The sequence below is a fragment of the Odontesthes bonariensis genome, chromosome 15, assembly GCF_027942865.1.
Source record: "Odontesthes bonariensis isolate fOdoBon6 chromosome 15, fOdoBon6.hap1, whole genome shotgun sequence".
NCBI classification, from domain to species: domain Eukaryota; kingdom Metazoa; phylum Chordata; class Actinopteri; order Atheriniformes; family Atherinopsidae; genus Odontesthes; species Odontesthes bonariensis.
Genome location: NC_134520.1, coordinates 21011592 through 21082666, shown reverse-complemented (window position 1 = coordinate 21082666; position 71075 = coordinate 21011592). Strand labels below are relative to the sequence as shown.

The window sequence follows — 71075 nt, the reverse complement described above, 5'->3', positions numbered from 1 at the left end:
TCAGTCCCTATTTAGTTTGCAGTCTCCCCTGTTTTGTCGCCGGATCTTTTCATGTCTATTCACCCATACTACCAGTTTTGCCCAAGTTAAGTATTTATATATTCTATGCCATGCCAAGTGTTTTTTTTTTTGTTTTTTCCTCCGCTACGTTTTTGATTCCGGCTCAGCCGCGCTTTGTGTTGATACTTTGTTTTTTGTGAATAAACCCAGTTTTCTTTCTTAAGTCCGCATCCGTGTCCTTCCCCTCACCTCAACCTGACAGTAACTTAAATGGTGAGTCCATAGTGGTTCATACATATTTCAACATTATAATTCCTAAGATTGACAATGCACCTGGCAGGCCATCCTATTAACCGGGGTCTCCCCTTGCATTAGAGGTCTTGCTGTTGTTTGTGGTAATGCTCCGTGCACATATTCCATAATACTGGAGGACAAAAAATGTGCTAAAACATGCCTCTCTCCTCTTTCTTCAACAAAGTTTCCATCCATCTTTCAAAAGTACCAATCATTTTGATCATAATTATAATTCCCAAAGTTGTACACTGGATGACGTAATCCATATATCATGCACACATCCCACAACTCCATTTAGTCTTTGAAAGTTGCAGCTGTTATTTCGCTTCTATGAGTCACTTCCCGTTTCTAAGATTTACATTTTAGAAATTGTAGAAAATATTCAAAAATCCCAAAAAGCCCCAAACGTTGTAAATCCAATACAGATGTTTGATCGTAGACAATAGTGAGATGTATATTTTGTTAGCGGGGGACAGTTGCATTAATATGTCGCCTATTCTATTATCAACCATGGCAAGCCTTGTGGAAAAGCCTGCAAAGGGCATAAATCACAGTTGAGAAGACTGTGTAATAGCTTTTGTGCACTTGAAGGTTTAACAGGGGGGCAGTCTTGAACAATCATGCACTTTGTGGGGTCTGTAAGGATAAAGATGGGAATGTGTGTCTATCACTAAGAGAAAATGGCCTTACTTCTCACTTGATTTATGATCTTCGTAAACGTTTTCCTGATGAGCTGTGGTCTCAGCTGATAGTTTCAAGTCATCTTTGGAGAACATGATGTTCATTTTGCAAATTATGTTCCCATTTCGAGTAAAGTAGTCAAGGGTGAGGCTTACTTGTGATTTATTAGCTGCTGTCCAATCGATGTGCAGATTGTTCACAGGTCCTCAGTCATGTCCACAAAGCTAAGGTTGCTTGCTCTAAATGTCTGGTTTCCAAAAATGAAAATAGCAACAGCCAACATGAAAAACTCATAGTTTCAAAAGTGTAGCCCAAAAGACAGTGGGTGACGCTGGCTTTGTTCCTCTTTTATGTACAGTCTACAATAGAATGTTAATACTGATGCTGTGACAGTCTCTTTGGCCCTGTCACTGCACAGGTGTGGAGAACTTGAAAAGAAAAAATGTATTTTCGGGAGTGAGAGAAGCAGTTTTTCACCAGGTACACAGTAACACAGTAAAACGTACCCTGCACCAGGTATTGGCTCATTTTACCTTTGCCACAGCTAAATTTACCAAGGTCTGTTTTAAACAAAACGGGCAATTATGACGCTCGCGTGCCCAATTTTGTGCCTGTTTTTTCAGCAGCTATCCTGGAGTGTATTCCTCAGTTGAGACTTTTTTCGTCAGAGGCAGTGCTAGCACAGTCAACATGTCAGGTTGTTGGCTTAAACGTTACTTTGCTGCTACTTTAATCACTGCTTCAGAGAGAGCAGACCTGACAGCAGACCTACAGCGAGATGCCAGTCACAGTGCAGATGAGGCAAATCTTTCAGGGTGTCTAAAAATGTTTGGTAGTTGCAAAATTTGAATTCTATCATTTATTTTTACATCGTGACACAATAATTTATTATGCTACTACTCATTAGCAGTGTGTCAAAGGAAGATAATCCGAGGGGCCCTTTTCTAGCTTCATCGTAGCACTATATGGTGTCTAGGTTGCCACAGTTTGTAAATAGCAAACACACTGGTTCATGCCCGCTCTATTAATTTGCATTTGAAATATTTATCCAAACTATAAGAGGTGATATCCATCCTGCAGCCACTCAGTGTTTTGTTTTTTTGCAATATGCTACCTTACCTCTGACGAAGAATGTTGGGGTTCATATAGCAAAGAGACAGCAACAAAACAGATTTAAGCTGCAGCACCATTGAGCGGGGGCTAAAGACCCTGTATTTTTTCCGCATTTATGTCAAATTGAACATGCTGATGTATATGTGAGGCGAGATGAAAAGCAAGAGTCCTTCAACAACCACCACATTAGCTCAGTTTCTGATCAATGCAAGACTGAACCAAGAAAGGAAAACGCCATTTGTTCTGAAAACCTTTTAGGAAGCAGTGTAAATACTCTGCACAGGTCTCAAACTACACACCTGAGTGTGTTTTCTCAACTTCAATTTCACTCCATTAGCTGCGAGTGGAGCAGCTCAATTACTGTGAGATGAACTCAGGTGTCACACTGAGTGTACCCGTCATGCTTTTTGGTGATTATTTATCTCTTTAGACATGTAGAAAGGACAAGCAGCTGTCATACTAGTTGTAGAGCAGTTTATATTAGAAATAATATCCATACAGAACACGAGACACACAACTAGCCATGTTGTGTCTTTTTGATGGAGGGAGAAAGAGACACTTTTTGACACTCCTATATAATTTTCCTCTGTTGAGTGTGAGATGGGAGCCTCTGACAGAGCCTGGTTTGAGCTCCACACTTACAACACTGATGTGATAGATGTGTAGATCTGTGATATGTGTAGACATAAAATAACCCTAAATAGCCCACAATTCCATTAATTCATCCATTAAGTTTGCTTTAATTCAATTGCTTTGCAAACACACACTGATATAATGGTAACATTTCGCTCCATTAATCACATTAACAGCACTGAGTTATAACAAACAATAAGATTTCTAATCAGCTTTGTCTATAATTTATAGATGAAAGTGCATTTGGTTCTGATGAGGTGATTTGGAAAATTATTCATTGCGTCTTGTTATGGAATTGTTGAATGAGGAACAGCTTCAGTGCATTGCTTTCTGTAATTTCTGATCTTTGCAGGGATCAAACCGGCAAGCCTCCACTTATGGCTAATCTCAAATCACCCTGTCGCTTTGCCACCTGCTCACCTCAGTGTGTAAATGTTTGCTAACTATAATATAAGCTGTCAGATAGAATTACTGGTATAACTTGCGGCATATGGGCATGTTTTCACTCAACGGCTGATATACTGTTTAGAGGTGCAAAGGGTCTACAACTAGATTTTGTAGTTTTTGTAACATGTATCGTTAGATGTGTTTGCCATTGTAGCCTACATTGTGTGTGTGTGTATGAAACATCAGTTGACCCTTCTCTTTGCTGTCGAGAACCTTGATAAACTTTGAGGTTGCCATGGCAACCTCCTCTTCACAGTCACAGGGATCAGTGGCCTTATTTTGCCATAGACGCAGAACCTATAAGACGGCACATGAAGAATCATGTATTCTTTGCTGTTGAATCCTTGAAGCTGTACTTCACCACGACTTTTTCTCGCTTTTCATTTGTTGCTCAGTTATCCAGGAACAGCAGGCAGTATCTGTTCCAGAGGAACAAGTAGTGAACCGAGCTACCCACTTTTCATTTGTTCATTTTAGTTTCTGACTGAAATCTCCATTACATTAGTTTGAAAAAAAAACCTACCAAAGTGTTCAACTGGCTGATTTTTTTTAACTGCTTGTTAAAATGAGAAGTTAAAAGGTGAAATGTGTAGTTGAAATGAAAACACAAAATGATGGCAAAAGGACAAGTTGTATCTTATTCTTGTGCTAATTCTTCTTTAACCATTCTGACATACGCGTTTCATATTGTACAAATTAATTTCTGGGTCAAATGGATGGAACATGAGAATAACACTGATCTGCACAGGAAAATTTTCACCAGAGGTAAAAATAGAATGGAGGGCTCCAACAGTTGAAGCTCAATGCGTCACTGCTAAGATCAACAGTGCCCTCTCCTGGTTATTTAGGACTTGATTTTTATCTCATCAGGTGAAATCAAAGCTGAGTGCCTGCTGAGGAAATTTTATTGTATTATTACAACTAAAAGTTACAAAAAATTAATTCTATCTTAAAACACTGCCTCCATGGGTTAAACGCTGATTACACCTGATGAGGTCAAAAGACCAACGAAGAGAATTGATTTTTAAATCTTTCATGTGCTCTGCTGTCGGACATTATTACGGTGGTGAGGGATTGAAAGACTCTCAGTTGCCTACTAAGTCAATGTTTATCCAATCAGCCCTGAATGTGAAGAAAATAGCTCCAGTTGCTCCCAAGAATACATGTTGCACAGCAGGGCAAGTTGTTATCAGCACAAAAGACTCCAATGCGCCACAAACAACACCTTTTATTTGTAGAATTGGGGTTATTTTTCTGATGTGTTTATCTGCTTTATCTCAACTTTCGGTCGGTCCAGAATCGTACCTCTGACAGTGAGAGAGTAAAATGATAAAATTATTGTAAGGACCAGCTGCAACAGCCAACCAAATGAGGTGTATGTTGTATATGAGCTCCTTCGCTCATATGTTAAGGATGCTATTGAAAGGAGGAATTAGCATTTAGATGAACAGTGATGTTCATTTTAAACACTTCATAGGCTTTAGGGAAAACCCATAGACTGTGTGTTAAAAAAATTATTTGCAATTTATCTTTAAAAAGCATTTTTCGGGGGAATTGATTTGGAGTCATGTTTGTATTCAGCTAGTTCATATTTTCATAATTTACATATTTATTTTCATGTTGATTTCATTTTCAGGTATCTAATAAAATAGTTTTACGTGCTTTAATTTTTTTAAATAGTTAAAGCCAGTTTAATGTTCTCACACTGTACATTTATGCGGGACTTCCTGTTTTAGCTCCTGTCTCTTTAAGACTCCTGTTCTTAAAGTTTCAATCCTCTCTGACTGGCTGGCTAACTGGTTAAAAAAGGAGTGCCAGGTAGCTGCTCATCTTTGTTTAAAGTGTGCTGAGCCAGCTGCAATAGGCAGGAATCATGCAGATATTTGACATAGTGGTGTCAATGAATAACACCAGAAAAGTCTTAACTGCAAACAAGGTGCTTCGGGCAGTTAAGCAACAGAGTTTTCTGTAGGAGATAATAACTCCCTTTGGTGTAGACTTTGAGCTTCGCAAACCTTTTACATGCTCAGAAAGCTTCATTATACTCTGAAGGAAAGAAAAAAAAAAACTAAAAGCAGAACATGTGGTGTTTAAATCTATTGTTCACTCTAATTTAAGCTCTGGTTTTCCTATATCCACTAAACCTTGAAAAATAGCAGCAGGTAGTGTGCAGCTGATTTTTCCTCGAAGACTTTATCTGAAAACAGCTCACTGCTGAAACAAGCATCAGGTGAGTAGTGAACTAAATGAAGATGGACTGCAAACCAGAAAACCAAAAGAATTAAGAGAGAGATGCAGTAAACCTCTGCAGGTGACTATTCTCATCATCAATAATATTACAAACAGGAAACAGTCCTATTAGCTTTTCTGTTATTGTGATTTTTTTTTTTTCACAATACAGTATACACTATGTACTATGTCAAAATGCTTAAGCTGAAATGAAGGTGGAGCCACTGACCTTATTCTTGTGTGTAATGTGTTCTTCTGTAATTGTATGTGAGGAGCTGCATTTTGTGTTCACTTAGTTGGCTGCTTTTATGCACCAAGCTGCCCATGTCACACCATGTAACACACTTTATATAATTAATTGTTAGAAGGTTTTAGGTCAGCTTGTTCATTTATGGAGCCTTATGATGGCCAGGCCATTGACAAAGTTGATGGGTTTGTGTTTTGGTGTCTTTAAAGCCGAGGATAAGCCGAAAACAGAAGCTAAAGTTGCCTCAGTAAAACGTTTTATGGATTTGTGACATCTAGACTTTTACCCTTTCCTTAGAACTGAGAGCATTACTTCAAAATCAGTTGCCTCAAAGTGGATGGATCCATGCTCAAATCAATAGGTGTTTTCAAATCATACACACACAGCCGGACAAAACACAAAGCGCTAATGAGCACTGGCAAGACTGACAGATATTGCATGTCCTAAGTAATAAGTAATACAGTCTTGACTGACTGTGGATTCTGTCAGGATCTGGGTGTTTTTTGTGGTGTTTTTGTATTTAATTATTGGTTCTGTTTTTGCTCAGTGCTCTTAGTAGTTTCTTTATTAGATCAGTTTTTGTTTCACCTTAGCTTTGTTTTTCCTCATATTCAGTTACGTTTAATTACTCCTTATGTGTTCTTTGTGTTAGTTAGATTATTTCCCCGTTATTATTCTGGTATGTTTTCCCTTTGCTTTAGATTCATTTTCCTAAGTTAGTATGCTCTCCCTCGCCCCCCTGTGCTTTGCCATCTCTCTCTCTCTCTCCTCAGTCTGTCTCCTGCCATCGGCCCTTTTCACTCACCTGCGTCCTGTTCAGAAATCAACCTCCCCAGTATATAGGTCTTTCTAGTTTCACCACTTCTTGCCGGATCCTCGTCTTATACGTCTTATTTAGTCTCTCTTGTCTTACTTGTGTCCCTTCCCGTAATCACCTCTAGACAGTTTTAAGATTCCTTAGTCTGTTTTGGTTTTGTTCCTGTGCTCCCTGTGTTCCTGGATCTTTTGTATCGTCATTTATTTTTTCATTAAATTGTCAAAATCAACTCACCTCATCTACGTGTTCTGCATTTGTCAATACAACGTCAATAAAGGGGACAGGCCTTAACCTTGACTTTTATCATTCCTTAAAGCCTCTTCTCATTTGCTTCATGCACCCTTTGCTACAGATAGTAAAACGTCTTTCAAGTTACATTCCTAGACAGGAAAAAAGTAGGATTTTTTTTTCACCAGTTTAAAAGGGGAGCAAAGTCTGCATCAAGAGATTGAGAAGGTTGTAGTAAAACAAAACCCAACTTTCCTCCAGGAGATCTGTGTTTGTTTCTGCAGTCCAGTTTATTTAAAACCTCCCTTTTGCTGTTTGGTTAGATTTAGACATTAATAAACAGAAAATACCATTACTCGGCTTGGAATGAACCCTCTCAGTACATCTACCGCAAGTCAGAAAATGAGTTAATGTGCCATGGATGGCTGCAAGGCACTGCCTCAAAGGCAACATATTGTTGTTCTATCACTCTCCAGCTAAATCCATTTGCTCAAATTTGGTCTATTCTTGCTCTAAAACATCCACTTGGTGATGGTGCTCAAGTACTAGAGGCTCCCATCGCTTACGTCAACATCCAAAGCACTTTTCTGTTGGGAGGATGTCGGAGTTACCAGCCTGTCTCTCTCTCTCTCTGAACCTCCTGACGCTTATAGCCACAGAGTTATTGTCCAACTTTTCAATTTCCTGCAATATCCTTATTCCACCTCCGCTTCTCAGATTGTTGTCAAAAATTGTTGTTGCCCACTTTCAGCTCAGCTGTGAACTGTGGATCCACAATTTTTCCACATCTGCTTACACGCCAGGACAGAAATCACGAGACCGAAAAACAATCTGAATAACTGCCATCACAGTTTCTGCCTAACAACATTCAATAAACCTAATTGCCAAACAAAATGTCTTGCTTTGCTTTGGAAATCAGTGCCAATGCAAAGCTTTATTTACCAGTTGGCGACACCCACTCCCCACAGATGTAAATACTTTTTGTTCACTCACAACAGAACACAACGATAGCTGCCTAAAAATACCAACAATCTCAAAATGGAGTTAAATGGTACAGCAGAGGAGTCAAGGAGAGGCATCATCCGGGGCCACATTGGTTTTCCATATTCTTATCATTGATTCAGTATTAGGAAAGCTGGGTGAGAAGTTCAGCTCTACCTGTGCATCCAAATTTTTCAGAGAGGGGAACTAGTTAAATTCTTAAACATTTATGATATTGCCTTCTTCTCTTTGTGGATGTTTACTTTAACATACTCGTTTCAAACATACAGTCATGTGAAAAAGAAATTCTAATGTTTCAGATAGCGATTGATCTTTCATGTCGTTGTGGAGGACGTTTGGACCACTCTTCTTTACAATGTTGCTTCAGAACATTGGAAATTTGAAAAAACAAAACAAAACAAGGCCATATGGGCACAAATGTTTCCTGTGTCCTACAGTAGTGTGCAAAAATGTGCTTTTTCAGCTGACTTTCTCGTACTATTGAAGTCTGAATCTGAAAAGTTCAATATCACACACAGCAGCATTCAGGAATACAAAGTGGGCATTCTTGCGCGGTACAGCAAGTGGTCGACATTAACAAAAAGTGGAACTGAACCGGGTTACATAAACAGTTTAAGAAATGTTTTCAAGGTTGACTGCTATTATTAAAGGAAAAACATCAGAGCACTTTCTACCAGGACAACTCACGTTATGACCAAGCAGCTTTTCATCGACGTGGTGGTGGCCAATTTACTGACAAAATAACTCAGTTTTCAGTCATACATAAAATGTTTCGGGGAGGGGGGACTTACCATCTTTTGCAGGCACATAATAGAGCTTCGATTTCCATTGAAACCACTCTCTCAATTACACTTTATACAGCTCAGAGAAATAATGAGGCAAAGCTATTAGGAGAAACTGTCATTTCTGCAGAATTGCGTGTGTGCTATTACTTTGTTATGGAAACACGAAGAGCATGAAAGAAAAAAAGATACTTCAATGCAGCCTGATATAGGATCTTGAAATTAGCATCGGGATTTAATATCATGGTAGAATTGTATATCTGTTGGCCTCAGATTGGTTTTATGGTATCTATTTGCGCAGTAACTGAAACCCTGCTCTTCAGACAAGGATGGAGCTCTCACAGCCTTCAGCACGAGACCTCAGATTAGCCTCACTTCAGTTGGCAGCTCTGTTTATGCAAAAAAGGTGGCTTCTGAAAAATAATAGCAATATGCTGTGACACAGCCCAGCATATTGTATTGCCGACATAACAAGGTGAAGCACTTGTTATCATGCTCGTAAAACATTCCAGTAATATTTGTAATGTTTCCTTTGAGGGACTGTGCTCTTCTCAGCTTCCAAGGGCTACAATCTCATCACGGATTTGCTTTTGAAACTTCCTGAATCTTTCTGAAAACGTGGCACTGCTACTGCTTAATTACTTTAGAGAACACTGGAACAAGCTCATTTGTTGAGTGTGACTGTGGACTTATTAAATGAGATGATGTGAGAGCTCAGTGGAAGTCTGGCCACAGGCATCATGTAAGGGTTTGACCCTTCTGGAGGTGTCATGAAGTGTCCGTGACAAGGTGTGCTGACTCGATAATGTCACCGACACAAACAGTCTCTCCTCTTCATATTTTTCTCCACAATTCAAAGCCTTGTTTTTGTGTACTCTGCATTTAAAATATCAATTTGTGGGCTCGTGAATAAGATATCCAGTTTATTGCTCTTCCAAATTGCCAATCATTCACTACAATATTTCCTCACTTGAGACTCACCGAGCTTCCTTTGCAAAGAATTTGAAACACTGACATGACGGAGCCATTGCAAAGTGCTGCTCCCTTGTGTTTAGGTTGGGGCAAAAATTTGAAAATCATGCACCATTTGATTATTACCAAAATGAATTTTCATCCATTAGACACAAGATTTGAAGAGTTGTGTTATTGCTCAAGCCTTTAAAGACTGTAACGAATGAGGGACTATTTGATCTTTTATTTTATCTTTTCAATCTGCATTAGGAGCAAAAATGTTTCTCTTTCTGCAATCCAGAGAGTTCTGGAAGCACTGTGAAATGTGCCTGGTTACATATTTATCTATCCTCAAAATGTCAATATCCACTGCATAGCCCTTTCTGTGAACTAAGCAAATACTGACAAAATCCAAGCTTTCAGCACCATGCCAGGCCTATTTCAAGAATTGGTAAACACTGTCCTCTAGTGCTCGCGCATTCTAAAACACAAATACCTCAGTTTTATGTTTCCGGTTGTAAATGACACAAATTCTTTTTTCTTTAGAAAATGCTGTCGTTGGAATTTCTATCAGTAAGCCAACCTAAATTATGTTTATCCCTCATAATATACACTCAAAAGTGTGCTCAAACCTTCTATAATAAGGTGACTTTTTGATTCTATAATTAAAGCTGCAATTAATTCTTGTGCCTCTTGATAACCCTCTGTTATGTGCATAGAGTAAAAGCTTCAATTGGACAAAAATGTCCGTTGCCATGGTTTTACTATCAGCTACTCTCAGATGGCTTTTAGTCGGGGCTGGTCTACCTAATGAGGCAAGACACAATTACAGAGTAAGCAGCAGTAAAAAGGAGAGGAAAAAGGAAAGCCAATCCTTCCTCCTCTAAATGAGCAGATCTGTCAGTCTTGAATGCGCTCTTCCAGGCTGATGTCACCAGCTGAAGTCGTGTCGAAACAAGGGCAGACCGCCGTGATCTTTACATAATCATGAGGTGCTGGGAATTTTAGCGTCGTGACGACAGATATGCCCATCATCTTGAAAGCCTTCAGGATATTGGAGATGGAAATGGAACATAATGCTGCTGTTATAATTAGTCTCATCCTGTTCAGCTTTTGATGGCAATGTCCTTTCCTTTCAATTCAACACCATCTGGCTATATTACTGTAGGCAGGGACTGGAACTTGTTAGAACAACCAGTCTCTGGTTAGGATGCAATCATTGTTTTTGGCAGGTGGCATATCCCATTTGTTGCGAGTGAGCACAGTTCACGAGCACCAATTAATGTTAATCTCATCTTATCTAGTCACATATTAGTACCGCCAGACACTGATGAAAGGTGCGCAATATGTTGATATCTATTACTCAAGCATTTTGGTTTTTTTCCAAAGGGCACTGAGTGCTTTACGTGACAGGGTAAGTAAACTTTAAGGGCATTTGTTGTGTCATTGTGTACTCCTTTCTGCAAACAGCCCCGTTGGGTCAGTTGACCAAACAAACAGAACAGGTCACACAGACCTCGCAAACACCCATCTCTTCCAGCAGACACCATCCAAAATTTGCATTGAGGAGACAGTTTATGACTCCAAAACTCACCCAAAACCCTCAGTATTGAGACAATTATTTTGGGATGTTTAGATTATAAAAGGACCTGCTAACAAAGACAGCTGATTTGCCAAACTGGCACGTGAAGCAGATTAGCCTGCCAACCACATAAATTGTGTTTTGTGCAGCTTCCAATCCATCCCCTTCATACCATGAGAGGAATGATTCTTCACAAATATATCATGATATCAAAAGCTCTGTCTTTTAAGCAAAACTAAAGAGTGTGACAAAGTTAGCAGCAGACCTACATAACACTCTTAATTTAACTTTATGTATTATGAGATTTTATGACTCGAGCTGTAGGATTACAAGGGGTTTCATCAGCTCTCCTGATCATTGTCTGACTTTTTTTTATCTTTTTAAGATACTCATTAATGAGCCCAGATTGTACCTCAGCGAGTTCAAAAGCAGATTTTGAACATTAGATCATGTTGTAACCTTTTTTCGATTGGGAAGACCCATAATTATAAGACATCTACTCTAATGTTGAATATTGCAATAAGAAAGTAAAAGAAAAATATGTTGCTCTATAGTTTTTAATGGAGGGAGTTTTTAGTAAACCCAGTATAATGATGATAATCACTAACATGCATTTACACAATATTTGTTTAAACATAGCATTCAAATATTAACATGTCCTCAGATAGATGGATTCAGATCTTCCCAGGTCATTTTAAAATCTGGAAATTATTGACAGACTTTTATGCTTGTCCGAATCCATCCATTGTTGCGTTTGTGATGCTTTGTTGAAACTCTTGAAAGCCGGCAAATGTCACTGGAAGTGACATAGCCTCGCGGTGCACTGTATACTGTTGATAACACAAGAGAAAAAGAGACATTCATTTGGATGATTAGTCATTTGTAGTTCAGTGATTTAGAGGTTCAACAACAACAGAAGTATCTCCTATGATACCTGTGGGAATTTAACCGTCACATCGACGCTGTCTGCTGAGGCAACAACAACTGATGCAGACACCTCCTGCTCGGCATTTTTCTCATTTTCCTGGTGGAAGCCAAGAACCAAAGCAACGCCAGGAATGTATCTTTCAATTCTGGAAAATAAAACCAATAAATAAACCAATAAAACCAGTCAAAGTTGTAAAAACACTAAATGTTTAGTGTTTATCCCTCTCGTTCCAGCTGGTTTCTCTTTCCTTATTTTCCACTGAGACTCACCTTGTGCCAAACTCTGTCATGTTTTCTGGGATGTTTTTCAAGTGCACTTTAGCCTTCAGCATCAGCTTATCAGAATCAGGAAGTTGAAAAGCAGCAGCGCTCATTGACATTTCATAGGTCTGACACTCAGCTCCCCATTTAACACGTGCCTAGAACAAACACAAGTGGTAAAGTGGAATAGTTAGAAAATAACATAAAAAAAACCAAAAAACAATACGTCCGATCATCTTTTCCTTAGCTCATCTCCTCACAGGGTTAAGAAAATTCATAAAGACGACCATGCTGCAATGACAATCAGACCATGATAAAGACCATAATAAGACCATAATATTGTCTTATAATAAGACAATATAAAAAAGAAAGAAAAAAGCCCCCAACAGAGATGTCCCAGGCTGCTTACACTCACTGTTCTGTCATTCAGAGAAATCACAGTTTTTGTGACAGGATGAATATAATTGAGCATTGCTTTGAAAGTTGGACCTGTAAAGAACTGTAGCCTTTAATTATCTCTTTTCTTTGAAAAACCATGTTCAAGCGTTTCTTATGATAAAAGAGATAATAAAGAAAGCACCGAGGTGCCTTATCACGCCACTTAGATACTTCTAGGTTATTTAATTCAGTTTGGAACCTTTCTACGCAAAAAAAAAAGTAATTCAACCAGATCTAAGATGTCTGTGTTTAAGTAAAACTCTACAAACTAGTGACCTAGCCGATGGAAAAAAATGTAAATGGCAGATGATTGAAACTTGCGTTGAAATCACGAAGACATCAGTGTGTACCCCAATGTTTCATATAATGGAGCGTGAAAATGATAATTAGGAATACATGAGAAAAAATATAGCTACAGCTTTCATAACTCATTGTAGCTGGAGATACTAAATATATGTCTCAGAATGCATATAAAACAAATGATAAATGATTTTGAAATAGTATCGTTGCATCCCCATCCATAAAAACAAGTGCAGAGCCACTACATGTACGTTAGTATCCTCCCCAAAATCTATTAAGAATACATAATGGAGTTTTTATCTTCACTATAAAGAAAACAGAAAGCGTAATCTTCTCAACTTGTAGAATTAGCAAGTCATTATAAGCACATTTCCGAGCATCATCTGCAACATCTTTCAAAAATACTGTGTAATGTATAGCCACAGAGAATGAAAACATAATTCAGAATAAATGACACTGAGGTATCAAAAAAAAAATAAAGCCCTGAAAAATAGTGCAGCTCTTTTTATGTTGTTTTAATAGTTTTGTTCAGCAACAAGCTTCTTGTTGCAGCTGGATGAAGATCCAGGACATTCTCACTACCAACTTGTCACATGACAAGACATGACATGATGGTTGGAAAGAATCCAATGTAACATTTTAGTTGTGATTTTCAGTTGTAGTTCAGATTAGGCAAACGAGTTTGGATCGAATGTGGTCCTTCAACATTTCTTGGGGTTACCATGATGATGCCATGACAGTGGAAGAAACCAACAGGCTATGGTCTCATGCCATCTATTTCAAACAAAATCTTACAGAATATTCTATTCCTCAAGACTTTCTCTTAAAATATTGAATACGCTTATGCCACAACTGAGGATGTAAAAATACCGTTCAGACTTGTAATCTGGATAAATAGTACGCTGATGTCAGGATGCTATCAATTATTAAAAGCTATATTCTCTGTATTTATACACCCAAATTCATCTAAAAGAATCATAAAAATATGTTTTTTTTTTCTACCTACCTCTGTCACAGCATGGACATCCATACTGGTGTCAACACACATCTTCCAGTTGGTGTTTTCTCCGACTTGTGACACAATTAGTTGGCTATTCTGAATGTTTGCAGTGGGTGTATAGTACATGGCTGCGTTGTAACCCTCTGGCTTCTGGTTCCCACTCATGGCAAAGGCTTTGAAAATGAAGGCAGGTTCAGGTGTAGAGTTGAAGTCCTAAGAAATGACATAGAAAGAAGGATGGTATATTTCCAAATACAGTGTATTGATCACCTTTTGCCAAATGCGAAGCAATGATAATACCAGAGTACATGTGCGTTAGTGTGACTGTTAGGGAATTTTTACAGATGGACAGGGCAGATGGGTCAAAGACTAAAAGTGCTGACTCGCAAGGCTGCAAAATAAATCTTGTGCGCGTGTTAGATGAACACTATCATAAATGTTTTGTTTTTTTATGCACAAAACAATGATACCTTGACATGGACCTCTTTTTTTCACAGTGATGGTGAAGTCATGAAACAAAAACACAGTTAAGACATTTAACAAGATTGCTTGTTGCAAACAACCCGTCTTATAAACTGAAACAGATTTTAGCCTGCGTGGCTTCCTCAGTATATACCATGAAGATGCCACTGTGGCTGTGATGAGATCCTCTGACACTTGAGGCTGACTCCGAGGACAGATTTTCTTGCTGGGCGGCTTCCTGTAAAACACAATTTAAGAACGGGAATTTTTCAATCAAACACCAGCACAGGTGTTGCAATAATAGCACTGCACGAGTAGCCAAATACCTTGGAAAGCGTCCTCAGCATCTCAAGCACTTGGCGTGCATTCACTGGTTGTTTGCTGGGGCTGGCATTAACCTCAAAGTGGATTTTGTCGACGACTTTGTTTGTCTTGACTAATAAAAGGACACAGGCGACATTAGCGAGGAGAGTTAAGTATGACATGTATAGGGCAACAGCAAAACTAACTTCTTAAAAGTGCCTACTTAGAAAAAAAACTTATTAATGAATGCTGTCTTTGGAACATTTCCACCACCTCTGTCAAAAGCCATTTCCGATGGGGCACTGTAGCATTTAAGTTTCTCTCAGCAAAGTCACCAGACGCCTTTGATCAAAAAAATAATTTTATATATTGAGGTACCCAGAGGTGCCAGTCCACCGCTGCTTTGGCTTTGATGTTTTAAAGAGTTGATTCGGATCCAAAAAAATTCTAAAGTCACACAAAAACACTGACTAACCAGTCGTAGCAGAGGTAGACCAGCAAGTCACAAGGAAGGTGAAATTCCTGTTTCTTTTAAAGTGGTCTGGTGGTTTTAAAGAGAGCATAGGTGGATACAGAGAACTGTCCGAGCTTTCTTGGGGTTTGGCCTTGTCTAAGTGAGCTCTGAAACGGCAATACTAATTCATAGCTGAGCATTGCTTATCCATTCAAATATATGAAAAATGGACAAATCATCTCATCTTTTATTGCTGTCCACGTTTTGTTTGTCTTTGTACGCTTTAAAATATCTAGAAATGACATCCAGCTATGACCCTTCAATAATTCAGTATGTCCTTTCAGGCTATAAAATGACTTTTGAAAGTTGCCCTTATTAACTGTTTATACTCAATGGCATGATATCCTGTTTGGTTTTCCAAATTAGAGGTGTGCCAATACACTGTTTTTAATGCACTGACTATGGATAAGTCCCTCATAAAACCCATCTAAAGATATACAATTTAATCGTTAAGTTAGACTTGAACTAGAATAAAAAATAAGCAACTTTGTTTACAACTAGTAAAGACAGTTATTTATGTTTTAAATGAATCCAGGAGCAGGCTGAATGCATTAGTGTGTAGCCCCACATAAAAATGCTGTGATACTTGGAGGCGGCAGTGACTGTTTGTAGAGTTTTGGCAGAGTGACTTCAGTTGTCTTCTCAAATCACTTAGTATCTATCATGTTTTTGAGGTTGTGCGTGCTTGTGACTGCACACTTACATACCTGGAACGATTTTAAGTGCCATGTGGGTGTCACCAATTAAATAGTAGAGTGGGTACAGCTCGTTGAAATATTGTCTTGTCAACCCGTAGTCCATACAAAGACCCGCTCCGTAGATATTACTCTTAACACACATTTTGGAATTCGGATGCCAGGTGTCTGGTGTCCGGATCTGTTAGAGTGGGAAAATTACAAAGAAATGAATCTGCTTCTCGTCACAGAAAATATCCCAAAGGTGCCTACCGTACCTGTTGTGACTCAGGCCTCACTACACTGGCGTTCTTGAGAAAACCTTTATCGTTGGAGTCCAGAGCAGTGGGCATTATTGGAGTCTTTTTTACTGAATCTGGCTCTTCTATGTTCCTGGAGACTGCAAACACGTTGAATCTTTTTATAGGGAAAGAGAGGTAAATGTCTTATGTTTGACACAATGGCTGCATTGTTGATTGCATGAATAACCTTCTAAACCTACAATGTTTTCTGATCTTTATAGCGTTCCATACTTGTATCTTGGAGTCACTATTTCACGTTCACAATCAATTAATTTTACTCCAGGAGAGTGCAAGACAAACCATCCATTGATAGAGTATTCTGCTGAGTTATTATAAGAAGTTTGGGACTCTATTATACAGTGCAGCGCTGATAATTATTTCACATAGCATGAAGATTCCATACTGTTAATAATACTTAGTGAGTACTGCAAATGTGCTCATTATTGTAGAAGATTATGATAATGTTATTTTAATTAATCAGATTCACTTTCACTCTCTAAATATACCTCACTGAAACGAGCTGAATCTCTTCTTTGCAAGGGGGAAAGTCCATTTCAAATCTCTTTTCTGCCACATTGATTTTGGCAGAAAACTTCCACGGCACAGCAACTGGAACTTTGCTCTTCATCTCACAGCCACTCTTGAACAGCTCTGTGCTGATCCCATAGAAAACCAAGTAGTCTTTTGTGACTCTAAAAAAGAACAAGACGGCACAATATAAAATAAATACTTTGACCCTTATGAGTTAAGCACCACCAAGACGCATTCTTTGTTGTACATAGTGATAATTAAAGGTATATGAATCCTTTAGGATATTCTGCCTAAATATGACCGAAAACATCAGATTTTTACACACATTATTCAACTTGTAACAAATGAGAGGAGTATTCTTGGTTACTTATTACTTGCTCATTATTAACATTTTATTTGAGGGTGAAAGTAGAATCAGGTCTTTTCAATTCATGGAATGACTAGCATTTCTCATCTGAAAAGGTGCTCATTTTTTGTTTAAAATACAGCGATTTCTCAAAGTCAGAGCTTGTTTGTGAAAGTCAACTGAGCTATGAAAAAAGAACGTTTCTGGGGTTCTCAGAAAAACAGCTGTCAATGCTCATGAGGCTGGAAAGGGATTAAAATCACCTCTGAAGAGTTGCGATTCCACTAATTCATAGCGCTGTTTATAGCACTGTTACCCTCCTCTGGAGTGACTAACCAACAATGATCAAGAGCTAGATGTTGGTCAACACGTTACCGCCTATGGTCACTTTTAAGTGAGTAAACACCTCTCTCTCATTGGTTATTGTCAATTAGTCCATCGTCAAGAGGAATCTAGACAATTATGATGTCTGTAACGTAGTTACACTAATTCTTAGTTTGTATTCATTTTCATTTCATGTCACTTCACTAACTCTCCTGTCATTTCAGATCTTGCCATGCAATTTACTCATTTCCCTCACCTAGGTTTCCTGCCCATCTCCTCCTCAACTGCAGTCTATTTGCTCATTAGTTCCTCAGTGTATAATATTCTAGTCACTTTCACTTGTTTCCTGCCAGATTGTCTTGTGTTATTCTTTGCCAAGCTCTCCAGCATTTTCCAGTCCTGCCTACCTGTTCTGACTTAGTTTTGCCTTTCCTGGATTCCTGCCTGCCCCTTGTCGGATTTGTTTGCCTTACTCGGATCGTTTGGTTGTGACCCGGACTGTTTTTGGCCTGAATAAACCGATCTTCCCTCGCTAATCGCCTGCCTCATTGTCGTGCTTTTGGGTTCTCCTTTGCTCGCATCAGTAACCGTGACAATGCCAGGCCTCCCTTGAAGAAGAGATCACTGATCTCAAAGGGACTAACCCGGATAAATATGGGTTGAAAGCCACAGCTCATTCCTTATACAGCATTGCGCCCTGGCTACAGATTGCTGAAAATGAGGCCATTTTAAATAATCAATGAGTAAGTTTGCTCATTATTTAATGAGCAAATGTAATATTCTGGTCTTACTTTCTTAAAGATCCAGTGTGTAGGAATTATTGACGTCTTGTAGAAAAACTGTAAAAAACATCTTCTGACAATAGGCTGGCCTTATTTTTACAGGAACTCTAGTTGGTTCATTTTACTTTAAGAACTTGTGCAACAGTCTGATATTCATGATCATATATGTATGTGTAGTAATTCTAGTGTTTACAACATTGTATGTACCACTACAAACTGTTTGCTATTGTTAAACATTATCAATTTTTTTGTCAAGCTGAATATTGAATATAATTACCCAGCAAAGCCGTCTGTGTCCAGGGAGATTTCAGATGTCAATAGCTGTCCAAGATGTTCAGTTGGTGCTGGATTTAATGTAGCTTTAGCTAGACGAGAAGAAAGCATCAGTAAGAATATTTTTTTTCCAAATTAATTCAGGAGCTAATTCATTTGTAGTGTTCTCATATTTTGTAGCCGTTGACTACTCACCATTAACAGTGATTGCTGTGATAGAATTATAATATTTACTGATCTCCACTGGGAGACCCAGGGAGGTAGCTTGAAAGTAACGACCCTCTAGGACCAAGAATGGCCGCGTGTAGTGCCATGAAGTTCCTCTCTGTAATTTCTCAATTGCAGTCCACAGAAGGGTTGCTTTGCCTGCAGAAGGACTGATGGCCTGCAAGTAACATCAAAGTTACAACATTTTGTTGGCATCGCTGGCTCTGACAGGTATCATTTTCATCATATTGTGTTTTTCTCTCACCATGAGGATATTTCGAATGACTTCTTTGCTGATATCGGTGAAGAACCACTCTTGGCCAGAGACACGCGAATAGGCTGACATGACAGGCTTATCATTTGGCAGAATCTCCCAGTTGCGAAGCTGAGAAATGAAAAAAGGAAAATATTATTTTGGTTACGCAGCATAAAGACATTCGGGGAACTTGGCTGGGAAGTATCAGGTAAATCACTCACCACATTGAAAATAGCCTGAAAGTCGCTAAAGCTAAAATTCCCCTTAAACATAGGGTTACTGCTGCTAAATAGCTCCTTAAGTCCATCTGCACGAACACCCAACTTTACAAAAAGAAAGGAAGAGGATTACTGTTGAATGGGAGAACATGTCTGAATTGAATACATGTGTAAGTGGCAAAGTATTACACTGTACCTCCAACAGCTGCAAAATTCTGCCAATAAAATGAAAGTCTCCTTTGGTCATGATTTCAGTGGGAAATAGGCTAGCTGCACTTCTTAGCATGAAGATTTCTGAAGCTGCTCCAGTGAGTAAATCATCTATATTGGGAAAAAATACAGAAAAAAATGAATGAAATGGTTTTCTCTCTTACAAAGCACCATCTTAGGTCAGTGCTTTATTTGAACATACCATTAAACCAGTCCATGCGCATTGCTTTGCTGTAATGATAGCTGAGGCGGCCAAATTTAGGGGCAAGGATTTTCACAGCCACACTGGAGGCAGTCGAGCTATGGAGGAGGCCACAAAAAAATAAATAAAATAAATAATACTGTAAGAACCATGTAATGTTTTCTGTCAAATCTAGCACTTATTATTTTACTTACAGGAAGTGATTATCTGGAGTCCTAGACCGAGCTAAACTTTTGAAGTAAGAATATGCAAAGCTAGCTACATGAAGGTCTTTTTCTACCAGTAGATGTGTTGTTACTGTGTATACAAGAGCCATTGATGGCTTAGTGTCAACGAGGATCATGAAGGCCAAAATGCGTATATCTGTGGGAAGGTTCTTCTGCAGTAACAGACTCATAGTGACGTCTTGGACCTGAAAGCACAAGTATTACAATGAGGACAGGTTTAGAAAAATCAGGACCTAAACTCACACATTTACCACCCAGTGGTGCAATGATTTCTTACTTGTTCTGTTCTGTATCTTGAAAGAAAGATACTGTAAACATTGTAGATATGAGTGTGAAGATTATTTACACACCATCACAACATGAAAATGATGTGACAGTGTTATGTTTCAGACTTACATATTTCACATGATTTTTGAAAGTTAATGTTAGCTGTCAAATTGAAGGTGTTTAGTCCGATTCTTTGTGGAACTTGCATTTCAATTAGAAATTGAATCGATCAAGGAATTTCCCCATTTACTATGGATTTGATTTCCAAAGAAGGCCAAGCTCAGAGTTATGATATAAGCATCTATTCAGTCTGCATGTCATTTAATGCTCTTACACTACGAGGGTCTCTTTCAGCAATGAGTCTCATAGCCTGCACAGCAGCACTCTGCACACGAAGAGGCAGATCTACGGGGGTGGCAGCAACAGGGAGGAAACGCATGATGGTTTTAATGCTGCCTGGATGACCTGCATTTCCCAAAGCTTTCAGAACGAGTACCATGTCATCCTTGTTGCCGCTCTTCAGAGCCTCCATGGCCATTTCCAGCAGTGGCTAGTACAAATGTAAAATACAAGCAAGGCTTGTTTTTAGCAAAAGTTGCATTGAAATTTTACAAATAAAAAACTGATGTTACTTATTCTTAGGGAAGTTCTCATCACATATCAAATAAACATATGATACTGGAACATATGACAATTTGCTTATCAAAATAAGCATTTTTTTTGTCTGTCTACCTGAACCACAGTTACTGGACAAGGTGTATGATATGCACAGTGTTTGTACACCAGAGAGCCATAGGAAAGCACCACAGTGTGCCACAGATAGATAGCCGATTTACTGAAAGGCATCCCAAGGAATCCCTGCAAGAGACAAGCAGAGACATTAGATTTTTCTGGTTTTCTTGTGTTGCTCTACAGAACACCAACTGTTTTCTGTCTTTGAAACTGACTCACTTTAGCCATCTCAACCAGCTCAAGATCTTCCTTGAGATGTTCCATGGCCATCAAAAAGGTATGCCAGGCCTCAGTTGGTGTCAAATCGCCTGCCTTAAACCTATTTTCCAAGAATTTAAGGACTTTGGCATCGCCGATTTCAACAGTCATATCTAAAAACCAACGTCTAAAATGAAAAAAAGAAGAGAATCTTGAGTTATCCAGACAATATTTAAGATAATGCTTATCTTCAAATCAAACAAAGAGGAAATATGTGAAGTTAGTCATTGACTCTGTCATCAGGCTTCACATGATAGTAAATGAAAGACATTAATCAGTATCAGACTTAAGCCTTCTTGAACTGAGTGAAATGAATATTTTCTATGACCTAATTAGCAGATGTGGATCAGTATTGGACTCATTAGATGGCCTTGGGACTCTTTTTCATATCTTATAAAACTCTAAAAAAGCAGATGGTCAAAGTTCCACTTTGATTATTGAGTAAAATGGTCTCAGAGAATCTGTAGATCTACTTAAGAAATCAATTTGAAATTAACGATCATTTTGTCATTTAATTCCACTTGACTCTAAAGGTGAGTGGAAGATTTTATCTTTGTCCACATGATGCTGGCACTATTCATCAACAGACCAGAACAGTGCTGATGGAAACCAAATAAGCTAAACTAACTTGTGAAATAAAAACAAACAAGTGAATATGGCTGGGTTGCAACTGCAGAATAATGTGCCCCTCACCAAAGTAAGAAAGACACAGCATGATAAAAAATAGCTGGGGAATTCTAACTTCTGTGGGAGTAGCAAACCAGTGAATATATTGATACACATCACTGTAAACAGGGAAGTCATTTGTCAAACATATCTTACATCAACATTGATGCTGGTAATGTGTGTTGCTCTTGACGATGTCACGTTTGATGTGATGCTATGGCCAAGAATGCGTTTTTATCTTGTTTCACATAAAAAAAACATGAAATTTGGCCAAAGTTTAATGTTCGTCCCATCATGTTCTTATCAAATACTCACCTGTACTCTGGATGTCCTGAAAATTGCTTCCACATAGTATCCAGTCCTTCATAAGGGATCACTCGCATTAGCTGATAAACCTTCATTGAATCCTCAGTTGTTTTACTGTCAATGTGGTAAATGTTGGCTTCAGCCAAACGCTTGATCAATTCAATAGCCTGTGGAGAGGCAAGGGCTATGTGTCACTCTGGATTTTGATAGTCTTACAGGTATGAATTTAATTTATTTCATCATGTTCTGGTGAATTAAAAGTACAACCAGTATTTTTATAGTATTATTATTATTATATTATATAAGTACCTTTGGTATGGGGTCCTCCAGGCTCTGGATCATAATGGGAAAGTTATTGTCTACATCGGCAAACTTGTAAACAATGTTGCCCTTGCTTTCCAGTGTTCCGTACGGGACGACTCCAGCCATGTCGCTCACAGCAAGCAGTTTCATTTCCTTGCTGTAGAAAAAGCATTTTAATTCACATAAACTGTATGATAGACAGAAAGAGTGAGCAGTTATTTTCTTGCTCTTACGTTGCTTGCATCTTGAAAGTGCCGCCCTTCACGTTAAAGGGAGTGAAGTGCTGTTGCTCCAGGCCGTGAGCTTTCGTAATGAGACCTCCCTCTGCTGTTGGTTTGACTGTGTAAACATATCTCACTGTTGAAACGGTAGATTCCCCTCTCTAGGAGGGAATGTACATAAACAGAAGCAGGGCTGACATTAGTCTGTTTGATTTATAATTGCAGAATCAGCTGCATCTATACTGAGAAAAAAAAACAAGGGAAACCTCTTTAGAGATCTTGTCCACTACAGCAGCTGCCATTCCCCTGTACATTGCTGCTTTCTCTCTGCAGTTTGTGACATCTACAACCTGAGTGATGTTCAAGTCCTTTGTTTCCATGTTTTCTTCAATGGCGTAGTTACTCTGACACTTGCCATGGATTCCAATCTAGAAACGTGGTAAAGCCTTCCCATATCAATAACACATTTACTTATTCTGTGTGAAAGAGAGCTGTTTTTCTGTCAGATTTACCTCCTCCAGCTCATAGATGCGTTGTGTGGTCTTTACAGTGACTTGAAAGAAACCGAGTATCCCTCTCACAATGTTGACAACAGTGGTAGAGATCTCAGCAGAGGCGAGGATATCACCAACGTGCCCGTTGTTGTACTCAAACATGAGAGGTTTGATGAGCTGGGCAGCAATACGTTTGCTGAGTTTTGGGGAGGCCTCATAGCCGTCTTTCCCGGGGAAGCCGTGATACTCAGAGAAGGCCAAATCAGAGACCTTTGAACCAGAAACAGAAACAAGGAGGTAAGTTACTCTTTAACCACACGCACAAGCATTTTGAAAAACCTCAGAAGAAAAAACCGTCATGTCAACCAATGAGGAATTAATACGAATTACATCTGTAACCCTGTGTAGTCAAGAATAAAACATGATATTTTACTGGATTATTCAAACCTACCTTTTTATATATATATTCACACATAGTCATAGAAAGTGGTTTACAAACACTCCTGAAATAGATTTCAGTGCTTTCTTTTTTCTTAGGATCTAAAAAGTTGGATGATTTTTCTAGAGGTCTACATTATTGAACAGCTTAAGGTATCATTTTGAGGTTATTTAGAGCCTCCAAAAACTCCAACGACAGTTCAAAAACAATGTTCAATGACTAAGCCTCAAAATAATCCATTCGTGGTTCATCTTTGCTTGTCCGATTGGTTTTTCAAGGACTTTAAACGGTTTTGATTTCTTAAAATGTTGAGTTTCACACGTGTGTCTATTGAGCATTTATAGATTGATTTTCCGCATTTTCATATTTGAAGACAAAACACTCATACATGTACCAAACCTTACATATATTCTGAACAGAGGGATTTTTACAGAGGGATTGGTTTATGTCTCAGTCATAAGCTTGTTTCATCTCTTATTTCTGAAAATATAGTGAACATTGATTTTGTCTGGTTGTCTGTGGTATTTTCAGATGCATGGAGAGACAAAAAGAGCTCTCTAATCCCTCTGAAGAGGTCCCTCTGTTGCCCACTCACCTGAAGGAGGAAATTTTTCTCGGACACTCCAGTGATCTTGGCCTTACACGTTATTTTCACGCCGGACTCTGCAAGATCTGGCATTCCAAGTCCGAAGTTCACCATTCCTTCATATCTGTACTCGTACCTTTTCTTTGGATTCAGGCTGATATCTGGAATTTGCTTACATGGTTAATCATAATCACATCATGTTATGTTAAATTAATGTAATGATGACGTTACGATCAAGACTCACCGTATCGGAGACTTTGGCATGCTAAAAGATTAAAAGTCAAACAAAATGACAGAATTAGAACTTTTGTGAGGAAACAGTATCAAGACATTTCTGATATGATATCATTAATGTGTGGTACTAATTTGCATTCTAAGTTGTTCTAAATTCAAAATATAAGTAAATATCGATAGTAATATGCCTTTCATAGTATTTTTATAATACAATTATCAACCAGCTTTTTACAATGTCCTTTCGAAAACAGGACCTTTTGTGATTAGGATTCAAATGAAAACTAAATATATTAAAAAGTAGAATTATAGGAAAAAGATCAATGAAAACTTACTAGCCAAAGCCACAAGGCAGCATATTAGGAGACCACGCATAGTGAAATACGAGAGGAAGCTGTTTCAGATTTGTCCTCATATATGACCAGGATTTGATTTCACATTTAACCTTGACAAGAGGACGGGTGTTTAATTTGGACAGCTGACTTAAAGTAAACACACGCTCTCTGATGTAGAGCCATGTCGACCTGTGTCACTGTCAGAGTGACATAAAATATGTGAAAGATAACTTATTTACAGTGGTTGTGATTACGGCTTGTGTAAAAATGCAGACGTTTTAACTTTTTGGTGATAAACATGACAATAACGGCAAAGACATTTCACAAAACACTACAGCAAAACAGGAAAAGTCAGGAAAAGAACAACAAATAAAAAAGAAAACAGAATACACAACTTTTTTTTTCTTTTTTAGTGCTTTTGAGGCGCAAACTACAGAAGAGCATTTCAGGAAACGTATTTCACGAAACACACTGCAGTTTTTTTTCAAATGAAATGAAATATTATAAAACACAACAAGAGAAACGACTAAAACAATGAGGTTTAATTGACAAAACAGAACAAAATACAACCAAATTTCATTTTTTTTATTTTTCAAAACCCAAATGCATTTTTTTTTTCTTATAAAAAAAGAAATTCATAAAAACTTAACAAATTCCGTGTTATAAAACATGACAGACAGACGAAGTAGAAGGAAAAAAAAAACAGGATGACGTATAAGACAAGAAAGAACACGGACAACAAAGCAAAACCACATACCTTTTCACAAAGGTAACGTTATGACAGCCCAAAGAACAGAACATCTCAGAAAATATCTAGAAAGTACATTGTTTCAAAAAAATTGCTTTTGCAACATATCCTGTTTTTGCTTTTGTTTTGCAAAATATGCCATCTTCTCAGAAATGTTGTTGAGTTTTTGCCGTTTGATAGTTTGATTGTTTTTATCCATCCATTCATTATCTTTCATTTATCCAAGTCACGTTGGACAGGCAACGACCCAAAAACCCAGATATCCCTCAGTGAGTGACACTTTCCAGCTCCTGAGGTGTTCCCAGTCCAGAGGTGCTATTCAAGCCCTCCAGCATGCCCTGGGCCTTGTCTATGTTTTTCCAGTAAATAATATTATCATTATAATGTCTGAGTTTTGTAAGGGAGACGGTGGTTTTGTACATTTTACAATGATGACATAAACACATTCATTTTTAATTACTCTGTGAGAGAAGTAAACAAAGTCTTTCACTGCTTAACGGAGTAAATCCATTCTATTCCCTCAGTGAACCAGCAATATGCAGTAAAAGAATAGAAAATACTAAAATGTGCTGTCTGCTGGCATCACAAAACTTATATTTTGGATGCAAAACACAATGTGATAAAATCACTGCTCCTCATGCCTATTTTGAAAATGTGTCTTGGCTTGAAGAACTTCATGAACGGTCCTTTTCAGAAGTGCAGTTTGACGGGTGACGCCATCAAGACGCAATCGTCTTTAGTGTTTTTTCTTGCTGTCTGTTAGGATTATGCTCAGATTGCACAACGCGGAAGCAATCATACTTTGGGGATTCTCTCGGCTTTCATGCTCCCCTTTCATTCTTAGGAGTTATTCAACTTGCTGAATCGATTGTCCTTTCTTTTTTAATGTTAACATTTGCCAACAGATGGCACTGACATGACATTTTTGTCCCTGAAATGGGACTGAGGATCTTGGATCGTTTGAATGTTTCAAGATAAAAAAAAAAGAGAGAGAAGGACGGAAGTCAGGTGCACCTTTAGATCATTTCCAGCCCAATCTCGTATTATTTTGTAGTAAATTCCTGTGTTTAATTTTCTGGGACTTAAAACATTAAAATGAAGAGAGAGCAGCACATGCTTTTTGTCTTTAAAAATATATTTGACTCTTTTTCTCACAGTTTGATAGATGCATATTACAGTATCTGCAGGGCCTCTACTGAAGAAGCACATGCACAGCATGTACATCCTTGTGGGATTTTGTGCAAAACAGAAACCACGCTCTCCAAATTTACAGACGACTAAAGGAAAAAAGTAAGAAATCTGGTTCAAAAGAAAGTGGAAGGCTAAAATGTGTCTTTTGAAATAACAGTGTGTTCGCTGGAATTGAGAGTTGGATATACATATAAAATATACATATGCTATGTGTAATGTTATTATTAAGTCAGTGGCTGCAAGTCATTGGTTTCTTGCCATCCAAGAAATATAAAGACTAATCTTTAATACATGAGTTGATAATCAGTTAAAATCCAGCATACTTCTGTTATGAATTTAAATTCAGAAGCAGATCTCCCGCAGGTGGGAAGACCTTCAAAATATCAGTAATTCAAATCTATAGAAACATCTAGAACCAGTGCCTTACACTGCCTTAAAATGTTGAGGAATACCTTAAATAAATGATTCAGAAAGTTATTCCAGCTTTACGATTTATCCCCGTTTAATAGTTTATGTGGGTGCTCGGCGAATGTTCCTCATCAAGTCCAGTAGATGGGGCTATTGGCCTATCCAATCACCACCATGCACGGCTCCAGCAGACAACTTTACTGTGTTTTGATCAGAGACAGACATTAAAAAACGCATGAAACAAGAACATTGATTATGCACACAAAAGAAGTGAGCAGCGGAGATGTGTGTTGCTTTTTCCCATTTATTCTAATAATTTACAAATCAATTTCAAACACAGGAAAGCAACAAAAACTGAGACTATGCTGTTTCATGCTGAGAACTGCATCAGAATTTATCACATAATCAAATATAGCAGTATAGAATAATAGAACATTATTTTTATACATAAAAAGTTTACATATGTGTCTGGTTTATTTGCTAGAAAAGTCTCAATGGATATAAATGCAACAAACATGATGAATATATTATTCCAAGGCTTTGGAAAGAAAACGGAAGCTACAAATGTTATGTTCATCAAACATTTGTAAACATGTACCCCCTGCCCCCAAAGAATAAAAAAAAATAAAAATCAAAGCATGAGTCACAGAATATTACAGAGCTGTAATGTTATTGTACAAGTGCAGATGGTCAAGCTTTCGCCGAATTAATTCATCTTAGGCATTCAAAACAACATGGTACATTTTTGAAAAGCCTGTAGTATTCCTCCTGAATCTGGAAAAAGACAGAGAAGGGTATCATTTTGATGAGTATTGTGTATATTATAAAATGATATGAAACAATATAAAAAATACACAAATTATGTCTTATAAAGAAGTGTGTATTTTTAAAATGGAATTATAATTGTATTAGTATCATGCTTGTATTAATATCTACTAATATGTACATCAATCTTATTAAACACTTTGTTATGTAATTGATATAGTAATAAATCTTGTGAGATAGATTAATGACACAACAATATCATACTAAATTGTACTGCGTTAACTTGAGCATTGTGTGCAGTTAGTTATTATAAGGAATTTGTACTTTATGCCAAACTATTTCCACGTAATGCAGTTTGTCTACAAGCCAGCATACTGGGTTAACTTGGGTCAAAATCTACGCTATACAATAGAACAATTTATTTGTAAAGCTATCAACCACAGACACAGATGAAATTTTAAATAAACAGCTAGAAGAAGGGACAGATGGATAGACTCATAGACAGATACAGAGTTACATAAGATAGATCCTGAAATACTGCATTAATAAAGGAAGCTGCAGCAGAATGAGGGTTTCAGGACCCTTACCTTTCTGGACAACACGCAGAGAAAGATGAAGATGAACATTCCTTGGAAGGCGTTGGTGACGGTGAACAGATAGGCTGTGAGGGTCGTCTCATTGAGAATGTGCAGCACCCCGAACGTCCAGGTTGCGCCGAGCACAAACAGCAGAGCCAAGGCACCTCGGGCACAGGACCTGAGGGGAATATCACTGACTTAAGTACCCCACACAGAGTGCAGCATACCTCCTTTTAGAGTCAACAAAGCCCTAATTTGTCATTTAAAACTGCAAGGACGACGTGTATTGTCTTAATAATCCAAAATCCAGATAAGGAATTTATGAGTTGACTTTTAATATAGGTTTGATTAGTAGAGCTTATCGTACCTGATGTTTTCAAAGTGGCTGATTTCAGGCTTTTTCACAGCAGTATGTCGGTACACCTTGTAGATGATTACTCCAAAGGCCAACAGATTAACCTTCAGGTGGGACCGAGCAAAACAAACACAGCAAACATACACGCTCTAATAAATATTTATCTCTGAAACAATCCTTGTTTGCTGAATTAATGCTTTAACATTGCAAGTATGTTACAGAGACACAGGCTTTTACCAGGATGATCAAACATGCAGGTCCAATAAAGCTCCAGATGAAGTTATTTTCTGTGCTCAGCCAACACCTGAAATACAACGGGTCATTTAATGGACATTTATAAAAACAGGATTTATAATTTAGCATATTAACCTCTCATGTTAATAACAGCAATAATACATAGGCCGCAGCAACTTTTTTTTTGTCTATCTATGAGCATAAACAGTTAGAAAAACAATCTCTGCTGACATTATTGAACAATCAGGTCCTTTCTTAAATAACCTCTTACTCCAAAATGTATTTTGTACAAATTTAGATATTTCTATTCAGACTCTGTAGTATGCAATATAGTTCATCTTATTTTTTTCATTTTTTTTATTTTAATAAACTCAGTTAATTAACTTGCAACTTGCCAGACAGTTTAGGCAACTTCCTTTATGTCCCTGCAGGCCAAATTTAATCTGTCCCCTTGTACTTATAATTATAATTATAATTTTGTGTTTATCTTGCTTCCTGAGAAATGCCGAGTGAGTTTGAAAAGAAGTTCAAGTCAGGCCTTTGTTGCCCTGCATTGTCACACAAAAAGCAGCTAAATGTTGTTGTGCTTACACTTTATCGGTGCCATAATACTGTGAGCCTAGCGTTGCTGAGATGGTCACCACCACTGCTGGACTTCCATAGCCAAAGATATAAAAATTCCGATGCAGAAAGCCTTTGTTGTAGATGACGCCAACCACTATTAAGTACAGATGGATGCCCTCGATGCACATCCAGGCAAAGGCTGCGAGGAAGAAATAGTGCAGCAGCCCTGCGATCACAGAGCAGAACAGCTGCCAACAGACAAGAGAAGAGAGGAGGCGATATTTTTTTTACCATTTTTAGAATCAGAAAATTTGTAATTGTGTATCTGCATGTTATACATTTTATTTATATGCAATTATAGAAAGACATTTTTGTATAATAGCATAGATAACTTGTGTTGATGATGATTTAGTTTGCTTCACCTTATGCGTGTTCATGTTGATCCCCACCAGGAAGATGAACTCAGCCATGAAGAGGCTGCAGCATAGGTTCTTGTGGATGGTGGTTCTGGTGCTCTGGATCTCACTGAAGAACCAAAAGGTGAATATGCACATGGATAAACAGATGAGGGATATGATCATCCCCAGTTGGGTGATCCGGGTCAGGACGGTATGGTGGGCCACCAGCTGAGAAGCAAATGGAAAAGGAGGTGTTTCATTCACAGATTCATGGTATGCTGGATTTGTAACTTGTTGTATTTGCTGCTTTGAATCACTTCATATAACATAGATGTTGGCTGAAGGTATAATAGCTTGTAGACGTACAGGATCTGCACTGGTTTTCAAATATAAGACATGTTGGTCTGTTGAATAATTAATATGATAATACACACCCTGTGTTGAAATACTGATTCCAAATGTTTATTTCTTCCTTGCTCTTTGTTGACAAGTTCATTTCAATTGCACAGTCCAAATCACAGTTAGAATTGAAAATAAAATCAACAGTGGTGTCAGGGAATTTTTATTTTATTTTCTGGACTCAACTAAGCACAATGAACAATAATTGTATCTTTGAAACTAGTCTGTCTTCTGAGCTCCTTGGTAAACCAGACTTCTACTCTTTTTGGCATCAACATCATGTGTTGTAGAAGAAAGAACAAAGAGAAATGGTTCAATACTGTAAATCAGTCGTTTCACGAAAATAAGGCTGCCGGCCTTTAAAACCATTTGTATAAAAAAGGTCAAAGAGATGCACATAGAGTAAAATCTCTCTTGATTATATGCACAAATGTATCGTATCAAAGAAATCTAACTTTTTTTTTTCACAGCACAAGAACATCATATGGGCTTAGCACAAAAGGAATTGATCACTTATAAAGAAAAGGTAAAATTACACGGTGCCACAGCATTGTGAGGCTGCAACTTTTTCTTTGAAGTTCAAACATCTGTTCCTTTTTCTGATTGAAAAATGCCATCACCAATAAGATTGCAAGATAATAAGCCATGATCAAAGGCTCATTGGTGTCATTTTTTTGAAGAGCTTGATGCGTTTGTTTCAATTTTTTATTTTTTTTTTAAAAAGAACAGCCCTCCTGTGTTTTGGGGAATTATCAGTGTTGACCTGTTGACCTGACCTCTAAAATAAATATGAAAAAACCAAAGGGTCAGAAAGAATACTTTTACGCTTTGGTATATGAGTGCCTGATCACTTACGTTGGCTCGCCCAGATGACATGAGGATAGCAAAGTGTGTGAGGTGATTGCAGGAGCAGGTGGTTGCATTGCTGCTGACATGGACCGTCTTGCAGCCCTGAGTGGCCCAGTGGCCCTGCAGGCTGTCCGCCTCATACTCCCAGAAGGCACACTTCGTCACATCAGCTTTAGTGTCGATGGGCTTCAGGGGAAGGAGAAAAACACATAACGGCTGTTAGAACTCTAAACAGAGCAGCTTTTATTAGTTTTAGAAATGCAATGCTTTGTGATACCGCATCAGTTGGAAGTTAATAACTGATTGTACACATCTCATCAAAACAGCAGGGATAATTAGCTGAACTGAGCTGAACAATACCTTATTAATCCCAAAGGGAAATTAGACTGTTGCAGTATATTTTACTTGTAAACCAACCGTAGTCGTTATGCAACATACAGCATCATTTTATGCATTATTTTTTTTCTTCTTTTCCAATAATTGACACACATAACTTTGGGTCAAATTACACGGTGCACTACTCCCACAGTCCCACTACTATTGTGTGCTTCAATCTAATTAGTTTTATTATGATTTGATGATTATGATTGTTATGACTAAACAAACAAACAAACAAAAATCCTCAACATTTTTCTAAAAGTTTTCTCCCCCCCGTCAAATTAGAAATATATTTTAAAGTGCGCAAATTGTCGGATGAAAACTACAACACAGGTGCGAGCGAGGAAACAAAAAAAACCCACCAAAATGACACCAGAATTATTGATTGTTGCTCTTTAAAGGCAGTCTGGAGACAATTCTCACGCTCACCATTAATCATCCTCTCCTTTTGTTAGTCTGAATGAAAATGATTTCACTTTCTCCTACATTTGAATCATAAAATAAAATACCTGTCGCCCACACTAACTTTTAGGGTTATTTGCCTCATTAATCACTGTTTTTTTTTCATCATCTCTTGGTGTTTTACATGAAAGTTGACATACATTCCCCATCTCAATGTCAGACTCAATTTAGGAATAAGGAAGTTATTTCTTAAAGCATAACAGCAACACAATTATCACTCCTGTCTGACACTGATATAAATGATGGGGCTCATGCCTCAGGTAGAACAGCAAGACACTGAGAAGGAAAATGTACTTTTCTTGTTATTGTGTCTGGTTTAGTGGTTGCTGTGACACTGTGACAGTTTTGTGTCTCAGTGGCTTTTTGTGTCCTTTTTTTTGAGTGTTTCATGTCTCCTTGTTGTCGTTTTGCACATTCTGTTCTTTTTCCCCACTTTGTAGCCAATTTGTTTTGTTGTCAGCGGACATCACTCTTTAGTTCAGAGTTGAAGCATTTTTGTTGTGTCAGGAGCTCAGCTGTGTCACTCTAAATGTTTTACATTTCTTTCTCATTGTTTGCGGGTCTCCTGTGGCTGTTTCGCCACTTTGTGTTGTTGTCTAATGTAATTTATCATCAGTATGTTTCTTAGTCACATCTTGCAAATGGTCTTGCTTGGGCAGGGTCATGTCCGCATTGCCTCCAGGTAGTCTTCCAAAGAACAAAATAACAAGCGAAAAAAATTCTCTCTTGAATCAACTTAAGTCCAAAAAGTACCTCTCCGACAGGCTGTCTTTGTCTCAGAAATAGACTGAGGTGGGCACAAATTGATAAGAAATACAATATCTATGTGCAGAAGTGAAACATAATGTCGCCTCAGCACTCTATAAAGTCTTTACCTCATTATGTCTTAGAGTGAAGGTGACATGGTCAAGTTGGTAAACGTCAGCAGGTTTGACGGCAGCCGCTATGACTTGGGAGTTGACAGTGATTTCCCCGGTTTCTGCATAGCGCGAGTAGTCAGTGACACCTGGGTCGCTGCTGGGCTTCAGGATGTCACTGATGCTGTCATATCGCACAAACACCACAGACACACTTCCTGATGGACAAAACAAGTGGGACAGAGTTGGGTTGTCTCTCAAGTCATAGAAGAAAACTGTCAATGTGAACAAAGTAGATCAACCATTTTGCAACATAAAAGTCTTTAAAAATAATTTGATTATATACACACGTGACAGCATTTGAAGCCAGGAATCGACATGATTCAGCTACAAAAATGACTTCACGGAGACGCAGGTCCCACGACATCTTGTGAACTGTTGCTAATGTAAACTGTACTCCTCAATTATGTTACAGTTAATGGCAGAGAGAGAGACTGTGCTGCACTGTATCCAAGTTTAAAGTACTCGATTTCACTCAACTTCAGACACACAGATTAAACCTCTTACCATTTCTCTCCTCCTCTGGTCTACGTTTGGGTGTTAGATTTATATGATCTCCTCCCATGGAAACGGACAGTTTGGCTTTTATTTGACGAGCTTCAAAGGTAAATAGTTTCAATTCTGTGGTGGAGGATTGAAAAAAAAAAAATGGTAAGGGAAGTCAAGCTTTGTAAGTTCCCGCACACACATGGTCATAAATTGTTGGACAACCTGACATTACTGCGAAGTCCTTAATGGCACTCTGCGCAAACAAACGTCTCACCCATTTCAGTGGCTTTGATTTCGAGCTCAGCTGGAGTTTTGTAGCTGTTGCCCAAAGACAGAGCACTTTCTTCCACTACATGCAGCAGCTTGGTGATGGTATGGTCACGACGCTCGTCTTTCATTCTGCTCCAAGCTACAAGTTCGTCCTTCTCCACCAGGTTGTTCGCTGCTTTTACTAATTTCTGTTTGACGAGAATTTACTTTCAGTACGAGAAAAAGTGTGGATTCAAAGATGACTGTCATCTCTTTTAGCTTGTCACAGAGCTGGATGCAATGAAGCTTCCGTCTACACTGTGCAAGAGGAAGTTGGGTTTTCACAACACATTTCATTATGGTAAATATACAGTATATTGGAAAAAAAACATTATATCAGACTGCATTTTCAAGACAGAGGTGTACAGAGGGCGCGCAGACTGTTTTGGGCAGCAGTCGTTTTAAAAAAAATAAGTTCAAAGCATAACTGTGCTCTGAATGTTGACTGAGGAACAATGATGGTAAACAAAGCCTACTGAAAGAGTTGAGTTGATGGCAGATGGTTTGACAGGGTAATCCTTCTCTCCAGCAGCCAGTGTTGATGCAGATCGACTCAAGGCCTCAACATATGCGATCACTTCCACTGAGGTAAGTTCACCAGATGTCTGCTTGGCAATTTCTTTCAGTAGACTTTGTGGCTCCGTGAGGTTGCTCATCTAGAGGGGTCAAAAAAAAAGCATTGATTTTTGGGTATTGATTGACTATTGTTTTCATTACTTCTTAAACATTTCATACATGTTCAGTTTTGTTGGATCCCGAGACAAAGCTTTTACTATGCTTTGCAAAAGAAAAAAGTTTTTGCTTATTCCGAACCAGTGCACATCCAAATTAGAATCAGCTGGGATTCAAATGTGGACTTGTCTTTGGAAATTTAGTGAAATGCAACCTGAACACCAAAGACCTCATTGCACCCTTCTTCCGACATGAGGGTGTAACACAAAATTAAATCATAAATATGTCATTATTTCAATAGGTCTTTCCCCGAAGTTCCATTATACTTTGGTAAAACGTCACAGAATTTCAATGTATCTATTGTTTCATAGAAAATAGCATAAACATGGAAATGTATAAACTGTGCTGCCAACAAAGAGTTTCCACGACATCATAAAATAAGCTGTTTTATACATTGATGTAGAATAAGAAACTGTTCTTAATACTATAATGCAAATGCAACGTACATGCAAAAGTACTTACGATTTATGATGTGACTGCTCCAAGCAGATCATCTAGTTTATAACATCCATATACTACTGTGCTGTTTGACTGGAGAACTAGCACCCTGTTTAGTGCAGTGTGACATAAGGGGCACTAGCAATATGTAGATCCTGGTTTAAAACTTGCTTGAATACCGCCTTTCATACAGCCAAGACTAATGAATTATGGGCTCAACGTGAATATTTAATCAACGTCCTCAAACGGTTGGGGACAAGTCTTTCATTTCCCTCAACATACCAGAAAGTATTTTCTATTCTATTCTATTGCACTCTGTTTCCTGTTGAATCATTTCTTAAAGTCTTTTCACCAGTGTCCATTGCTGTTTTGTAAGTGTGTCATCATCTGAAAAATGCTCACGCGAATGCAAACATTTGTCAACAGGAAAGAAAAATTAAAGCAATGAAACGTCCTCCTGCTGAGTCCTCCACCAGCCTTCTAACCTCTTGAACAGGACTTTATGACATGTTCATAAAGAGATACTCATTGTGACATTAGGAACACAACTGTTTCCAATACTGCCGCATCTCTAGTGCCACAGTCCCCTGTAAGGCTGTCACAATTAGGAAATTGTAGCGGATGACTATTTCTCATACAAATAATTGTGATTAATTGATGTGATTGTCTTTCTCTCCTTATTTCTATATCCGCTATTATATCCATAAGGCAAATACTGATTTTACAGTTTACTTAACACGTAAAAGAAAAACAGCCTTTTATTGGGAGTTAGTAGTGGAATATATATATATATATATATATATATATATATATATATATATATATAAAAGTCTGTTTACTTTTCAGGCTTTTTTCAAACACAAATTGTACATAGCAGGTATGACACATCCACAACAGAGGACACGGGGGAAATGAGATATGATTAGAAAAGAGCCGTCATTAAAATGGTGTTTAAGATGATTATCACGATCTTCCCACCATGATCACGCTTTCAGACATACAAACACAATTTATCGTTAATTGCCAGCACGAGCTTAACTTTGTCACCTACGCCTACGAGACAGAAAAGTTCTCGCTCAGAAGCTTTCGCAGTTCAAACGTGCCCCTGAGAGCAGAAAGTGTGTTTTACTTGAATATATGCTTGATTTTGGCTTTTAAATCATTTTGATTTGATCTTCTTTTTCGACATGAACTTGTAAACTGTGAGGACAATGGAGGGAGGGAGGGGGTTGGCTCTATGTAACATTAACATATCAGTCCTAAACTAATGCTGCTATTACTTCTCTTGCCAGTGGCACATGGTGACACAACTAAAGGTCCTGAGCTGCAGGTGGTGTGCAGACCACAGACGCTGATGCTGTCGGTCCCTCACTCTCTATAATTCAGTATAGTAGCTCGGCCTGTCCTATCTCTCGTTAGTCTTTTGTCTCTCCAACAGGGGGCAGCATCCCCCCATCTAATTTATCCCTTTTTGGAAGAGAGGTACTCACATATTCGAGTGTTCTGTTGACGGCCTGCGTCATGCATCGAATGTTGTCATGGCAATATTTCTGGGGATGTTCTGGAAAACAAGCATTTCCAAAAGTAACTCTTGATAAGGTTTGTTGCAAAATACAATACACAGACAATACAGCAGACCCAACATCACAGGGCACTCTTTGTCACCAACATCGGTAAAAAGAAATAGAAAGATTGCGCCACTTCTTGATGTATTTTACACAACATGATGTGTTTCCTCCAGAAAATGTTTAAAATGTCTGTCTCTATGTTCTGTGCAAAAGTGTGAGGGGAAAGTTAAAAAGAAAAAGAAAAGAGCCGAGGAAAATATTTGTCCTTGAATGTGTGTACCAGTGAGCTTTTATAGTGTGCACGTGGGTGTGTGAGAATGTGTGCTCTTCAATTCTCATACCAACCTTTACATTTTACACCACTCTCTGGATGAAAACGCTTAGTGCCTGAAGTGGGGATGAAATCGCGCTGACAGGTGCAATAGAAAGATCCGTTCGTATTATGGCAGTTTGAGTTTGGTCCACACTCCTGTTCTGACTTGCATTCATCAATATCTAATAGATCCAAATGAAGAAGTCAGTTCCAATAGAAACATCCAAATATCCACTTAGCTTAGATTTAGCTTGACAAAATGAATACACTCACAAGTACACCTGTCTTTGTTACAAATCTGTCCCAAAATGCTTAGAGTTTTTTCTGAGAACATTCGTTGGAATCTGAGATTCTCATATCCATGTAACACATTTGAATAATCCTAACTCAGCTGCTATGTTGTATACATGCAGGAATACCTCAGCCTATAGCTTTGGGATAAAGGTGCTGCTCTTCTGGTGCAAAATAAACAAAAAAAGTAAAAGGTCAAGGGAAAAAATCCCCTCCAACATATTTATCCTCCCCTGTGCAGCGAGTCAGTAAATAGTTCACCCATTCTCAGACCTGATGCCCTCTTAGCTGCATGGTAACTGCTTTAACACACACTCATGCATGAGACTTTTACCGAGGTTCTCTGAGTACATCTTACTGTACAGAATGCTCCCGATCCCTGTGGTAATTTCTGTGCATTTATAGTCCCAATCAGACATTACCCTTGCATTCAGTGCCATCGTTTGGCTGAAACTTGGGCAGCCCTGTCGATGTGTATCCAGAGACACATGTACAATAGTAGCTGCCTGGCGTGTTTGTACACTGGCCCCTGTCCCCACAGATATTGGTCACATTCTGGCACTCATCGTCATCTGTGGCAAAAACAAAAGGATGGAAAGAAAATTTGGTGAGTTTAGGACTGAAAAAAGGTAAAGTGGGCTCAAAACCTTTTCGAGATAATGCACATTTGCAAACTCAGCAAGCTTTCTTTCTGGTGTATTCACTGACAAGCACATTACGAAACATAAGGAAAAGCACAATGTTTGTTTTGTCAAAGATAAAAACTGAGATGTTCCAATAGATAAAAATAAACCTTTACTTTTGTGTCAAGAAAACTATCCTTTTATCATTTATATAATTATTTTTACTTCCCATGGCATGCTGTGATCCATAAATTAAAGATTAAAAAAAAGCCCACGTACAAGTTAATCACAAGTGTATTTTCTCTAGCTTAAAAAGCTGGCTTGAATACATTTTGCCCTGCTGAGACATTTGGATCCCAGCTCTGCCTCTACAGAAACAAATTCACCTCTTTTTGACTGTGGAGCTTTGATGCAACATGGATTACAAGTATGAGCTTACTTTTTGACATCAAAAAGGGATTTTTATCATTGATGTTTTAACTTAGGAGAAAATCATCCCAAAAATGATAAAAAATATTGGCCACAGACGCCAAAACTAGTCTTGGGTTCCTAATGCATTTAGATAGCAGTTTTAGAAGGATTATTGAAGATTACATTACACATCAATCCAGTAAATGCATAGTCATCATAGCATCTTTGCATATCCTTTTTTATCATTTTGGCATATTTGTCTCTTCTGTCTTTGAGCAGCCACATGTATGACTTTTCATTGTTTTCCGCTGTTACTATTTTAAGACCATCTGAACTCGATCCCGATCTTTGGCGCCAATGTGCATTTAAACTTGATGAAGATGTGGTGTCGTCTTCGTCTCCACATGGTTTGTCTCGTCTAGACTGAGGACTTTACTGGCTACAGCTTACATGCATTTTTAATTGTTCATGACTGTGATTGTTGAGCAGTTGTTTTGCCTGTTGTTTGATTTCGAGCTACTCAAATTGCTCCAAATAATTTTGGAATTTACTGCTCAGGTTAATGGAGCAGCAAATACAAAGCAGTTTGCTGCGGATGCTTCTGTGGCTCACTCATTATAAAAAGTGCTGTGCCAGCATTTTCTTTTCAAACACGCAGTCCTACTCTGGTTCCACAATTTATTGGAAATGACCTCAGACCTTCCTCTCCTGTATACCTATTGCACAAAAGCTGTGTGGTAAGGGAAATCCTCTGCTCTGGGGAGGTAGGTGATTATATTCAAGGAGGAAATGCCTTCATTAAAAACTTGACACTTGCTGTCAATCTTGCACAAACATACTTTTTTTATGATTCACTCTTTAACCATAAATATTTATTTCAAATGCCACATAGATTTATTTAGAATGTGTATCATTTTTTCCTATAGCTTCCAGACTTTCCATGGTGATTTTTTTTTTTTCACCTCTTGTTTGATTTATCATTGCAGGTTTCATTGCACAGAACTGGTGACACAGACTGATATTTTTGCATTGATAAACTCTATCAGCTCTAAAGCGGGATATCAACTCTGAACCGAATGTTCCTATTCACCTACGACTACGTTTGTATGACTCACATTTTCATTTACTTTGGCCCTTGTGGCGTGCAAACTTTACTGCAATTGTGATCAGATTCAGTCAGGAAGCAAAAAGGGTTCCAGGAATTCTAAACAGTTTAGAAACATAGCAGGAGCGACGATGTCAGCCAGGGGAAACGCTTGCCTGTTCAAATCTTTCTAATAAAGCTGAGCTATGAAGATACTTTTGTCACCCAACTTTTTTTTCTCTGTATAATGAATTGCAATTGCGAAAAAATTCCTGGTCAAAGCCTTCATAGACAGTCTTTCAAGTTTAAAAAGCCATCCCAAAAGGGAATGAGAGACCAGGCGATCTAAAGCTGTTCTTATTTCTTGCACAGATCTGTCTTTAAATCACTGACATAATGATGCTTCCAGGCCTTTTAAATGACATGATTAATTATCAAAGACAAGAAAAACAATTTAGGTGGAAAAAAGTTTTCTCATTCTGTAGTTTATTTCATTGTTAAGTTATGGATTATTATGCGATCAAGTATTTTACGTGAGTAGGACCCTACTCCAAAAATGATCAATTTGAATGAGCTCAATGCCTTTTTAGGCATTTTTTAGAAGTTTTAGCACATCTTCATGAATATAGTTTTAACATCTCAAATCCAAGGTACTTTGCACCGTAAAATGTTAACTAAACCCACATCCATGTAAATGTTGGCCTCGTATGTGCAATGCTGTGATGAGCTGTCAGAAACAACAAAGGCTTCCAAAAATAGTCAAGGCTTCCATGGCAGCTATGCACGAGGCTCGCTCAGCTGCAGCATCATTTTTTTAATATGTGGGTGGATTTGTGTGTCTGTATTCACCGTTACAAAATGTCGTTCCATCTCCTGTATATCCATGGTTACAGAAACAGGCGTTAGACCCGTTCAGGGCCTTACAAGTGGCATGCTGGTGACAGGAATTACAAATGTCTGAGAGGCTGCATGTGTCCATCAGACTTGAGAGCCATGCTGTGAAGACAAAAAGAGATGCAAATCTACGCTGAACTTACACACGCTAAGACTCCACAACATATTGAGATGTTTTTCTTTCTTTTTTTAAAACATGTGCTACCAGTAAAATGTAAATAAATATAACATTTCTAACATCTTTGAAAAGGGGCAGTCAGTCATGAAATACAATCAACTCTGAACACTTTAAGGTTCAGACTTCAGCTTATGCAGCAGTACAAAAATTACAATAAAAAAGTCAGCTATCGTTAGCAATGCCAAGCTCAAGTACACTTCCTTCGCAAACTAACATTAGTTAACATGGAGGTGAATGGAAATGTATGATCAGCCGTCTCACTTTAGACACCTGCCTCTTTGATCTAAATATATGAAAATAATCTCACATACCTGTGAAAAGTACAAGTTTCATCGGTGACTTGAGCAAAGTCTCCATACTTTCTCTAGGTCTGGATGATACTTTCAGCACAGAATGCAGTGGGCTGGCTGGTGACGTGGTCCACTTCCTTGCATCAGTTTTCCTGTTTCCCTAAACCTGGCCCTTCCTGTCCTGATCTTTAATCTGTCTTCAAAAACACACAGCTTGGCCCCTTTTACCAACCACTTAGCAACATTAACCCATCTCACATGACTTCATCTTACTCTACATATAGAAGTGGTTTTGGCTGCAGTCCATCACTTTTTTTTGTGTGGAGTTTTTTCGACACTGACTTATGCCCCCATTTTGGAACCTTTCACTTCATTGTTCTCACTTGAACATGCACAGAAGGGTATGTAAACAGGCCAAAACAACACAGACTGAGTTCACTGAAGGACGACCCCCTCCCTTCCGCCAAAGGACAGTACACAAATTCACACACGCACACATTTCTGTGACCATCGTAGTGTTCCTCAGACAAAGGTCGAAAGATTTGCAATTCCTCCAGGGCAGCAATGCTGGGTTAAACTGGATAAAAAGCCTCTACATTTCAGTTTCTATGTGCTTTCTTTTGTGTTTTGTTAGGGTTATTGTTGTTGTGTTAATGGAAAGAAACCAAAGTAAAAGAAATTATTGATTGTTGCAAGTCTGTTCTTATCAGTGGCTAAATTCTCATTTATATTCAAAGATTCTTTTTACCGATTTTTCTTTAAAACCGTCTGGTTTTTTCCACACATATCCTCTAAAACAGTGATATATTGAAAATGCCATGTTCCATTCATAAGCAGTTGAAATACTTTGAAGTTTGCTATTGTTCACCTTTCCATGCATGCTGGCTTAAAACACAACTTCTTTCTGTGAGCATGAACACAGTAATTGTGGTATTATATAAAAATGGCAATATAAACAGAATTTTTGAGGTCCTTTGTGCTGTAGTCACATTTGGAGTGCGTCTTGAGTCATAGAGCAACACTTTCTATTTTGGGTTTTTTGACATCTGTCATGGACTAATGACCCCATTCTCAGTGAGGAAAATGAGCGGGGTGGGTTTTTAGTTGAGCTTCTGACCCACACAAAACAAAGTTTTTCCTCCCCACTAAAAGCCACTGCCTCCCATTTCAAAAGGAGATAATTACAGTTTTTCTTTTCCAGAACACCCATCAATACTTCAAATTGCTGTTTTAAAGTCGAATTCAATGGGCACAACAGAGAGAAAACAGGTGAATTCACTAAATGTGAAACAGTAACAACAGTCAAACAGGAAAAGTAGCCATTCAGGTGTAACTGAGGTCTTTTCAAACCACCTTCTGCTCTTTGGCACACAAACACATTCATTGATGAATAGTTTCACTTGAAAGATAAGTTCTTTGTTGGGTGCGCTGCAATCTGTGGAGGCGGTTTGAATTGCTTAGGCAAGGCGTTCAGTTTATTGCTGAGAAAGGCAGCTGCTTTGAATGACACCATTAGAATTGCTCTGCATTACTGTCCTGGGAAAGTGCTGGGTGAAAACCACGTTTGAATGTCTCGCTCTGACACTCTCCTGACGGTAAGGAAGGAAGTGAAGCTGCCTAGAACAAACCTGGACTGATTGCACCCTTCCTCCTCCGCTTTTTTTCTCTCAGGAAATCTCTCATTTGGTAAGAAATTCGTAAAGCCCACAGGAGCTTGCTTACTCCACAATGACATTGTACGACACCAAACAAGGAAGGTCTCTTCATATGTGTGGAGGCTGTCTTGTGTAAATGTTTCCTTTCCTCTCACATGAATATGAAAATTTTGATTCTACAGGTGCAGGATTTCGCGTGGGTTTTACTGTGCGTGTGTTTGAGCAAAAGAAAAGACTTGTTTATGCTATTCAGGCAATATTGAGATTTAAAACACAGAGTACAGTGGAGATTTTGTCAATTTTGACACTTTTCACGTGTGTGTTCTGATGTTGGCCTTATGCCCTGCAATGATAGGAGGACTAAACGCAGGGGCACAGATGGCAGCAACTGTCTCACGAGCGAGGAACTCTTGAATATTTCGATGCACAAAGCTAGTGAAACAAAGTATGCTTTATGCTCAGGTTCACAGATGTCGGCTGCTGTGTGTTTGTGAATAACCTGCCAACATTTACATCACAGTTAGGTATAGCTGGCTCTACATCAAGTAAAAAGAGGCTGTGTCCCTCAGAGGGAATATCCATCCTAAAGCTGACAATATAAGAGTAAGCAGGAGTGACTCAGTTTTGGTTGAAAATGAGATTTAGAGATTCATTTTTGTTTGTCAGCTTTTGCTCACAGGATGAAAAGAGGATCAAGAATATCCTCTTATAAGGTCAATAAATCACCACAATTTCAGAGGTATTTTACGAGCTTTATGGCTGACCTGTAAAAAAGAAACCCGTACAAGCAATTTTTGTCAGCAATTGTGTATTAGACAGTTTTAGACACCTAAGTGTCACTAAAATGCGAATTTCATATAACAGGGCAGTCCAGATGGGTGTACTTCATTAAAGGTCATGTTTATTAACAACATAGGGAGCAAACTCTGTCGCTAGTCAGAGAGGATGTGTTTCATAATTCTGTAATTTCAGTAAATCCAGTGTACAAAAAGCAAGTGATTGAAATAAAATCTTGTGATGAAATAGTTGAGAAAATTGAGAAAATAGTCATTCTTAAAAAATCCTGTGGTTTCAGATTTAAAACTAGGTGATTACATAAGACATTACACCATTTTTTTTTACAGAAACTAAACCTAAATGCAAACATTTTAAATACAAAATATAACTGTAGGATATAAATTATGATTCTGCAGGTAACAAAATAAATTAAGAATTAAATACAAAATCGCTATTAAATCCAGACTGACCCTTTATCACATATATGTGACCCCGTAACACTTTTGTTACCTTACGTCTTATTTCTCTTGTGGGCAGTTCAGTTTTTTGCAAAAACTGCAGGGCAAAATGAATGAAACAAAACTGAAAACAGTTCGCCCAGTCTTCCAACAAAATGTGAAATGGTCATAAAACGGAAAACTTTGTATCTGTCTCCGATAAACACAAAATATATACTTCTTTTTCCATGCTACCCAGCATGACTTTCAGAATAACTGTTATAAATAGGGAGTCTGGTTCATGTTTCCAGCATATTCTGCGAGTTTAGCAGAGGGAGCTGGAGCCTGTGCGAGTAATACAGTGAAAGGATACATGGGGTCAGATGATGTTTTCCTATAACTTTAACCGTGAGATTTTTAATACCTAACACATTGATACAGTGATGAAACAGTCAGCAAGAGACTAAGGGTACAAGTAAAGTTACTTTGAACCTCTTCCGACCTCCAAATCCAGACTTATTTACTTATTATATGAGCAGCGACAGTTGATTTGTGACTATTTGACAAGTATGCTGTAACACTATGCTGTGAGTTATTTTTGTTTGCAGTACCATAAACAAACAGCAGTGCCTTGTGTGTTGACATGGATTATTAGATTCAGTTAATCTCTTGGAAAATAAATAGCTCATGGCACGTTGCAAAATTGTCACTGAGTAAATTTGGGTTTTGTAGTTACACACGTGACTGTCAGTCAGGAGGTCAGAGTTTGTTCTCCAGTCAGTAATTTCCAAACTTAAACTAATGTCGTTTATCTCTGCTTTCGGCTGCAATTTAATTAGGTGTAGGTATCAAAAATGTCTGGCGCGGTTAGAAAAACACGACCTACCTTAAAAAAGAACTCATAACATTTGCTTCATGTTCTATAGTCCTTTTTTTTTTTGCTCACTGGTGACATGTGCTGCCCTCTGTGTTGTGATGTAACTTTGTTCATGTGCAAGCTCTGTGTTTTGGTACAAAGAGGCAGGCTGAGGCAGCCTGTATGTGTTACTATTTTTGACAGCAAGCCAGAAAATATAAGGGAAGCTCTTTCTGTAGCAAAGTTAGCATCCAGATGCTCAGATGAGCAAAAGCAAAGTCACATTTAGACAATAACCATTTAGGGGATCACAGGTACAATTCAGAAAGTTCATTGACATGAACTGGACAAAACCAGTCATGTATCTGTTTTTGTCTAACCCCGCGTTGATTACTCGTGTTAAAGTGTCCTGGTTGAAGTCTGATGGTGTCTTCTCTCTTTTTTTAGTAAAATAATAAATATTCTCTCAAACAGGATAATAGTCCTCTTTTAACAATGCAAAATGTGGTATCGACATAAAAGAAGCATCTCACTGAAATACAGTACTTTTAAAATTAGACTCAATGTGACAGAAGAAAATCACAACTCATGTTCATCAGCGTAATTTGCCATGGAACGTTTTATAGTGTTTTAGTGTTGAATGTTGGTGCAATACAAATATAGATACACATTTATTTTAAAAGTGATCGTAATCCAAATCTTTGACTTCTCTGCAATAATCCATATCTCATATGACAACATTTTCCACATTGTCAGTGTCAAGTTTGAATGAGGTGAGATGAGGTGGCTCGGGCATCTGGTGAGAATGCCTCCTGGACGCCTCCCCGGTGAGGTGTTCCGGGCCCGTCCCACTGGGAGGAGGCCCCGGGGAAGACCCAGGACACGTTGGAGAGACTATGTCTCTCGGCTGGCCTGGGAACGCCTCGGGGTCCCCCCAGAAGAGCTGGAGGAAGTGGCCGGGGACAGGGACGTCTGGGTCTCTTTGCTCAAGCTGCTGCCCCCGCGACCCGATCCCCGGACCAGCGGAAGATAATGGATGGATGGATGGAAGTTTGAATGAGCACCCTGGTGGGTTAGGGTTAGGTCAGCTAGGTCAGACCTAGTAACATTTACATATTACTAAACCTCTGCAGTCATATTACGAACACTCACAAAGCAGTGGACTAATTTAACTTCTAATCAGCTGTTTAGAGAAATCCAACTGACCAGGCCATTATTTAATCAATGCAAACTCTCCTTCTTGAAGATATTGCCTATGATGATTGGCAGTACCTCTTTTTTTGTTGTTACTTTTTTTTTTTGTGTGAGCCAAATTTCATTTGTTCACCACACCGTTCCCTAATTCTAGAATGAGGTGTTCACAAAGTAGTCAACAGCAACCATGGATTTTAGGTAAAAAAATACACGTATAAATTCACACTTCATACTATCTATGTACTGTTACATATGAAGAAAAAATACAAAGGTGAACAGTATACAGTATGTAGTATATTAGCAGATAGGGACTGATGTTCCCTAAGTTGACTTTTGGCTGTTTTGCATTGTCCGGGCAGGTGCATGCTCACCCATCAACACACCGCTATGATTTACAAGGACACATGGTCATAATCAAAGTTATTAGTAACACCTTTTGCCTTTCTTTTATAACAAGTTGAAATGCCAATTTACCAGCCTGTGAAAGATGTGCTACCTATTATAGGAAGCTGTTAACTAAGTGGGTGACTTCAGAGTTGAAAATTACAACAGTTCAGAATATGAATATTTCAATTGTTTTCGGCTTATTTCCAGCAGTTACAAATCTTCTAAAAACGTATCTGTTTCTCAGAATTTTACATTTTAAACGGGTTTGCAACAAATAAGCAAAAGAAAACGTTCATGTTCTCAAATTAGCTATAATGTATAACTACACATTTTCATTAAATGGGGAATTATAGGGAAAATAAAGTTTTTTGTGCAAGAGTGCATATGTGTAAGTGTCTGAAGTCACTACCAGCTCATAAACTCAGAAAAAAAACCATGACCATACCTTGATGTTTCGGGCCTCATAGATCCGAATATGCGACAGTGAGAAACTTGTCATGCACCATCAGTCCAGCATCGGCAGCTTTTCAAAAACAAATATCAGAGGATTGAAGCCCATATAATCAACATTTCTTAATATTAGCATCCAAAAACCAAACATGGGAATAGAGCAAAAATTAAGTTCGGAATTTATGGAGGATATTGAACCCAGCTTATTGGGAATTCATCTATGTATATATATATATATATATATATATATATATATATATATATATATATATTTTTTTTTATGGCAGGCCATTCAGGAAATGTTATATATTAATGTATTCGTACAATTTGACTCCCATCTGGGTGTGTCAGTCCAGTTTTTGTTTGACTGACAAGGAATGTTTTTTTTCTGCAGTCATGTAAATGTACTTGACTGCCTGCCTGCCTGCCTGACTCTGTAATGCTGTGCAATAGCCGGTTCCTATGTGAGACCAATTCAGCCGTACATGTTTGATTCAGAGAGCAATTTTCAAAAGGAGGAAGGGAAAGTATATTTATACCATTAAACAAGAGACTACACTTTTGGTGTGCAGAAGGGAACTCAGTGTATCTGACCACAAGTGTGTATTCACCTCCTCCACACTGTATTGTTCCTGGAGATTTAGTGATGTGGTGGAAAGCAGGACCATGGGTTCAAGCTGCTCCCTGGTGGTCAAGAGTAAGATTTAGGTCTTCCTTTTCTCACATCCGAAAGACAGGAACAAAACAGCAAGCGTCAGTTCCCTCTTCCTTCAAAGAGACCTTTAGCTGTGAGATTTCTGCACGTGTTATACGAGTTATACTTGACCACATTTTGATAATATATAATAATGTCTTTGTATGCCTATATTTGAAGGTGACAGGCAATAGACCCGAAAGAGGGCAAGGGGGCTGTCATGTCTGTGGGTTTTTTGCCACGTTTTTAGTTTCTGTTTAAGTTCTTAGTTTAAGTTCTTAGTTTTCTCATGTCTTAGTGTTGTTAAGTTTTAGGTTCAGGTCTCATATTTAGTTTTGCTATGCCATGCCACCTTCTTCCTCAGTCTTTCTCCTGCCCTGCCATCAGCTTCACTTCCTTCACCTGTGTTTTCCCCATCAGCTGCACTCAATCACCAATCACCCTCCATCCCAGTTTGTTCATGTTCATTGCCAGATCCTCACTTGTCACCCGTCACTGTCTCAGCGAAGATAAGTACCGTTCTAGTTATTCATAGCCATAGCCATAGCCATAGCCCTGTTTTTATCACAGTTTAGTTTTTGGTATCCAGCTCAGCCGCGCCTTTTGTTAAAATCTGTTTTTGAAAATAAATCAAATTTTGCTTTTTGAAAGAATCTGCATCCGCATTCTTCCTCGCACCCACCCTACCTGACAGGGGCAGAGGGTGCACAGGGATGACTTCTACAACAATAGTTGTTGATCTTGATGAAATCTCAGAGCAATTTTAAGTTAAACCTGTTAAAAACTGATTAAAATAAGTTAAAGTGGAAATGACTCCAGAGTCTAGGGTGTACCCTGCCTCTCCCCCAATGACAGCTGGGATAGGTTCCAGCCCCCCCGCAACCCTACAGTTGTATTAAGCGGGTATAGAAAATGGAATATATCCATACAATACCCAGCAAGATGGTCCTATTAGTACAATAAAAAAAACACTCAACTCTTCAAATAAAATATTCACAGGCTATTTACAGACTAATATGAAAAAGTAAAATGCTCAACATTCCAGCAATTATTCCACATCCAAGTTAAGCAAGTAATGCGCAACCATGCATTTCTGTTGTTTATAGAGGCATTTAAGGCCAATGAAGCTACTATACAAAATTACTGCTTGAGTCAAAGCAGGTCTCTCAGGAAATGTGTGACCGGCTTTAATGACACACTTTAAACCACTTGTTGTAATTTCAAAAGTAATTGGATGGATCACAAGATCAGAAGTTCTGTTTGTGAATATAAACTTAGTATGCGGGGGTCAGTTGTTTTCGGTCTGTTAGGTGTTTTGTGCAGCTAAGCAGTACAATGTCCTTAAGCTGAGAAAAGGACAATGGTTCACTTACAATGAAAAAGAAAGGGAGTCAGTGTTTATTCTTATCTTCCCTGGGGCACACTAAATTTTGTATAAACAATCAGATAAAATTCTGTGTATAAAATCTGATTTAAGATCCCTTTATACAAATTATAAGAAAAAATTCTAAGCAGCCCATGATGACGAACGTATTGATATAAACAGTGTGGTCCAAGTTAAAAATGTAGCAAGTTCAAGTCACTGTCCCAGACTAAGCTAGTTTTCATATTTGTAATTGAGTAATTGCACAGCCTGGTACACATTGAGAAAGCACTAAGTGTTTTTTACTGCGTGCAGACAAATCCCAATGCTTATATCCATGCTCTTAATGTAGTTTTAAGAGACGAGTCTTAAGACATGGGATCAGTTTTGCATTTTAAGAGCACAGAGTGAGCACTGTAGAGACTTTGATGGTGGGTCTCATGGGACTTTGTCTCCTCTTTGACTGGCCCGGATCCACAATCTTCTGCTCTTGGTTATTCTGTAACTCCCTTGGAATTTTGAACAACGTCCATCCATCTTTTAAGGCAATGGGTTAAGTTTACCGTCTGGTTTTCTCTGTTTAGGAGCTCGAAACAAACCGAGTTGAGCACTGCTTTCTGTTCCCTCATTGTACGCGCACTTCTGTGATGACATTGCACAGAAACCTGCATATTTAGTAGATACTGTTTTAAATGCCAAATGATTTACAAGAATAATTGCATATTTTCCAAGGGGGATTCAGAGACCTGTTTGCTCTAATGCGCAGGCTATAAGGAATATCTGTAATCTGTAATCAGGTGTCTTATAACCCTGGGAGAAAGGGTGGATACCTTCTGAAGTACAGAAAATTCCCTACTTAATTAGTTGCAGGAACAGTGATCAATGTATCTTAATTTTCTCTTTAAGATCCACCATCGATATTTACAAACTTCTTAATGGGAATTTCAGGGAACTATTCCCATCAGTGTGGCAGCCACTTCTCTAAATTTAGTCGAAAGTCCAATGAGATCACAAGGTTAAAGACAAAAGGTGTCAAATGTAGTGGTAATCAGCATGCGCTGTTGTATTTGAGATTAACCAAACATTCTATGAAAGAAAATAAAACTTAAATCTTTAGCGATCTTTATTCTCCCTCCTCTGTTGGAGAGACACTCAGTTTCTACTCATGAAATGTCTATAAACTGTTTTGTTATTTATTTTAATCATGATTAGATGAAAACACAATGCATTACAGAGCTCTCTTGTTCAGAGAAAAATATCTATGTGGAATCCAGGAACTCTTTGATGTGTATTCCTCTGGAAACGACACAGTGGCTGCCCGGGATGAAATTTTCTTTGTTTATCTTTGCTGTACAATCACAGTAATTTTGCCCTCAGAAGCCCTGTTTATAAAATGAAAGCAAAGACTTTTATTTGGTGTCCCATTCATATTTTTTTCATTGTTTGTTTTTATAACAAACGCATTATTAAAGGGATAATCCGGAGTAAAATGCACTTTAGATCAATTTACGGGATGTTGGGAGTACATACGTTGAGTTGACATCAAAATCATGTCATTCGGATGTGTTTTGAGAATTTCGATTTGACCGTTTTTAGCCAAAAGTCGTTAGCCTGGAAGTGAATGGGGCAAATCATGTCACTTCTACAAAACGCTATTTTTATACCTCTTATACAGCTCCAAACAACATAACACTTACGTGGTAGTGAGTGGAGGGTCCCTAAAGCCAAACCGAAGTATCCCGAGGTCTTCATGTGGTCGGTTATAGAGTCCAGAATGAATTTAATCAAGCCAGTACCTTTCCGGAAATGTGTCTGCTGCAGCTGCCGCTACAGACTGTGGTGAAGTTGGTTTGATATTGGATATTCAACAGATATTCACAATAAGGAAATAAGGTGTCTTTTTCTTCAAACCAATATCAAACCAACTTCACCACGGTCTGTAGCGGCAGCTGCAGCAGACACATTTTCGGAAAGGTACTGGCTTGATTAAATTCATTCTGGACTCTATATCCGACCACATGAAGACCTCGGGACACTTCGGTTTGGCTTTAGGGACCCTCTACTCACTACCACGTAAGTGTTATGTTGTTTGGAGCTGTAGAAGAGGTATAAAAATAGCGTTTTGTAGCGGTGACATGATTTGCCCCATTCACTTCCAGGCTAACGACTTTTGGCTAAAAACGGTCAAATCGAAATTCTCAAAACACATCCGAATGACATGATTTTGATGTCAACTCAACGTATGTACTCCCAATCATCCAATAAATTGATCTAAAGTGCATTTTACTCCGGATTATCCCTTTAAAAGCAGTTACTTTTGCTTGGCTGAATCTACCGACTAACAAATAACTAGTCATTAGCCTGAAAAGACCTGAAAATGCTGCCAAAATGATAGGTTTAAAGATGTTTAAACACTCTGGTGCTGTGTGACACAACTTGAGTGAAAAAAGTTGTTTGTTCTGTGCTCTTAGGTGCCCTTGGGGCAAATGCTAAAATATACTTGACTCAGATTAAATCTTTGAAACAGAGTGTTTTGTGTCAATTCCGCATCCAGACTCGCCTTTGAAAAAGGAGCAATTTCTCCCAAAGGTCGGGTGCAATTTACAAATGAATTTCCTTCATGCTTGACTGCTTCGTAAAAGCATTTGTCCTGACTCAGATTGAACACACTTCAGTGATCCTATCCATATTCCTGACTTCTTCTTTAGAAGACAATGTTTTCCATTTTGTCAAACAGAGAACGCCCAAAATTTCCATGTTCTCAGGTGCAACAAGTGTTACTGATTAGCCCTTTTTTTCTGGCACCAACCTCTTGTTAGGTTACCAACTGGAACAAAGTGACAGTGGAAAGAGCTTGTGCTTTTTCAAGGAGAAAGAGGATCATCTGGAGGTGACAAAGCTTCACAGTGCCACTTTGCATTAAAAAAAGTATTGCTTTTGTATTAAGTATTTTTACGTATAGATGTAAATAATTGCTAAAAAATGTATGCGTTTAAAAAGGTATATTTACATCACTTGTGATATAAGAGAGACAGCGGATTACCTCTAAACATGAACAATCTGCTTTTATATGTAGGGCTGCTCCTAATTGTTATTGTGTTGATTTATCTGTTCACCACTTTCTCGGTTAAATATTGAGTCTTATGTCCTACATCCAAATGAAAAAATACCTTGAAAAGTTCAGAAAGCTTGGTTTTGTTCGGAAACTGATGATTTATTCTGCTAAACGAAAAACAAAAAAGCATGAGAGCTCCATGAGATCCTGGAACCAGATGATATTTGGAATTTTTTTAAGAAATATATAAAGAAATAAAATGTGATTTTTCAATCAACTTTTGTCTGTAACTTTACATAGTTTTATTAATACGTTGGATATATATCACGTCCCAAAGTTAATAACCTCACATCAGTATATTGAAATTGGTATAAAAATGTCTTTTTATGTTCTTGGTTTTTCTAACTGAGACAGTAACACAAACACCCACATTTCCTCAGAGATGACGTCATACACTTGCCATTCACACTTCCAGAATTACTGCATGTTATGATGTTAAAAGCTGCATTGATACATTCTGGCATGATGCCTTCTAACCTTTGGTGCAATTGATTTATTCAAAGCTAAAGGTGAGGCCATTAGTTTCTGCTATGAGATCCCTCTGTGAGGCCGATTCTGAATTTATAAAATTTCAAGGAGCTCTGATAATTTAATTTGGAGTGGCCTTTTATAGGTTAGGTCACCTGCAGCGTGGCTTGCAAATTGAATAAAGAACAGTAATAGAAAACAGGATGTCAGGTGGGCTCCCTGCTTATAAAATCATTAACAACAGTGTGTCTTTTCTCATAAAGGAGCCCATTTATTTTGTGGAGGAAATGTTATGAAAGTGTAGGGAGCAACTCAATTTATTTTTCATTAGGAATTAACTCAGGAGAATCACTAAGAGGGTTAATAGCTGATGGCGTACATCAGCAGTGTGAACTAAGAGGTTTTAGAAAAGGCTGCTTTAAGGGACTCTTGTATATTTTTTAGATATTGCTCTCAGTTAAATCAACATGCCTTTTAGTAAGTTTGTGTCAGCACATGCAGTATTGATGATGCTGGACTGAGAACATGCAAATGCTTTATCTAAAGTGTGTTTGTAATTCTTACAATGTTGTTTCACTTCTAGTGTGGGAAACAATGTGTAGGTTTAGTTTTCTACATGTGGGTCTAAATAGGAATCAATTTGATTTAAAGATTTATTGATTCGATTTTTCAAACTTGACGTTTTTACGATACTGCTTGACTAGGAGGAGTGCAGACTAAATGTAAAACACACGTCAGTCACAATCTTTTTTTTTGTTGTTGTTGTTGTTTTTTTATCTGAATCTTTTGTCTTTAACCAGAACAGGAAAGAAAATCCAATTCTATATAATAAGCAGCGTAATGGAGAAATGTTTAATTTTACGTTGCAAATAAAAATATAAATGCGCTGTCAACTCAGGAGCACATGATCATAACCTGATCATGAATAAAGGATGAAAAGATGAACCGTTATGGTGCACAGCACTTGGTTTAATACAAGGCTCAAGTTAATATCACCCTGTGTTACTGTAAGGAAGTCGGCATGAAAGCATGAAAGCATAAAAGCACACGATGTCTTTCTCATCAAGCTGGATGAAAAAAGGGTGTATTTTGTCTTGTTGACTGACAGTGCCTTTATCACTACAGTAAGAAACGGCTATGAGACATCTGTTCATGTTTTAAAGTTTTTCAAGTGCATTCCTTAGTTGTAGCATAAAAGAGACAGGTAAATTCTTGTTTAAATATTCATTGTCGTTATAAAGAAGGAAGATGCAATCTGAAGTTGGGGTGGTGGCACGCAGGTGGGCAGCAACGTGAGCCCCTGTGGAACAACAGTAGGTGAGAAACTGCCATAACTATCAGTCATCCTCACTGTAGCAGAAAACAGAAAGCATTGAAGAGATGGCGACTGCTGGGCCATGTATAGGTGCAATAGTGTAACTAACAAGGCCCTTTCTCCACTGTTTATAGGCAATAACATGCTAATTTGATACCCATTCCCAATTGGACCGCTCTGACTAAAGGTGTAACTTCTCCAGGATGCACTGAGGCTGCACTAAAATGTAATCACTTGATCCACATACAGAGGTGCTCTGGAACACATATGACCAGACTATTTTATTACTCTGAATGCAAATGTTTTCCAGGCTGCACTAAAGTACAAGAACACACCTGATGCTCCTGCATGTAGCGCTCACGGTTTCCAGCAGGAAGTTGTTTTATTTTCATATCGAGTGCCTTTTCTTTGGTAGATAACCTCATGCACTTTGTTCATTTCTGCAAAGAGCACGAACAAAGCAGCTGCAAAAGCTATGGCGAAGCTTTCAATCTGTCTTGGCTGTATCAGAAAATGTTTTCAGAGTGCAAAAGCCAGTTGAAAAACTTGTGGCTGAATGAGAATGACTTCATCACTTGGTCAACAACAAGCTGACACAGTCACATCTCATTCAGTCTGTCAGCAATATTTGCAGATCGGGGGGTATGCCACTTGACCCAAACAAAAAATTAGCTGGTCTTGGGGAGGAACTCAATCATCAATCCACCTTGAAGGAGAGTTTTAGATTTATATACAGAGAAGCCACCCCATCAAATGTCAAACTCACAATATCTCAGGGATCAGTTTCTGTTCCTTTTTTTCACCACTGAGTGAAAACATAACCATGGAAGCCAAGCAGCAATGTATACCAAGGGTGGCACTTGCTTCAAACAAGACTAAAAAGTGTGGAACAAAAGAAGCAGAAAGTGTTCCAGGATGTGAAAAAGAAGCTCAGTGAAGAGAATATCTCAGTATCTTGCTCAGCGGAAACTGTTCCTGGAGTCAGGGACGAAAGCATTGATCATGCTGATGGATGCTGTGCTCGAACTGAAGCAGATGGGGATTTCCGTCGAAGAGGATGACATTGAGAGTCTTGATTCTAGGGAGTTGGTTGTCTGTGATGGAGATGAAGAAAAAGGCCCCCAGAAAATCAAATGCACACATATCAAAGAGCAAGCATGGTGAGGATTTAAATAAGAACTTTCAAATAAGTAGGATCAATGGTGACTGTAAATTGACAAATGATTGGTGAAAATCTGTGTAACATTTGGAACTTCAAAACGTAAGCTAGTAAAACTTCTATATCTTATCTTCCCCTAGAGACATGGAAGCCTGGATCTCAAATTGCACAGTGATAAAGACTCCTAATGGTGGTATGAGCCAGAATAAAGTTTGCTTAACCTGTTCTTTGCTGCTATTTCCAAAACAGTTTGTCACATCGCTGCTTTTCTTTATGTGGAATTTATCAAAGTTAACATCTTATATTGACACTATAAGATACTATTAATTTCTGAACTTTCTATGTTATCTCTGGCATGTTCAGGGCCACATTTGGAAGCTGGAGCCAATTCTGAGCTGTCACAGGATGAGAGAGACAGGGTACACCCTGTGCAAATAGCCAGTCTAAGAAGATTTTTTTTTTTTTTTTAATTTAGACTCATGAGGATTTGAGTTTGCTCATTAACAACTTTAAATACAAGTGCACACATTTGCAAAATGTATGATTTGAAATGAAGGGGATTTTAATGCTGTTAATATGGTAAGGGACAATGGTTTACATCAAGCTTTATGTAAATATTCTAAAAATAAGGATTTTTTCTTGGTCCTTAATCCTGAAGGTGTTATACATTAACTTTAATGAGATATTTTTTGAAAAGTCGTGACAATGAAATACTACAGCAAATGTGTGAGAACTGGAAATACTTACGGGAGGGAAAATAACGGACAAAAAGGAGAGGATGGCAGAGCTGGAATTGTTTTGCTGATCCTCCAGTAAAACCAGAGCAGACTGGTTTAAACGGCACTGGCTCGTGGAGTACACGCCCCCCTCAGCCATGCTCTGTCTACACAACAAGAGCTTGTCTGTGTGAGATTTGCTCTCACAACTGGAAATACTGTGGGGTGGCTCCTGGGTAGGACTCACAGGACAAAAGACACCGGAAGAAATTGCTGAATTTTTTTTCCTCAGTTTGTTGAACATGTTTTGCATTGACATCGGGGCTGTATACTTCATGTGTTTGTCCCACAATATTGACAAAAAAAACGAATGAATCAGCGACCACGTGCCGACATTGTGAATTCTCATTTGAACATCGTATGTCCTCTAGCTCTCTACGGAAGTGGCAGTATCTTCACTCTGGCTGTGGGGGACCCCTCAAAATTTGCCTATAATGTTTTAAGGCTGCTGTGCATACTTGGTAAACACTTTGTGTCAAGTACTCTGAGTGGTGTTGAATTGATTTGGCAATATCAAATATTTAATGGTCCAACATGTTCGAAGAGAATATATGGTTTCTTAAATAAAAGAGTTGAGAGTGACATCTGCACTGATGTGCAAATGCTCATGTGATTTGTGTTCCCCTTCTGCTGCTTGTAGGCATGATATTTTACAGCCATGCTGAACATTATGGAAGCATATGAAACATCCTCCAGGACTGCTTCAGTTGGAGGACTTGGTTGGTTATATATGTTTCAACTGCATGCTAAGGAAGTTTTCTTTTTTGCATGTTTGTTTTAAAGCGGCACTATGCAACTTTCAGTAATACGGGGTTTGTTTACCATGCAATACACACCCCAAAGCTGTAGGGGGAGCTCCGTAGAAAATAAGGCGACAGTCTAGTCATATTATATATTACTACTCTAGAAGCTAACCACATTCAATTTAGCCGTCGACAGCTAATGGAGAGAGGTGTGTCTTATTAGGCTCCCTGGCTCGGCTCAGAGCCCTTTAGACCTGCCGTGAAGCAGTAGTTCTCGGCTCTCGTGTGTCGCGAGACTTCCAGAGGTAAACAAAGCACGCGGCGCCACAGGCAAAGTTGCAAGCGCTGTTTCGGGCTAGGGCCACCAGATGGAGATGGAAATGTCACCGTTTTCATCAGAACAGGTCAGCCAAGGTATCTGATGATTGCCAAGCAATTTTATGACCATGAAAAAGTTGCATAGTGCCGCTTTAAAGCTTTCCAAATGTAAATTCTATAAATATGCAAAATCATCTATGATAACAATGAACATTTTTTTGGTTAAAAATGTTACCATTCAGAAGAAGAAGAATATATGTATCTGTGCAGTATTCGGCAACAGAAATATGGACTAACCCTAACCCTCTGGCGTTTAAATAAAAAAAAAAGACAAATTAAAAACAAACCAAAGAATACAAATACTTCAGATATTTCTCATCAACATATTTGGGACAATACCTCACCATCTCATGTCTCTCGTTTAGTCCTATGTGTAAGTTGTCTTATTGTGTGTGAAATTCATCTAATAGAGATATTATTACAATCTTAAAAAAGGGGGAAAGGATAAGTGACAGAAAAATGCTGCACCCCCTACACTGGTCTCATGCTGATGGCTTTGTTTGGAGCATATCAGAACAATGCAGCAAGTTGGCCAAATCCTCCTCATCCTTAACAGACTTCCACAGAACTCCTGGTGCTCTCAGCATGACTCAGACCATATCCCGCAGGAGCTAGAAAACCCTGCCTAATCCCTTCAGTGCTTTTACAAATATCTATATTTCCTCATTGAAGAGTTCTAAAGATTACAGCTACATGGATATGTGGACACTGACAGCTTATTTTACCCATGTTAGCCTGGCAATCTATCTTATGGTTTAAACAGCATGTACACATCTTGAGAATTGAGTATAATACCGGTTATTCAGCCTGGAATAAAGAGTTTTTTAGTTAGCGTTTTTGATTTTCAGTTGAAGATGTGCTCCTGTTTACCTTAATACCAAAAAACATTTTTTTTTCTTTTAAATGAGAATGTGTTTTTTGAGTGTTTTGGAACTACTCTAAACATTTGTTGAACTATTTGTGTTTAGCAAAACTGTTACCTTAGCTTCGGGCAAGATGTTTTGTTTAAAATGAAAACCGTCGTCCGTCAGTTCTTTGTTATGTTACAATATTTATAAATTACATTGTTATGTCACAAGAAGGAAAATTTAAAAATTTGAAGAGCGAGCCATGAAGTGGATTATATGGATCAAAATTATAGAAAGTAAAGAAACGGGACCAACATGTTTATACAGGATGTGAAGATGGGACACGATGTGTTGTATGCTGGTACGTTAAGAAAATCTTATGTGAAATGCCCTTGTGTTACCTCTGTTTAAGACCATTTTTGCCTGATTTTGTTTTGTTTGGTTTAAAAAAGACAAATCTATTGGAGAAGAGATGGCGAAAAAAAAACATAGACCATACCGGTAGTATTTGAATCTATTAATCAATTAACAGTATTGTGTCAAAACCTGATTCCTCATAAAATTAGACACCCGTTTTATTTTTAGCTGATTTATTAAAGCAAACAATAATTGTACTACCAAATATAGGGTTACGGTTAGTGTGTTAATTTCATGGAGTCATGTTTAGAGATTTTTTTGTTACTACATAGATGATAAAATGTATTTATTTATAATTTGGGATTTTTGTCACATCCCGTTTTATTTTTAAATTTTTTACCCTTTTAAACCTGACTTAGTTTTGCTTCCTGCCTGCTTTTCATCCACACTTGTGTTTTGTCATACCTCCTGAAAATCCATAGCATATCTCATTTGGATTTTTCCCCTGACCCAGCAATTTGGTGACAATCTCGATAACTTACTTTATCAGCTCAAATTAGCATATCCAAACTGAATATTCCACACTTATTTCCCCTGACACAGCCTGTATGATTTTCCTTTTAACAAAGAAAGGGAAAACTAAACAAATAGACAGATATCATCTGCATACATCATGGTTCTGATGGGTATAGTTGAACAAATGCTGTTCTTTATGTACATCTTTATTAGTATATTCTGCTGTGTAAGAGTTGATGATATTAAAAGATTGGACATTGGGTTTACTCATATGGGTTATTCATGTAAGCTGTGTATTAATTAGTGTAATTTCTCTGTTGTGTTTCACTGGGGGCTCAGTGTTTGAAGTGTTTCTCTACCAGTAGAGGATGCTCATGACATTACAACCCAGTTTGAGAAGGAAGAGCCTCTCTTTCCTTTTCCCTGGAAGTTCACCCACAGGGGAGGCTCTGCTAATAAGTTCCCAGGGCTAAAGATGCATGTGCTCTGACAAATATTTCACTACAACTTCTAAAAGGAGTACAAACTATTTTGTAACACAGTTATACATCGAAATGAAAAATATATGTGTAAACATTCAAACGGATGTGTGAAGTAGAAACAGGGTTGAATATTACTTCTTGTAGAGCGCTCACTTCCTTCACCACTTCAAATGAATAAGGATTAAATAAATTGCCTCAGTGAGGGCTGGGATTTACTGGTCATATTTCCACAGCTTAAATCTGAAATGGAAATGAGAGGCAATTATAACAATTTCTAATATTGCCATTATTACCTGGTGACCCTTCATTTCACACAGCTTGGTCAATTTGGTCAAAGCAGGTGTGGTGAGAGTCACACAGGCTTTTATTTTTCTTTCTGTCTGAAAGGGGCACTTGTGTTGGCATTGAACTCTCAGAAGAGAGCTTTATGTGCTCACTTTACTATGTTATTTTTCATCCTTCTTCAGCTGTATCAGGATTTCACTGTCCAGGAACAGTCACCCAATCTGCTCTGCGACACACAAGAGGGCTTTGACAGCTCTCTGTGATTTCGTCTGAAGTTGTTCACTACGGCCTCGGAAAAGGTGCTGACAGCTGTCATTAATGTGATTTTCTTTCTGTTGAGAGAAAATAAGATTCTTCACCAAATATCTAATTCAGGTATTACTGTAGGGATATTGTTTTTCAAGTAATAGACTCCACCTGTCTTCTTTTTTCAGTGAATGAAAACATTTAATTTGTTTTGGGTAAATTTCTTTTTTATGAATCAGTACAATGTCAGAATTTTCAGCTTCTTAATGTATTTGCAGTGTTTTTAGATATTATTTATCATCAAAGTAAATACCTTTATGCTTTGGGTTTCAGGCCTCATATAAAATATTATTCTTATTGCTTGCATTAATCAGTAATGGAAATATTTACAGCTGTAAGTCAAAGGAGTGCAGAGGTTTCATTCCAAAATCAATACCTTCTTCTTGTCTCTGGAAACATGTTTGTCTCTCCTGCCATTGTAAAGTCTTTTCTCGGCTCTCTCTTTGTTCCTCCCCAGCGCTTTTTTGTGAGTGTGATGCTTGTTGACACATATTTGGACGGGGCAGAGCCTCTGCTATCAGTGGAAGGTGTCCATGCTTGTGAAGTTATCACCTCAAACAGATCAAAGGCTGTTGGCACATTACTTATGCGTTGCTGAAAGGTGGGGTATTAAGTTGAAGTCCGGCGGGAAAGGACAGTATGCATACCCAGTATTGTGTACTCATTTTCAAAGATGGCTGTAGAAAACAACCCGAATTATCTCGCCAGAACGACAAATAAACACTTCATTTTCACTTGAATTACTCCGGTCCATTCTTGAGCTTCCAATTAAAGAACCGAATCTAACAGCTGTTCTCACAGAATATCGTCAAAATCATCTCCATGTTTCTATGCGTCAAGGAGTAGGAGGAAGAGACTATTTGTAGTTTATATTGAAGCCCGACAGTCACACTCAAAAATAACTCTAACACACTGTGCTGTTTTCACAGGAACCTAAAAAATTAAAGACTGGTCACACAAACACAGGCCTAACGAAGTGCATGGTCCCCCTGACTGTGATGATCCTTTCATAGAAACACAGGGGTGAGCCTGAGGCTACTCTTTTAACCCTATAAGGCCAAAGGCAGCTGCCTTGGTCCGTATATTTGACCAGTTTTTGATATCACCCGGGAGATATGTATCGTGCGCCCTTATTAATAATTATTCCTGTTGCATTACATGCTTTTCAAGTTGTTCCTGATGCTCATGTCCAATTTGACTCATGTGCTGCATGGAATTAAAAACAAGCTTTGCTCACTGTTTTGTACTTACTCAGCAGTTTAAACTGATAATGAAGCAGCATTAAAGGATCTGTGCAACTTTAAATAAATACATATAATGACCAGTGGAAGCTGATTTAAGCAACTTGCTTGGTAAGGAGAATTTTCACTCAAAGGTCATTCAGGATAAGTGGAGAAGAGAGTACACTTCGTCACTTTTTGAAGAACTAAGCGTTCTGCTCCGAAATAGACTATTGGGAGACTCAAATGACTCAAAAGGCTATATCAGCGAGCACTTGTGGTCAACGTTATTTATTTATTAATTTGAGGCCTGTCTACTGACACATCTGAGTGGTCTAATTGCTGCGAATTGACACCGGTTACTGTCCATAATGGGAGCTTGGGAGTCTTTCCTAACCGCAGTTCATTCAGCCGCCCCTCGCTGCAACTTAACTGCCCTTAAAATGTCTGATTGCAACATGGGAGCTGTGGGGCGAGACAGGATTATCAGTCTTTGTTGTGTGACTGTGTCTATTATCCTGACCTCTATTCACAGTGGGCCCTTAGGAGTGTCGCTTCCAGCCAGCCAGCAAACTACCCATTCCTGACAAACAACAAGTGAACCAGAGATCTCCTTCTGTCCCAATACACAAGACACTTACAGCTCCAACGCTGGGCAAAAAAACTCGACTTCAGGTAAGGCTACCAAATCCCTATTGATAAAGATAAATTGGAGGCACTTCCTTTCAATGTTATTGCAGCAGATGCAATTGATTGTTTGTCCTGGCTTGTAATGTTGTCACCAAATTGGATGACTACTGGTGGTGGTGGAAATTCATTGTTAGTGAAGAGTTGCTTGCACAGTCTTTAAATGCATCCGGGACTCTTTTAATAGTGCTGTGTTGTTAAATGTGATGATTAGGGGTTTGTTTGCACATGCATGTGGTTTTGGTCAAGGTAAAGGACAAATTTATTTGAACTATTGTACCACAAAGATGAAAAAAAATAAGCTACCATATGTTTAATTAGCTGATTATCCTCTAGATTTCTTTTTCTGGTGTTTATTTCTCCTGATTTATTTTGTACTCTGCGGAAAACTAAAAGTTGATTTATTTATTTTTTTTTAAAGGAGAAGTTTGAGAATTTTCTGATGGGAATAATTGACAAAAACATTTCTGAATCAAAAGATTGAAATTCTTTTCTATGATTTATTTAAAAATATCAGCATTTTTAAATTCCAAGACTTTGGTACTTTGGTCACAAGATGTTTTATTTGTGTTACAGAAACAGAACTGTGTTGGTACTAACCAGTTGCTACATTGGTTTTATAATTGGTAACCTTTATAATTGGTAAATGTAATATACTTCTACTATATTATAATATATATATATAATCAACTATATTCTTTAAAAACTTCACATTATGTAATGTTGTGTTATCTCTTGTGATCTTAAAAAAATAGTATTTTATCTGGTAATCCTTTTAGTAACATTATTTAGTTTTTTTTTTTTTTCTCGCTACTGCTTTCCAGAGATTTGTGAATTGAGTTCTGGCATGATACATCTCACACATGTAGAAGGCTTTGGTGTTAGTTCCATAAATAGATAGTCATTTGAGCACAACTGATCAATTAATCATGATTAGTTTCACATTTTATGACATATAGCCCATTTATATAATCCCTGTCATCATAAATATATCAGGGCAACTGATTTTTGAGGGCTTCTCTGTCATATTTTCAGTTTTAGATTTGACCTGAAACCTAAATAATGGAGACGATGAATGAAGGATGAAGAGGGACAATTGATTTTCCCTTTTTTATTTTGGTATTCACAAAGCCACTTAAAATGTCTCTACTGTTGTAACATGTGAGAAAAAAAGAAAATGGCACTGAAATTAACATTACTATTCATTAAGCCTTAAAAAGACAAATATGGTCATGTTTCAGTTTCTCTGAGTCTCTTCTTTCAGACAGAGCACTCACATTTATTTTCCATCTGTCTTGAGAGCTTTCAAATGCAGGAAGTGTGAATTCAATTTATCTTTGTTTGCCCTGATCCAAGGCAAATTGCTTAATGGTTTGAAAAGTCATTAGTAAGTTGTACAGAGATAATTTCTGGTGGGGGCCATTAAAGATGTTGTACACTGCTTTCTTTTTCCTTTTTTTTTAGATTGTCTTTTGGACTGTTGATTGTTGAATTTGGGCCATTGTTTGAAAAATCCTTGTCGAATGAAACTAAGAATAGAAAATGCAATCTAATATAATGCAATTTATTTATAGAAAATAACTAAAATACTTGCATAAAAAAAGATGAAAATGGACATCTCATGGCATAGAGCTACTTCATATTTAAAGTGCTACGTAGTTACACTTTAGTTACACGATCATTTGGCACTTTCAGGCTTTCAGTGCTTTCAGGAAATAATCTTTCAACTTCACTTGGTACATTGTTATCACATAAGTCATCAAGTCAGTCAAACAGAGCTGTCCACAGACTATGGAGCCTCACATATCCTTCCTCAGCCCACTACATCAGATGAGGATGATTGCAGTCTTGAAATCAATAAAACCACAAACCTTCCTGATAATATTCCCTCTTGGGGGGCAGCAGCAAATACAGTCGGGGAACTATTTATCCTTCTACCAAAGCTTTTACTGGGGACAGTTGTGGGCATGAATTGATGCTAACTAACCAAAAATTTGCATTTTTTAAAACGATGCTTCAAAGGGTTAGGATGACTATACTCCTGCACTTTGAAGAGCCTTTGGTAAACAAGCTGATTTTCGCACCAAATCATTTTGCTGCAGCACAGAAAATACATTTCAGAAGGCATTTTGAAGTATGAAAATTTAAAAAAGCAAAGTATTGTCGATGCAATGATTGACAATCAAATTCAGTCAGTAAGTTGATATGTTTAACATGATTGAATTTATTTGTTTTCTGAAAAGTGTTCTCATGTGCTCAAGAACTTGTACACAATACTTGTGTTATTTGTCTTCATGAGATCATGCTCTCTGGAGAAACTTCAACACATCTTTAACCAGTTTTGCAATAAAAACAAAAAGGCTCACAAGCCCTCTGATCAGTCACTGCTGTCCCTGTTATTATTCCCCAAACAATAAAGAGACAATATGAGGTTAATATATAGTCTGTTCTTAGTTGGGATTTACACTTGTGGGGCAGGGAATGTCTTCTTGTCTGATGCCACCCTGCAGTAAGAAGGATTTGGTCGACAGAGCACAGCAGAGACAGATATACAGTATCTAAGCATTTTAGGTCACCAGTGGATAGTAAAGTTATCCCAGTTGTAAGTAAGACCCAGTTTGTACATATTTTCCCCGTAGAGTGAGTGTCAGATATTCGGAGTACATTCATTCTCTGTGACCTCTAGAAGCTAAGGAGACACTGCGTTTCCACCGCGTGTCCTGTCAAACAAAGCTAGGCCAAGACTGTCATTTTAATGACATGCTATGCTATTGAATGGCTCTTTTATTAAATGCTATAGAATGGTGGCATTACTTGTAATTTTAGTCGGTACGTTCCCTCCTCTTTTTTCCTTATTCTGGCTTTTTGAGACTGAAAGGTTGTCTGTCTATCTTCTGTTGTGGCGTCACTCACTAAGGACAGAAACTCTTTAAGGTTTTGTTGAAATTTTTGTCCTTAGATATCGTAGGATAGCACTCAATCATGTAAGGAAATAATTATGATTGTAGTTAATTTCACATTTGTTAGGATCACCACCAATAAATCTTCAGATTTACTTATTTAATTCATGTTGCCCTCTTACTCAAAATTAAAGTATATATCAAGTCTAACTGAACTGTGCATAAAAAAACATTAATTGATTCATTCATCTTGTATTTTTTCTGTAGAGTGGTCATTTATGAATTTCAATTGTCTGACCATTAACTGACAGAATTCTACACATGGTTAATCAGGCTTTATCAGATTTACAGATCTGAGACTCCAGTAGTTTCTCATGTTGACTGACAAGCCAATGATAGAAATAGACAATACTTGTAGAAGTAGTGTCAAAATGTCAAATGGACTATCTCTGATCCACAGAATGTCTGTATTGAATTTCTCTACGGCTTTAGTATTCCCAGGTCCAGACCACCGGATTCAGTAAAATCAGAAAGCTAGCATAAAAACCTCAGTCAGATATCTGAAATTCCCATTTCTGCGGCTGTCAGGTCTTCCTCTAGTTCTGGCTTCATGTCATGTATAAATCGTTCCCCTAAGGAAGTGGAGTAACTCAAACCACCATAGATACGAGCTACCATATTAGACATGAGCGTAGCAAGCTATAGCAAGAGGGGTTTTATACAGTATATTTTAAAAAGATCTGCCGAGATGTATTGAGGTGAATAGCACTGGCATGGTTAACACATTATCTCAGAAAAGCAGTCATCCATTACGAATATCAGCACTGAAAGTAAAACCCACAAAGTTCCATGTTTTCCAATTACCACCCTACCAAATATCTCCTGCCAAGTAATATTTTCTACTTTGGGGGAATAAGTATGAAAGCACTCATTTGAATTGTATATTTCAACACTGCAACAGTTTTTGTTTTTTATTATATCATACTCATTTATATTTACTGCTTTGGCCGGAAAATATTTGGCCCAAAGTAGAACTTCAGTCGCAAAATGCAGAAGGGTAAAAGCTTGAATACAAAATAGGAAACCCTTTCCCCTTGGTATTTCTTATTTGTTTTTATATTTCTGAAGGAAGAATGAACGGTTCAGATGGCATTTTTTTAAATTTCTGTATACATGTGATAAACTGCCGTTTCTCTCTATCTGGATCTAGATGTGAAGAATCTGTTCCTCGGGTCAGCAACTTTAAAGAGCTGCAACTTATTTCCTTTTCAGTGAACATTGTCTTTTACCAGCTATGCAATGCAACACCAAGTAAACAATAGTTTTGAAATGATGACGTTGCATGACAAAAAGTTTGCATTGCTAGAGATTTCAGAAAGAGGTTAAAAGAACTTCAGTCCTTGACTCGGATTTTGGGGGGGTTTGAGTGGAAAGAAAAAGAAAAGTGGTCCTTAACGCTACAATACACTACAGGTAGCAAAGGTGTATGAATTCACCTGACTAATAATGCGAGACATGGCCCTTCAGGTCATCAATTAGTCGAAATGAATGATTTTCAAAGCTGAAGTTACACTTGGATGGCTCATGAATTTTCTTGTAAGTGCAGGAAGGATTAGAGGGATGCAGTCCTCCCATGTCCTTCGCATGTCTTCAAGCACAGTTTTTTACTGAGAGTTTTTTTTTTTTTTTTGGCTCTTTTCTTTGTTAGTTTCTGTAAATGAAAACTCTCAAATAGAGGATTGTCCATAAACATTTATCCAATGTTTAGAAGTTCATGAGGTAGTTAAGACAAGGCATAGATTGGTTTAGGGAAGGGACATTTTTTTAAAAATAGTTTACTTTTGATTCTCAATCTTTAAACTTTGAAAGACTGAGGCAATACATATTTAATCTGAAACATAGCTTGGTGTATTTACTGTAAAGCCCTGAAGAGATTGTGTCTGTGTATATACGTTTGGTGCTTTTAACTGTTCACTTCCCTCAACGATGTCATCACAGCATTGAGATTGTGAATAATGCTGGCAACAAGAAGCATTTATGTACAACCCCCTTACCAAATAAGATGGGATGCAGGGTAGAATGCAAATAAAAAAAAAAGGTGCACTGAATTACTTATCATCTAAACCCCAAGTTTAATTGAAAAAATACAAAGTTTTTTTTTTTTTTTAACATTACCATGCAGAATTGAATAGGGACATGCTTACCACTGTGTTGCATCATCATCTCTGTTATCATCCTTTTGTAAGTGTTCGGGAGCTGAGCTAATGTAGTCTGAAAAGTGAAATGTTGTAAGATTTCAGCTGTTCAACAATGCAAAGCCTTCTTAGCTCTACTTTTTGTTTCATAACATGTCTCATGTTCCCAGTGGGTGTTAGGTCAGGAAGGCAGGAAAACAAATTTACAACAGAGCCATGCAGTGTTTACTGAATATGGTTTGGTTTAGTCCGGGTGGCAGCACATGTGGCCTCACACCATTCTGTGTGCTGCTAACAAGTTGGTAGGTCCAAGGACAGTTTAGCACTTGGTTCAGGATAGCTTGTTTGGAAGATTTGGAAGCCTCTTCTCTCCAAAGAGAACATGGCAGCAAAGCTAAGGTTTGCAAAGTTGCAAATAAAAAAAAAAACACAAGATGTCTGGAATAAGGTCTTTTGGACTAACGGGACAAAAGTGAGGATGTTTTGCCTTAATCAAAGCACGGTGGTGAAGGGGGACTGTTTGGGCTTGCTTTGCAGCCAAAGGACCTGGACACCTTGTAGTAATTGAGTTACCTATGAGCTCTAATGTATTCCAGCATCAAGCGTGAGGTCATCTGTCCGACAGCTAAAGCTTGGCTAAAATTAAGTTATGCAACGGGACAAAGATACCAACCAACAGTTAAAAAAATAAAATATTTAAGGTGTTGCAATTGTCCAATGTCCAGTCCTGAGCGTGATTGACATGCTGTGGTGAAACTTAAGATAAATATGCATGAATTAACACCAGACAATCTCAATGAACTGAAGCCATTTTGTAAAGAAGAGTTGTCCAAAAAATCTCCACAAGGAAAAAAGAGATTTCTAGCATCATACAGGAAATGGTTACTTCAAGTTATTGCTGTTAAATATGTTTTTTTTTACATTTTGCTTCTGCATTTTGGCTTTGTGTCTATTAGATAAATAATGACATGGTTTAATATGTCATGTACCGTAGTTCATATGAGATTTTATCTACTTTTTTATTTTTAACATGATGAGTAAATTATCACCTGAATCTTTTTAAGTTTTTTGGGGGTTTTGATGATGAAATTCAGAAATATTATTATCAAATTGTTGAACTATTTCCAAAAACAGAATTTCTGCGATGATTTTTAAAAAAAAAATTATTTTATTTAGATCATCTGTTGACCATTCGATTATATTAGTTCATTGCTAAATAACCAAATTAACTGTGCCAAATCCGACCTGATGTTTTTTAAATATTTTTTTTTGAGCAGGTACAGCTGCCATAAAATTTGAAATGAGAGAAAAGAAAATTGCTATGTAAGATTTAGTACAGGGTTCAAAGTATTTGCAAATGATTGCAATACGATTTTTTGTTTGTTTTAAATATAATCTGCAAAGAGTATAATCTTTTTTGGAAGCCGGGTTGCCATGATTAGAAATACAGTAAGGCTGTATAAAATATATCTGCTTTGACTGATGCCTGGCAACTCAGGGTTACTTATCTCAAAGCATTATGTCATTCTTACTTACTATGCTGCTGTGCTTTTTGTTTTTTTGGGGATGTGGAAAAAAGAAAAAGGAAAAAAAAACATGTTCGTAGATTCAGAGAGTAGACTAAGAGTTGCTTTTCAGTATGCCCTAGGCCCTCCTTAACTTGCCAAAAAGATTTGTGAGTGATAGGTCGTGTTTATTGTGGTGGTGTCAGTGGAGCCATCGAGTTAGACTGGACTGGTGTTATAACCATGTAATTCAAGTTGTCAGCCCCTCTATATTGCAGCACAGAGAAGAAGCTGTCAATCAGGTGCTTCTATTTTCCTTTGAAATGGCCCTTTTCAGAAGATAGAAGCCACTCCGGCACTTGCTTTCTGGTTTCATGCATGGCACTGTCATTACACTACTTTAACAACCCTTTTAAGGCTGTAAAAGTAGTGTTTAAATGGAAACTATTCAAACTGTCCTTAACTGAGTGGAACAGGCAGTCAAAACCTGACTCATACCACCAATGATATGGCCTTGCATCAGTATAGGCTATAACAAAATGCCTGGCAGTCAGGAGTTAATGATGAGTATTGGAAGGAATGCCAATATCCGCTTAGAGTTCATCCCTGAGAGTGCTGCCACATAATGTGCTATCTGGGCCCACGGCAGAATCTGTGTCCATACTTAGATAGGACCCCAGCTGTGTGCTTCACCAAGATAGTGAACCACAAAAGTAGCTATGACTAAAGTGCTGATTGAGGAATCACTGACATTTAATGTGTTATTTCAATCCACCTACTTTTACATTCTCGCTTTATCAATTAATTTTATGGATTTGCTCAAACTGGATTGAGAGTGGTTCGAAATTGTGGCTGCAGGTGGATTTGCGGTTAATTGATGCATCATTCATTTGAAAAAAATAAAATAAAACCTTTATTAGAGTGTTTATGGATGTCTTGTCCTCCTCCAAGGAAAGGAATAAACATTTTCAATTTTGACATTTTTTTAAGCTTCTGAGGAACTTCATGCGATAATGTAACTGTTTTTAAGATCTTTAACACATTATCTTGTCCTAGTTTTTTCTGATGACCTTTTTCTCATTCTCAGGTTGTCATAAGATTTATTTAATCAATTAACTTAACAGGTAAAAAGCTTATTAATCAACAAAAAAATATGCAAATGAACCGTGAGTTTTCCCAATGTGTGGAATCTTATTACAATTCTTTTTTACGTATTTGCATGTTTACTTTCAAAGACTATCAGTCCTTACAGTCTTTGTACTTATGTATCAAATGTATTATCCCAATGTTCAAAAGCTTTGTACTAAATCAAAGAAAACTGTCACTTTGTAACCAAGACAAGAATAATTTCAGTAGGTTCATGAATATTAGGAGATGAGGCTGTTTGTTTATGGTTAGTATGCTCATCTGCTCATTAGCGGTATATTCTAAAAGGTAATAGATTACTTGCATGAAAGATTTACCAAAGGTGGAACATAGCTCTACTTCTGAGCTCATTAACTATCAGTACCAACCTGGATCTAGATTCTTTTTTTTTTATTTCAGTTTTCACAGACATATCCAGTCTCAGGCTGTTTTTGTTATCAATTATAAGTGCTGGCTACAGCTCACCAGCTTGTATTAAGAATTAAATAATTTTAAGACATTGGTTCATAGTTGTCCTGAAAGCCAGATATAGTCAAGCTCAAGGTAGCACCATTATTCATTGTAAAATCACCCCTTAAATGAACCTACATCTACATTACAATTAAGATTTCATTAATTAGTAAAGTGGCCTCGGCAAGGGCATAGATAATACTGGCTGAGAAATCAGTTAATAAGCATTATGCAAGAACACAGTTATCATAGGGTGTCACTATCCATGCTATCTTTGGTTTATTAGAGTTGCAGGAGATTACTATGCAGGAACAGTAAACTGTCTTTCTTGAATCGACTTCACAGCAGACTGTTTTCAGATGCCTCTCCAAATTTTACTGCATGCAATGATTAATTCAGCCATAATGTATGTTAATATATGTTAATCTGTGTCACTGAAATGCTAATGAATACCATCTCTCACAATCCAACTGGTACATGGTGGCAAGTACACACTCACTGACAAAAGGTGCCATGTTGGAATTCTGAGGAAGAATATTTGTGCAAACTGTATTATTTATAGACTGGACCTGTTATTCTTGGTGGGATATGCAGGGGTTACCTTTGAAACTGTCACAACATTCTGAAATGCAATTGGATTTAGAATGTGGTTGTTCAACTTGTGTTAATGTAAAATAAAGTTTTTACCTGTCATTTCATGTGAATTGTGAGTGCATTCACAAAGAAAATTTTCTTCTTGGTTTCATAATAAAATACAGTGTGAAAATGGAAATGTTTGTGGACTAACAAACAAACAAAAAAGGCTGGAGGGAAGAAAACAGAGTATATCAACATTTCTATTCTCCATGAGATCTAGACTGCACTTTACTAAATATGTTTTCAAAGACATACAGGAAGAACAAGGCCTTATGATCTCTTTATTAACAGTAGGTGGCACCAACTCATCGTGTGAGAAAGCGAGATTTAACTCAACTTTTATTTGGAAACCCTTTCAATCATGAATAAATAAAAATATAAAAAGAATATGTAAAAGATAACAGATGTGGAGGGATATTAACAAAAAATAAATCTGATCACCCAAATCAATGGGATGGATTTTTATTTTCTTTATGATTTTGTTTTATTCTTTAACCTTTAATCTGAGTAAAAAGCATGCTTACAATTTAGAGCATGTGCTGATCGGCTGCTTACAATACGGGGGCAGCTGAGCTGATATTGTTATTATATGATTGACATTTATTAGAACTCAAAGCTCATTGTTTGTGATGTTACAATTGCGATGTGCTGGTAGAGGGAGATGCTCAGAAGGGGTAAGTTCACATTGACACATAAATACAAACCCTGCAAAATATGTTGCAGCATTAACTAAAATAACTACTTTCTGCACTTTAACCCTTAGATGCATGAGTGACAGGATCCCCTACACTCTTCCATAAAGTGGGTCAAAAATGACCCGTGTTACAATCAATGTGTTCTTATGCTATTTTGGTTAAGAATAATCATTTCCAATATATGTTGTATCATAATTTGGTCCACAAAAGAATGATTTCATATTTGAAATAATTTTATTTTTAACATTTTTAAAACATGTGAAACATTTTGAAAACTGTAAAAAGAAAATTGCACAACATGAATTTATGCACCTGTGGCCATGGAAGTGATTGGAAGACCTGGATTTAATTATTTGGGTGGGTGAGTGAATACTTTTGGCAGTATTGTGTATGTCGAGGATGTTGTACCACAGCACCATGGGCCATCTCTGTGTTTGACGCTTGCAGGTGTAGGTGCCAACCATCTGGTCCATGGTGTCTACACCTCCTTTGGTCTCTAGTATATGATGACTTTAGTTCTTTTCTTTCTGATATTTTAGTCCACCACTTTGCTGTGATGCATTGTGCTCGGGAACACAACAGCCAGTCCTTTTTTCCTGATGTAGCTGACCAT

General features: G+C 37.9%; 2 protein-coding genes across 2 annotated transcripts; both read right to left on the bottom strand.

Moving 5' to 3' along the window:
- Positions 1-11560: 11560 nt before the first annotated feature.
- On the bottom strand, positions 11561-24641 carry vtg3 (vitellogenin 3, phosvitinless). The gene is made up of 27 exons (XM_075484390.1): positions 24602-24641; positions 24280-24300; positions 24045-24196; positions 23029-23280; positions 22783-22944; positions 22529-22677; positions 22302-22452; positions 22002-22159; positions 20982-21147; positions 20763-20888; positions 20365-20580; positions 19731-19948; positions 19537-19634; positions 19321-19445; positions 19128-19229; positions 18916-19035; positions 18639-18828; positions 18448-18535; positions 16694-16879; positions 16164-16302; positions 15919-16087; positions 14721-14830; positions 14549-14632; positions 13939-14145; positions 12204-12352; positions 11941-12079; positions 11561-11836 (listed from the first exon to the last, which is right to left on the bottom strand). Exons 1-27 carry the CDS (start codon positions 24639-24641, stop codon positions 11729-11731), a joined length of 3825 nt encoding a protein of 1274 aa, XP_075340505.1. The 3' UTR covers positions 11561-11728.
- Positions 24642-25128: 487 nt separating this feature from the next.
- On the bottom strand, positions 25129-40597 carry adgrl4 (adhesion G protein-coupled receptor L4). Its single transcript, XM_075485501.1, has 16 exons — positions 40489-40597; positions 39955-40101; positions 37410-37559; positions 36729-36878; positions 36306-36376; positions 34122-34301; positions 33611-33794; positions 33355-33468; positions 32806-33005; positions 31097-31276; positions 29867-30070; positions 29472-29692; positions 28884-28950; positions 28659-28750; positions 28301-28469; positions 25129-27722 (listed from the first exon to the last, which is right to left on the bottom strand). The coding sequence occupies exons 1-16, from the start codon at positions 40532-40534 to the stop codon at positions 27660-27662; spliced, it is 2238 nt and encodes a 745-aa protein (XP_075341616.1). The 5' UTR covers positions 40535-40597; the 3' UTR covers positions 25129-27659.
- Between the last annotated feature and the right edge of the window lie 30478 nt (positions 40598-71075).

What these genes read in the sequence shown, in the direction of transcription:
- adgrl4 (XM_075485501.1), bottom strand. Translation starts at nt 40,534, where the DNA reads ATGGAGACTTTGCTCAAGTCACCGATGAAACTTGTACTTTTCACAG. An exon ending in TGGAACGACATTTTGTAACG is followed by an intron (nt 37,560 to 39,954) that starts GTGAATACAGAC and finishes TTTTTGCCACAG; the next exon opens with ATGACGATGAGTGCCAGAAT. An exon ending in TCAACAGAACACTCGAATAT is followed by an intron (nt 34,302 to 36,305) that starts GTGAGTACCTCT and finishes TGACCCCTCTAG; the next exon opens with ATGAGCAACCTCACGGAGCC.
- vtg3 (XM_075484390.1), bottom strand. Translation starts at nt 24,641, where the DNA reads ATGCGTGGTCTCCTAATATGCTGCCTTGTGGCTTTGGCTA. An exon ending in GAATTTTGCAGCTGTTGGAG is followed by an intron (nt 19,230 to 19,320) that starts GTACAGTGTAAT and finishes CTTTTTGTAAAG; the next exon opens with TTGGGTGTTCGTGCAGATGG. An exon ending in CACAGCAATCACTGTTAATG is followed by an intron (nt 18,536 to 18,638) that starts GTGAGTAGTCAA and finishes CTTCTCGTCTAG; the next exon opens with CTAAAGCTACATTAAATCCA.